At 34.8% G+C, this 71,348-nt stretch overlaps 6 protein-coding genes and 2 long non-coding RNA genes across 10 annotated transcripts; 2 read left to right on the forward strand and 6 right to left on the reverse strand.

Moving 5' to 3' along the window:
- Positions 1-14,648: 14,648 nt before the first annotated feature.
- LOC107783759 (L-ascorbate oxidase homolog) lies at positions 14,649-20,359 on the forward strand. Its single transcript, XM_016604781.2, has 8 exons — positions 14,649-15,137; positions 15,226-15,335; positions 18,052-18,322; positions 18,418-18,520; positions 18,635-18,980; positions 19,233-19,598; positions 19,704-19,782; positions 19,887-20,359. Exons 1-8 carry the CDS (start codon positions 14,991-14,993, stop codon positions 20,097-20,099), a joined length of 1,635 nt encoding a protein of 544 aa, XP_016460267.2. The 5' UTR covers positions 14,649-14,990; the 3' UTR covers positions 20,100-20,359.
- Positions 20,360-22,407: 2,048 nt separating this feature from the next.
- Positions 22,408-25,323, forward strand: LOC107783752 (transcription repressor KAN1-like). 2 transcript variants are annotated; one of them, XM_016604772.2, is made up of 6 exons: positions 22,410-23,195; positions 23,662-23,738; positions 23,855-23,891; positions 24,285-24,456; positions 24,789-24,891; positions 25,004-25,323. In XM_016604772.2, the coding sequence occupies exons 1-6, from the start codon at positions 22,988-22,990 to the stop codon at positions 25,160-25,162; spliced, it is 756 nt and encodes a 251-aa protein (XP_016460258.1). In that variant the 5' UTR covers positions 22,410-22,987; the 3' UTR covers positions 25,163-25,323. The 2 variants fall into 2 exon arrangements, with proteins under 2 accessions (XP_075106472.1, XP_016460258.1); XM_075250371.1 differs by lacking the exons at positions 23,662-23,738; positions 23,855-23,891 and having other exon boundaries at positions 22,408-23,195.
- Positions 25,324-26,989: 1,666 nt separating this feature from the next.
- Positions 26,990-28,283, reverse strand: LOC107783757 (uncharacterized). 2 transcript variants are annotated; one of them, XR_001647511.2, is made up of 2 exons: positions 27,898-28,283; positions 26,990-27,267 (listed from the first exon to the last, which is right to left on the reverse strand). It is a non-coding gene; the product is annotated as an uncharacterized LOC107783757 (long non-coding RNA). The 2 variants fall into 2 exon arrangements; XR_012708093.1 differs by having other exon boundaries at positions 26,990-27,280.
- A 13,037-nt stretch (positions 28,284-41,320) lies between these two features.
- On the reverse strand, positions 41,321-42,728 carry LOC107783748 (putative F-box protein At4g22030). The gene has a single exon (XM_016604768.2). It carries the CDS (start codon positions 42,611-42,613, stop codon positions 41,345-41,347), a length of 1,269 nt encoding a protein of 422 aa, XP_016460254.2. The 5' UTR covers positions 42,614-42,728; the 3' UTR covers positions 41,321-41,344.
- A 7,010-nt stretch (positions 42,729-49,738) lies between these two features.
- Positions 49,739-53,422, reverse strand: LOC142179572 (uncharacterized). Its single transcript, XR_012708094.1, has 2 exons — positions 53,036-53,422; positions 49,739-52,803 (listed from the first exon to the last, which is right to left on the reverse strand). It is a non-coding gene; the product is annotated as an uncharacterized LOC142179572 (long non-coding RNA).
- A 3,189-nt stretch (positions 53,423-56,611) lies between these two features.
- Positions 56,612-60,961, reverse strand: LOC107783747 (uncharacterized). Its single transcript, XM_075248252.1, has 9 exons — positions 60,681-60,961; positions 60,149-60,353; positions 58,712-59,933; positions 58,288-58,529; positions 57,999-58,097; positions 57,864-57,939; positions 57,657-57,716; positions 57,008-57,539; positions 56,612-56,861 (listed from the first exon to the last, which is right to left on the reverse strand). Exons 1-9 carry the CDS (start codon positions 60,959-60,961, stop codon positions 56,612-56,614), a joined length of 2,967 nt encoding a protein of 988 aa, XP_075104353.1.
- A 4,143-nt stretch (positions 60,962-65,104) lies between these two features.
- LOC107783746 (putative F-box protein At4g22030) lies at positions 65,105-66,620 on the reverse strand. Its single transcript, XM_016604766.2, has one exon. The coding sequence runs from the start codon at positions 66,526-66,528 to the stop codon at positions 65,218-65,220; it is 1,311 nt and encodes a 436-aa protein (XP_016460252.2). The 5' UTR covers positions 66,529-66,620; the 3' UTR covers positions 65,105-65,217.
- A 1,149-nt stretch (positions 66,621-67,769) lies between these two features.
- On the reverse strand, positions 67,770-71,046 carry LOC107783751 (putative F-box protein At4g22030). The gene has a single exon (XM_016604771.2). The coding sequence runs from the start codon at positions 70,838-70,840 to the stop codon at positions 69,557-69,559; it is 1,284 nt and encodes a 427-aa protein (XP_016460257.2). The 5' UTR covers positions 70,841-71,046; the 3' UTR covers positions 67,770-69,556.
- Between the last annotated feature and the right edge of the window lie 302 nt (positions 71,047-71,348).

A 71,348-nucleotide genomic window follows, 5' to 3' on the forward strand; every position in this document is an offset into this window, starting at 1 on the left:
TCAGTAGCTGCAATTTTCTCTGCTAGAATATTTTTTTCTTTGCTAAGGTTCTCTATGTTTTCCTTCAAGTCAACAACCACTACCATCAAGTCATCTCCCTCATTTTCTACACTATTTATTTTTTCAATTAGAACTTCTTTTTCTTTTTCAAGATTGCCTATGGTCTCATTTAAATCAACCACATAGACCATCAGATCATCTCTAGATTGTTCAGCATCTCTTAACTCTATGGTCAGGGCATCCTTATCATTAACAAGACTATAATATGTATCAATTAGAACATTTGCTAATGACATCAATTTCTTATAAGAGTAGGACTTCAGATTTCTCTGAATATCCCTGAAATTTACCTCATCATTGTTATCCTTTTCATCATCATCGGACTGAGCCATCAGTGCAAATAATGAATCATATTCCTTTGCTTCATTTTCCACTGCCATAATGGAACTGTTCGTGCATCTGGTTCCTTTTCTAACTCACTTGAGGAGTCTCCCCATGCAGCAAGAGCTTGCTCACAACATTGTCAGCTGCACTTTTTCGGCTGAATCGTTTGTCAGGAACCGGGTTCCTTTTTGCTGCTTTGTCAGAGTTATGTTGTAATGCTCCTGTTTCAGAAGTGGGTAGTCTTTGATGAAATGCCCAGGCTTTCCACACTTGTGACAGAGATTATAGTTCCTTTCTTTACTTGAACTGCCCCTCTGTGGTATACCACCATTTCTCTGAACCATCTTTTGAAATCTTTTAGTGAGATAGGTCATATCACTATCTTCTTCACTTGAGTCATTGTTTTCAGCCTTGAGTACCAGGTTCTTCTCCTTCTTTGGATCTCTTCTTTCTTTGTCTTTCTTTCTTTTCATCTCGTATGTCTTCAAATTTCCAATCAGCTCATCCATGGTTAGAGTTTGTAAATCTTTAGCTTCAGTGGTGGCATTCACCTTACTCTCCCAAGAGCTAGGTAGAACACTAAGAACCTTCCTCACAAGCTTGTTTCTAGGAATAATTTCTCCAAGTGAATGAGGCTCATTTATGATAGATGTGAATCTAGTGTGCATATCTTGTATAGACTCATCATCTTTCATCTTGAAAAGCTCATACTCATTGGTTAGCATGTCAATCTTGGACTGTTTAACCTGAGTAGTTCCTTCATGTGCCGTTTGCAATGCTTCCCAAATTTCCTTGGCAGATTGACATGCTGAGATTCTATTATACTCATCAGGTCCTATACCACATACCAAGATCTTCTTGGCACGAAAGTTCTTCTCAACAACTTTTCTGTCGGTATCACTGTATTCTTTTATGGTTTTCGGCACCATCACTCTAGAGTCTCCAACCTTCTTCATAGGAATATATGGACCATCACAAATGATGTCCCGCGGCTCGGAGTCTTCTGCCATTATAAAATCATGCATACGAGTCTTTTACCAGCCATAATACTGACCATTGGATCTAGGAGGTCTGTAGGTTGATTGTCCTTCCTCAAAGTTAGGTGGAGCAACCATTGAGATCCTTTCTAGGCGTTAACCTTTTAGAAAGAACCCGCTCTGATACCAATTGATAGTTTATACGAGTCCACCAAATGTATAGAGACCGGGTCATATATCAGTTCCCTCAGTGCTAACTACTGAAACAGCATGTAAATGAGACACAAGATTTTTACGTGAAAAAATCTCAACTCAAGGGGACAAAAATCACGACCTACCCTGGTAGGATTTTAATTTCACTAACTTGTAACTACACTATTACAAGCCACTTTGTAATGACTCTATTACCAAGACTTCAATCACTCTAACTTATAATACACTTATCACAGCCATTTTGTCACTCACTAGTTACAAAGACTTCAACCTATGACTAACTCTAGTCACAACACAAACTCAAATGATTTATGATTTTGAGTTTCCTAAAACAAAGCTTCTAAGAAAGCAAGATAGGAGTTACAATGAAGAATAAAACACAAGATTACAACTTAACTAAGGACACATATAGACTCATAGTGAAACTGGTCCGTAGTGGAGTTGTCTTCTTGTTCTTAAGGCACTTGAGACTTCAATGCTGGATCAGATCTTCAATGCTTGAGAGAATATCACTAAATGCTCAAGTCAATATCTTGTTGCCTTACATCATGTTACTATACTTCAAATGACATTACAAGGATGATGTCAATTCTTGGTTGGTACAACCTCTTCCCAATGGGAAGTGACTGCTGCACTGTTACGTGCACAATTGCAGGCTGTTACTTTCTGCAGTTGCTTTCCAGCTATAGAGTTGACTTATACTTCTGTTAGGGAAACACCAAGGGATCAGGTCCCTAAACTAGTTCTTGTGAATCCAAAGGCACACTGTACAGATTATCTTGAGTCCATTACTGAATGATTGTACTAGGCATGCATCATGTCCTTTATTTGGTTCTATACAGAAAGCTTGTTAGATCATCAAAACATAGACTAAGAGACCTTAAACCCATCAATCTTCGAGAAAACATAGTGAAAAATTTGTTGGTGATACACCAATAGGTAACACGACACTTCGAAGATCTCCTTGGAAAATACTGAAAAAGTTGTGGCTAACACACCTAGTTTCGACTTAGGTGTATTTACATATTAGAACACATCAAAAAGTCGAATTCTAGGTATGTAATATCTTTAGTGATTGATAGGTAAAAATCTGAGTTATATGATAATCGCATCAGATTTGTTTCAGAATTGTATCACAACTTTATCAAAATTGTATGTGATTTGTAGATGATACATCAATATCCAAAAATATATTTGTTACAATACTAATACAATTATAATACGATATTATATTAGATTTTTAGTTTAGAATTGTGATTGAAACTTGAGGAAGATGAAGATCATAACTGTGTCATAATTTTTTAGAGTCGCGATTATATTATAATTGTATTTATATCATAATTGTTACAGAAATTGTATTACAAATATATGATAATTGTATATTTATTGTATATTTTTACGAGCAGTTGTGAGTTTGAGACTAACTTCAAAGTTTGTATCACAAATATACGATGATTGTATATTAATTTATTGGTATTGTATCAAGTATTGTTTTGAGTATTAATGTACCAGATACAAGTTAGATACAATTGTGATACAATTATTTTTTAGACATTGATGTATCAGATAAAATTTAGTTGCAGTTATGATACAGTTATCATACAATTCCTACAACTTCTTCTTTTTCGAGTTTTAATATGAGATTTCACCTAAAACTAACTCTATACTTAACTAATCTCCCTCAAAATTGAGATATCAATTTCAAAGGATATTTTCAATCATTTACAAGAATACCTAATCCAAACAAATCAAAAAATCCGAAAATATGAATATCAAATTCAATAGGAAGAGACAAGGTGGAGATTGTGGGTGTAGATTAAGGAATTTTGATGTAAAAAAAGGAGAGAGAAGAGGATAGTGAAGAAAAGAAGAAACGATGTAATTGAATCCCTTAATTGAAGACACTAATAATGTGATGTGAGCCTTTTAAGGGGGAATGTATACAATTCGTAAAAAAATCTAGATACTTATTAAAAATAATAAAACATAGAGAAAATGGGTAAATAGGTTCCTATTATAGTATAGCTAGGTAAATTACCCTAAATTTAGAGGTGACAAAAGCAGCCCAAATCTATTTGACCCGCCCAACTCCTCAAGGTTTTAATAAGTTGGGCATGAGATACATTAATGATGGGCTAAGTTTAGGCACAACCTGACTAAATCCATTTATTTTTAGTAGCCCAAACCAGCCCATAATTCTGACCCAAACTGACCCGCCAACTAAACATGTATCACGACAATGTTTCTCCAATTTCACATTCTTTTACCCAAATCTTGTGACAACTCATTGCAGCCTTTTTAAGAAGGGTTTGTTCATTCGGATCGGATATCCGAAATTCGAACCGATTCATTCAATTTTGGATTTCGGATTGTGTTTATTAAAATTTTGGATTCGAATTGGTATATTTTAATCCAAGATCCGAAATTATTAGGCAATATATAAATACTACACTTTAATTTCGGATAGTCAGTACTTTCTTACATCTTCCTCCAAGTTATTACCTTTACAATTGCTGGATTTAGCTATATTGGCACCATAGTACTCTCATAATTGCATAAACATGAATTTTTCTTAATGTATTGCCTCTTTTACAAAGAAAATATACATATTAGTTTGCAATTTTGAGGCATAATAATATGATCCGAAATCGATCCGATCCAAACTTTAAAATCCGATCCGATATAATTCGGATCGGATTCGAATTGCATTTTCTAGAATCTGAAATCCGAAATCCGAATCCGAAATGTGTTAAATCCGATCGGATCCGATCCGTGCACAACCCTATTTTTAAGTTCTGCCAATTAACTACTATTAGCTCGTAATATTCTCTTCAAACAATTATCGAATTGCATGATTCGTGTAATTGAAAAGTTTAACATGTCATAGGTTGACATTTTCTAAATTCTAATTGCTCGTAAAGTTTTTTTTTCCCTTCCTTTTTTCCAGTTTGTTACTTAGCTAAATTTTATATCCTATAAATTAAAATTGTGAAAATGATGGATTTGAATCACATATTTTACTATGTTTAGCATGAAAATACGTAAAAGCAACTTTAACATAATCAATTAAGTTGGAAGGGTTAATTTTCTATGTACGCTTCCAGGATTAATTTCTTTTATGTCTCCAAATTACGTTCACACGATTGATATGAGTGTGAAAAAATTAACAATAGTTTGATTTAGTACGGCTTAGAAAAATATACTTTTGAAAAAAAAAAGAGTTAAGAATATTGGGTTTTGATTTGTTAAAAGTTGAGAATTTGCAAAGATTGCGGATAAGTTGGCGGGTTGGGTTACAACCGTTAAAATAGTATGGTCTAGCCAGTTTTCGGATTGGTCATTCAAAAATAGACAGCGTTTGTCAAGTCATTGAAAAATAACCACTACTTTGCTGCAACAGAGACCGGTCCAACATAATATACTGGAGTTCGGTACACCTGTGTATGAACTTCCAGTATATTATACTGGACCGGTATACTTTATTGGTTCCAGTATAATATACTGGAGAGTGGAGCACCGATGCTCCAAACTCCAGTATATTATGCTGGAGTATTTTTTTGAATTTTGAACAGTGTTTTCGTCCAGATTTATCTTTACATGAAAAGTGGCTAAATTTCGATTACTTTTGAAACTGTAGCTATTTTTGAATTTCTCCCGTTACAACCTATTGTTAAGCCCATCATGACCCAAAAGTGCACAGTTAACCACTAATTAGAGATGTCTTTACTCTTTAGCCACTGTTTAAAATGTATTTACTCTTTAGCCAATGCTTAATAAATTTTTACCTGTCCGGATGAAAATACTCATGTGCTAGACATGGGTGTTGTGTAAATATTAAGGACATGGTGTCCTTAACTTCATGAATATTGTGTAAATATTAAGCACAAAGTGTCCTGTATTTGCATCTTCCGTCATTAAACTTTAGGACATCATGTCCTTAACTTTGTGCGGTATAAATGTTAAGGACATGGCATCCTTAACTTCATGTGTACAGTGTAAATGTTAAGGACATAATGTCCTTAACTTGTATTTGCACCTTCTATTATTATACTTTAGGACCCCATGTCCTTAACTTCATATGTGCAATGTAAATGTTAAGGATATGGTGTCCTTTAACTTCATGTGTGCAATGTAAATATTAAGGACATAATGTTGTTAGTTTGTATGGGTCCACCAAACTGTAGAGTACCTGGTCCTTTACAAGATTCTGCTGAGAATGCTAATAAAACAGTATGTAAATGAGGTAGAGGATTTTTACGTGGAAAAATTCCACACAAGGGGATAAAAAAACCACGGCCTGCACCTGTAGGCTTTTAGTTTCACTAACTTGTAATCTACATATTACAAGCCATTTTACAATAATTCCTATTGCAAAGGATTTACTCAACTAACTTGTGGTACTCTACCACAAGCCACTTTGCGACTTCCTAGTTACAAAGGTTTTTTCTAACTTGTGATACTCTCACCACAAGCCACTTTGTATCTCTACAATTACAAAGACTTTTCCTTATGACTAAATCTAGTCACAACATAAACTCAAGGAGTTTACGGATTTTTAAGAGGATTCCTAATCAAACGCTTCTAGGTAAGCAGTTTAGGAGATACAATAAGTACAACAACAAGGTTACAACTCAACTAGGACAATAACAAGATATCTTTTTGGAACTGGTTTGTAGTAGCGTTCAACCTTATTCTTCAAACTTGTGAAGATTGATTTCTTCTATTTTTGCAAGATGCTTCAATAAGAAACAGAAACCTTCCAGTGATGTTTTGTATAAAGCTCATTGTGGGTACATCTTGATCACATCACTTGAAATGATGTGAGTATTTTGTTTGGTTAGAGAATGAGTGGGCGGACAGTGCAGTGCAGCAGAAATAGTGTTGCCAGTCACTTCATTTTCAGCTGTGTCCAATTGACTTTGTACTGCTATGAGGAAACCACAAGAGTATCAGGTTCTTGTGTGGGTTCCTAGCTCCTGAAGCTGTCGCAGTTCACCTTTAGCTGGAATCCGTTAAAGCTTGCAGCAATCCAAGTAGGTCAGGTTCCCTATCTGGTTCTTAATAGTAAGTTTGTTAGATCATAAAAACATAAGGCAAGAGTATTTAAAGTCTATCAAATGCTCTTAACTTTATGAGTGTTGTGTAAATATTAAGGACATGATGTCCTTAACCTCATGAATGTTGTGTAAATATTAAGGACAAAGTATCTTGTATTTGCACATTCTGTTGTTACACTTTAGGACATCATGTCCTTTACTTCATGTGTGCAGTGTAAATATTAAGGACATCATGTAAATATACGACACTCATGAAAAAATGATGAAAACGTCTTTTCGTATTAATTTTAATAGAGTACGGACTATTTTTGCTCAACATTAAAAATACTGGATAAAAATTAAATACCATGTTAAAAAGTGGCTATCCTATGCCATTTCTACCCATCTTGACCTATCTTAAATTAGGCATTAACTTATTTATTGACTCACCTCATTTTGACCAATCCAAATACACCCCAACAGCTCATTTTCCACCCCTAATAAATTAGCTCCATTATTGATTGCTATATTTACATTCTTGAACCGAGTAGTCGTTACCCTCTATCTGTTTCACCAGAATTGAGGTCCAGGATGGTCCATTCCTCCCCAATTTGTACCTGTCAACAAACCCTGTGGGTTTTATTATAGTAATTCTCTCAAGCCCATTTTTCAGGATAACCTGCATAACATCCTCAGATAAGAGGGGTTGCTTTGATGGCAAGCAATCTCCACTTCCAACAAAGAGATTATGAGTTCGAGTCTCCCCAAGAGCAAGGTGGGAAGTTTCTTGGAGGGAAGGATGCTGAGGGTCTATTGAAAACACTACCCTCCCCACACCCCACCAAGTGAGATTATAAAAGGTATCACTTGTTTTTCCTTAGAACATGGGCTATAGGAAAAATATAAAATTTAGGAACTCAAATTCTTGCGAAAGTTAAAAAGAGTTGCACTTCAAACAATTTTTAAAAGTAGAGCAGCCTCCAGAAAACTATGATTTGTTTTGTCATTTCTATAATATGTTGGGACACAATTTCAAGATTTTCTAGTTTACATCAACTTAGGTGATATATGTTATGTCCATCACGTATCAAAGTAGTGACCTTATTCAAGTGCATTATTTCTCCTGATATCATTTTTTCCAGGTGTGCAAATTTATTTGTGTTATTCATAAGCAGGGGTGATAATTTGAGCCCAAAATCATCCAACCCACACAGAGATAAATGGGTTGGGCTGCAAATATTTTAGCTCATGGGTCTGTTTGGGCTGAGCCCAAGTTAGTCCATCATTTTTATAGTAAAAATGGCACGGTATAGCCAGTTTTCGCACTGATCATTCAAAAATAGCCAGTGTTTCCCAAGTCAGTGAAAAATAGCCACTATTTTGCTGCAACAGAGACCGGTCCAGCATAATATACTGGAGTTCGGTGCACCTGTGTATGAACTCAGCATATTATGCTGGACCGGTATACTTTGTTGGCTCTAGTATAATATACTGGAGACTGGAGCACCGGTGCTCCAAACTCCAGTATATTATGTTGGATCGGTATACTTACTGGAACTCTCGTATATTATGTTGGTGTTGTAGTGTACTTATGTTGGAACTCCATCATATTATGCTGGAGTTCTAACATACTTATCCTGGAACTCTGGTATAATATGCTGGAGTTCAAATATACTTATGCTGGAACTCCAACATAATATACTGGCGTATTTTTCGGGTTTTGAACACTGTTTTCGCTCAGATTTATCTTTACATGAAAAGTGGCTAAATTTCGATTACTTTTGAAACTGGACTATTTTTGAACGACCAGTTGTAAATCTGGCTATTTTTGAATTTCAAACTTTTTTATAGCTCATTCTTACCCATGAATAGCCCAAATACAACCCATGAAGCTCACCCAAAACAAAAGGGATCTCAACCTAACTGAAGATATTTCTAGAAATTTACTTAGTTGCCCTATTATTAGTCATGTATCTAAGTTTAAAAATGAGAATCAAGATTTTTAAGTTTTGATGTAAATATGAATAATTTGTAACTGAGTTGTGGTGAAATTTACTTATTCAGAAATAACATAAAAGATATTTTTCAACTTACAAATTTTAAATACTAATTTGTTATTTAAAAAAATATATTTTGGTTCTCAAAATATTAATAATATTTTTTTTTGAAAAGGAAGGAGTACTTCTTAAGTGGGGAGTAGAGCTTCTTGTGTTACATTGTAAAGAAAAAATAATAACTACATAAATATATATAAATCAAAATTTGTATAGAAAATTGTCTGGGATATTTTTCTCTAAAAGAAATCGACAAGGTTTTATAAAAACTTCATGTGGCCGGAAGGCTCTTTTCTAAATGAATTGTTTATGGAACAATTCGAACATCAGGGAAAAAGAAATTCAACTAGCCAAACCTTTATCTTGCACAAAAAAATTTCTTCAAAAGATTTTTTGAAACATTGCCTTTTTTTTTCAACCGCTATTTTTTTTGCCTTTTCTTCTTCTTTCTTTTACACTTTTTAAATAGTTATTTAGTTTTAGAAAGTTATAAAAGCTCATAAATAGTTAAATATAAAATTAATCCATATGTGTTTCTTAGCCTAAAATTTAAATCATCGTCGTGCGTGGAATGAATAAATTATGAGGAAGCTAAGAAAGTAGGGAACATACATATGTATATAAAATGTAAAAAGCTTTGTTTATGCAAGATGGAGCATGGTTCTAAAACATGGGTCAAGTTGGACGGGTTGGGTTATGACCCATTGTTTAGCCCAAAGGGCTGAGTTGGACAATGACCCATTTAATGACTCAACCCATCTTGACCCACCCAAAATTCAACCTAACCTGTCCATTTGCCACCTCTATCCATAAGTCTCGTTCCTTTTAATTTACTAGTTTTAAGGTATGCGCTTTGCGCGTGTACACCAAATCAATGCACATAAATATTTTTAAAAAATTATGTAAATAATATTAAAATATGTTTGCGTTAAAAAATAAAGATTTAAAACATATATTTTCTGGAAATGATGAACGTTCAAGATATTACCAAACTCAATAAAAGGAGGTATCTAACTACATATAAGTCTGTGAATGCCTTATTGTAGTTTTGATATGTGAGTTTATTTGCTTTCGAAGTCAAGAGATCCAAGACGGACTTGTATTCACATTAGTCGCAAGAGTAATTTTCTTTTATGGCCTTTACATTTTTGTTATAACCCGACTTAAAAAGTCAAATTTGAATGTCGCAAGATTGCACAATTTTAAAAGATCAATATCTTTAATACCAAGAGTACCATAAATATGACAACATGAAGAAATATCTTGAAGAAAACAAATAATAGTATTTTTAATATGAACACATAACTTGACAAATAGAATGGATTCAATGTTAATAACCTTGAAAATTAAATCCATATAATCTAAATCATAAATCTACCTTTGTCAAGATGAGCAACTAATATGAATTCACAAGCATCAAGATCAACGTAATATTGTTCTAGGAGCATAAAACTCTCTAGTTTTGTCCTTCACTTTCTCTCAAAGGGCCATTTTTTTTATTCAACCCTTTGCTGATAATCATTAATAGTTTGGTTCAACCAGTTCACATCTGATAAGAATTTCTTCCTCACAATCATAGAAAAAAATACTTCTAATACTTATTATGTGAAAATTATAATTTCTCCAGTTGAGAAAAAAATATCACAATCAAATTCAACCATATACATCCACCAAAACTGTAATAGCATTAAGTCCCACATAAAAACGTAAAGTATAAAATATATATGAAGGACTTTCAGAAAGAGAAGTGTATTAGGAATAAAGATAAGTCTGCATATACCTTTTCTCTGTTACAGTTAAAAAAAATTATTTGCTTCGACCACACCTTCATAACACAAAAAATCAAAAAGAAAGTAATTGTTGGTAAAATTATTTTGCTTCAACCGCATCTTCATAATAACAAAAATAATAAGGAAAGAGTCGTTGTTTGGTAATGAAATAATATCATATAATCAGAAGACTACAGTTCATAGATATACTTGACGATATTATTTTGTGAATTTGAGGTTAGGTTTAAAAAAAAAAAATAGAAGACAACTTATCAAGTCAAAAACGAAATAAGCAAACACAAAGTCCGATATAACTCATACATAAATTACATGCAATCTCAAAAAGCTTCTAAATAATTTCTTCTTAGACTATAATGAAAATTAAATGAATATAATCGATGAATATAGAAATTTTCAAGATCTATGCAGAACAATGCATATCCCTAACATTAAAGCAACACCAATTACAATTTTCTTTCTAAATTAAAAGTGAACGGTAATAATTCACAAGTGGAAAAAATAATATTTTTTTCCAAATCTCAAGGTTTAATATGCACAAAACCTTATAGAGCAGAAATTTGGTTTTCAACAGAGGGAATTTAATAATCCTCACTCATTATAACTTCTATTCTAGTAAAAATGCTTATAGCTTCTATTTTGTTAATTAGAGTTCGCTGGATAAATATACATACATCCTTAAAGAATAATTTTTTTCTCTTAACACCACACATAGTTCAAAGTTAATTCCCTAAGTTGCCAAGCATGAAACAAAAACTTCACATAAAGCACCATCAAAATATAAAGAAAATAAAGTCAAGAAAATAGACATAAAGAGCAAAATTTCAAAATGTCAAGAGCATCAAATATCACAAGCTGCTAGAAATACTTATGGCTTCTACTCTGCTAATTAGCGTTTGCCAGAGCTTCTACTCTGCTAATTGGAGTTTGCTGGATAAATATATATATTTCCTTGAAGAACACTTTCTTTCTCTTAATACCCCACATAGTTCAAAGTTAATTCCCGGAAGCATGGAAACAAAATTGCATATAAAGCACCATCTAATTATTGAGAAAATACAGTCAAGGAAATAGACATACAAAGCAAAATTTCAGAATTATATAAGCGTCAAATATCACAATCTAGCTAGATATGAGAATCAAACCTTCCAGAATCAAAGACAATTGACAATTTGATGCGTAGTGGAATTGTGGGTAAACTTTAGCCGCTAACTCATGTTACGTTCATTATTAGGTTTTTATAGATGTATTTTTCTAACCTAAGTATGTATTTATTTAGATTTAAAAGGCAAACTTTAATTAATTTTAAAATCCTAATTCTTAGGAAAATAGTTAATGACTGTTTTGTCTAGTATAACATCTATTTATAAGGGATAAAAAAGGCGAACGATATTTTGCTAAGGGCCTTCGTGCTTTTAATATGGTAATAGAAGATTAGTAATATTTTCATACAATCAAACCGGTGGAAAGAAGATAACTTTAGCTCAATTTCAATTAGCCATGGTTCTTTATGCACATGAAGATTATTTGTACCCCAACTTATACTTATGATTTTAAAACTGTAACGTCCACATAAAGATAATTAAATTGCATTGCCGATTTGGCCTTTATATTTTGAGATATTTCATCTTATTCTTCTGTGTTTCAATTTCTTTTCTTGTGTGCAATCAATCAACCGTTGAAAATTCCATGTTTGTTGTGCATTAATGTGTATCAATTAAGTCCAAATAAAGCAATAGGGTCAGGTCAGCATGTTGACCACTAGTGCAACCATAGCCAAATTATATCTGACTGTATTTTGGATTGATATTCTCAAATTTTACAAGCAATAAGCGTTTGGACATAAGAATTGTAAAATTTGAAAAAATGGTGATTTTTTTTTTCAAGTGAAAATGGTATTTAAAATTTAAAGTTGTGTTTGGACATAAATTTCAGTTTGGGTTATTTTTGAAGTTTTGTGAGTGATTTGAGTGAAAATTTTGAAAAATAGTTTTTTGCAGTTTTTCAAATTTTTGAAAATTTCCAAAATGTATCTTCAAGTGAAAATTGAAAATTTTATGAACAAACCTCGATTTCGAAAAAAGTAAATTTTTTTAAAAAAATCTACCATCAAATTTTATGTCCAAACGGGCACTAAGTTTTACGAAATTCATTTCCGTTTTTTATCTGAAATCTTTTTTGTTATCCATTTTTTAATTTTTACAGATTGATTGTAAGTTTAGTCTTGCGCAATTTAAATCAATTGCAGGTAACTTTTTATAAGTATGAATTGATAATCTAAAGAATTTGATACTTTTCAATTGGTTAAACTATAGTGATGTGTACATAACTTAATACCAAATCTAAACTATACTGGTGTATGTAAATAACTTGATTCCAATCTTAATTCTGAGCGGGATCAGTGATTCACGCCTGAACTTCAGCTAAAATACAAATTGGTCTGACTTAGTTACAGAACTTCGTGACTTTCTATATTTTATAAACTTTGTACCAAAAAGACAAAGCTTAACTGTTACCGGCAATTTCTTCTTTTGTGACCATCTTTGGCATTTTGGCTGAAGCCAATTGGATTTTGACAGCTGGTCGTAACATGAAGCAGAGTAGAGTTTGACCACAACGTAATCTTTTGGCTCACAAGTAGGTTTTAAATCAGTTTTGCCAGGAAATTATGTCGTAAATACCCAAAAATAACCTTTTTGTTGATTATTAGTGTAGTAAAATTTATTAACACAGGCAAACTTTCTAGCGTAGTAATAAAAAAGAGTTCAAGAAATGTTGTAGGTTATGGATTCAAATAGGGCTGTCAAATTTGGCCCAAGCCCAAATGACCTGCCTAACCCATCTAAAGTTGGGCTGTTTATTGACCCGCCCATTTATTGAACTTAACCCGTTTTAACCCAACCCATCTCAACCCATTTAAAGTTGGGTTGATTTTTAGTCCAAATTAATCCATGAGAAACTTTGTCAAAATATCTTAGAAATAAATTTATTTTTTTGTTTGATATGTTATATGTGACCATAATAAACGAAAAAAGTCTTATTTAATAATTATATAATTAAATAAAAAGCAACATATGACCCCACCCAATTGTTGACTCAATTTGTTTGACCCGTCCAAAATTGGTGCAGGCCGCCCATTTGACACCCATAGATTCAAACTTCCAACTGTGACCTTTTTAGAATTATTTGAATCCCATCGCAATATAAATAATTGGATCACTAATAAATCTAAAATGAAGCAGTAGATCTCACCGCCACTTTAATGATTGGCAACATGTTCCAACCAATTGTTAGTTGTTATCACCAAATAAATATTGAAATTCTTAGGAGATGAACAGAACATAAATACGAAGAAGCCCACAAGAAGATGATTTTTGAATTCTTGGCATTAGCAATTGAGCATGCATGTGCACTACAATTGATGCTTGATCAAACTTGGGATTTTGTGATGCCAAATAACAAATTTTTTTTTATCTTAGCATCTTGTCAGGGAACAAATTTTAACTACAAACTCAAACTTAAAAGACTACATTATATCCGCTGAGTACATTAAGTATTATATCCATGAACATCACCTAAGTCTTCTATCATTTTTGCCTGATACTCTAGCAAGGATGGATCCAAGATTTATATTTAATGAGTTTAAGTTTTTAACATTGAATTTATTGTATTTTTGAAATTATAAGTTTAAATATAATATTTATTAAAATTTTAATAATTTTTATATATATATTTAAACTATATGCAGAAAAATTGTGCTCGGTTGAACCACCATTGTATCCTGGGCTGCTAGATTTTCTATTTTGACCTTTGGAACTCAAAAATTGCCGAGATATGATCATTTTGGGGTGAATTTCAGCTATTTGACCCATGCTGTAATCAGAGACGAAGCCACAATGTTGGGTAGGGGTTTGGCTGAACCCGATAGATTTGGTTCAAATTATGTGTTTGTCTTGAAATTTAATTAAATATGTATAAATTATTAATTTAGAACCCAATAACTTCAAAGAATTAGGATCCGAAACTCATAAACTTAAAATTCTAGTTTCGTCTCCGGCCGTAAAACTTCAATGTCAAAAGTTAAAGTGTTGCTAATGAGACAAGATTTGTAGTTGTAGTTGTGCCAAAAAGTTTTATCTTTGAATGTTCTTCTATAGTATTTAAACTCAAAACATCTAAATTGGTATCATTATTATTACTGGACTGCATCGTGGTGAAAAGATGCCTAATTTGCTGTCTTCGAGACTCCAATTAACTTGTTATTGTGGTGGGTTCGTGCTATCCTTTTTAACATTATTTTAAATGAGGAATTCCAGTTGCATGTGAAAGGGTGACAGACAGGGGCTAAGTCCTTACTTCATCAATATATTTGTCCACTCTCACTGACAACTCACAAGCGCTCCTTTCTCCTTCCTTTTTCTCTTCTACTGTTTTCCCTCCAGCTTTTCCATTTTGGAGAAGAAGGGGAAGCAGGAAAAAGTTAATTTTCTTTTTCAAGAATTTCAAGAAAAACAAAAAGAAACACTAAAAAGTAACATAATGAAGGAGAAGAACAATGTTCATTCTGTCATTTTCACTATTCTTGTGTTAGTTACTCTACAAAGTGTATATTGTGACAATCCTTATCGGTATTACACTTGGAAAATCACTTACGGAGACATTTATCCTTTGGGTGTCAAACAACAGGTAAATCTCATTCTTCTTCTCATAGTATTCTTCATAATGTATTCTTATTAAGGTGATTTTAACACTGTTATGACAATGGTGGTGGCAGGGGATCTTGATTAATGGGCAGTTTCCAGGGCCACAGATTGACTGTGTAACAAATGACAATTTGATTATCAGTGTCTACAACTACTTGAATGAGCCTTTCCTCATTTCTTGGTATGATTTTAATCAAAGTGTATTCGTTTTTCCCTTTGTCTTTCCTAATCACTAATGCCATTCAGATAAAGAAAAGATACAACATGTTGGATGTTAAGCAATGCGATTGACATTTTTTAAGATACAAACACAAAAACTTCTTTTTAATGCAGATCTATTCAATATTTCGCCTCCTATATATTTTCATGAACAGTGAAATGTCTCTGATAAAACTATTTTCGTCTCAAATGTTATTCCTCATTTTTTTGTGCATAGTGTTTTCTGTTATTCCTAATATGAGTGTATCAAAGTAGTATAGAAAAGTGAACATCTTTGTAGCAAAGGAATGCAACTTTTCGCGAAAAGCTAAACGGTGTTCTTGGAAAGAAAGAGATGGGTAGGGTTTTGTCTGTAGGGGGTGATGTGTTTTTTGGTCTAGTTTACTACTGAGACATTAGCTGTAGGAATTGGACGCGTTTAATCATTTGTATGCTGGTCCATGTGAGTAGGTCCTAGTCCTGTTATCTCCTTTTATTTTTAGTTCTCAAACTTAGCTTTCATGTAGTAATGTTTTAAAAGGCACTTAATACGAGGCGAGGCGAAAGCCTCGAGGCATGGGACGTAAGCCCCACGGATCTTTAATTTTTAAAATTTATAAATAAATAATATAGCATTATAACACAATAAAATATAAAGAGATGAACTAAAAGTTCAAGATAACTAAAAAGAATTAAAGAAACTCATATAAAATAAAATATTTAGCATGTTTTACAAGTATAAGTAATACAATACTGTTAAAGTTACTATGAAATATAAATTAACTCCAACCTCTTAACTTTCAAACAATTAAAAATTATAATTTCTTAAAAAATATTATCAAATTGCATATTTTACCTCTTTAAAAGTAAATACACAATAAATTCTTTAATACTCAATTTAAAATATTACTCCTTCATAAGTAATTATAAAATTATTTTCAATTAGTATTATTAAAATTTATGATAATTTTGAGAGACATAGAACTAAGACATGAAGATATATCAAGTAAAGATATAAATTTTGGTTATCTATTTTTAGAAGAAATATTCAAATGATATTCACCCTCACGTTGTTTTCAATTAGTAAGTATGCAATAATATATTTCGTTATTTGAATTATTCACAATTTTCATATTTCTATATAGATATAAAGAACTTTAATCATTCATTTGTTAAAGAATTTTGATAGTTAACAGTGCAAATTAGTGAATCGAACACATGATTTGCATAGGAACTGTTGGGCGAGTCCCGAGCGTTGAGCGTTAGGCGTGTTTAGGGCGCACCGTCGGGTGCTTGGGAATGTAAGCCTCAAAGAATTAAGCCCCACACACGAGTCTCAAGGTGTTTTGATAGTGCTCCGCCCAAGGCGAGTCCCAAAAAAGCCTTTTAAAACAATGTGTAGCATCTAATGGTCAATACAATTGATAAAAATTTATAGAATGACCAAGATTCAAATCTCACGTAGACAAAGAAAGTTTAGGTGATTTTTTTTCAATTTGCCTAAATTTTGATGGACAGCATTATTTTTCCGAGCTGGTAGGAAGTAGCACATGTCCGAGCTGGTAAGAAGTAGCACATGTCCGATCAAATAGTGGAGGTGTGCGGTCATGATACTTTCATCTTAAAAAAGAAAAAGAGATTAATATGATCTAGTTAGATACTCCCAGTCAAGATGTGCACCCACAGACAATAATAATGTTATAAAAGAAACTTAATATACTATCTTTCATCTCCTTTTTTGGAACTTAAATGAGCAAGATTCTTTGAGACATGGAGTTAATATGGTTGGGGTACAATACTTTGGTACATCAAATAAACCCATTACCCACGTGCTAGATCTCTGACATGAAATATTATATGTGGAATACAATGAGCCACACATCTAGAGGACAGAGAGAGAAAGTGGCATGTCTTTCTGTAGGGCCTACGTGATGTATTTTATTAAGTAGCATTATTGAGGAAAGTGAATAGTTATTAGCGCTATCTTCGGCTGAATGAAGGCTAAAAAGTCTAATTCCACCAGATTGTGCAATGACCAATCAATGCTGAGCACCAAAGAAATCTTTCAAGGATATATTGTAGACCTTAAAATAAATACTACGTAGTAAAAAAAAAAATACGTATAAGCATGCAATCAACATAGTATTAACTCAGGTAAAGATTTTCGGTTCGAATTTTACTAGTGACCACTAGTAAATTTTTTACATATACTTGGTACAAGGGAAAAAGAAACATGCCTTCAACAATTTAAACTTTTAGATAATGTCGTTTACGCAATTCACCCTGATACAAATTTTGTGTGTAAATTACCATACATACATATTGAAAATGGAGAGGAAGTAGAAGTAATTGAAGGAAAAATCGAAGATTTATTGCAGAAAGAGCTGAATTGATTACATTTCTGTAACAACTAGAAATAAGCTGGTATAGTTCATCTTAGCTTCTTTCATTTACTCTAAATCTCTTGCTGCATAGGTTAGTCTTGCAGTGTACCATAGATTAAATTGGTATAACAAATTAAATTGGTCTATGTTAATAGCAACCATTGGTCACATGACAACCTTTTCCTGTATCTTCTCTATAGAGTAGTTAGCAATAATTTTATGAGTTCATTGGTATGGACTAACTCAAGAATTATTCCATTGGCACTTTCCCTTTTGTTGCTTCTGACAATTCAGATTTGTTGGCAATTGTTTCAGGAATGGTTTACAACAAAGGAGAAACTCATGGCAAAATGGAGTTTATGGCACAACTTGTCCAATTCCACCTGGGAAAAACTTCACTTATACCCTCCAAGCAAAAGACCAAATAGGTAGTTATTTCTACTTCCCATCACTTGCTATGCACAAGGCAGCTGGGGGATATGGTGCCATCCGAGTCTATAGTCGTCCTCGAATTCCAGTACCTTTCCCTCCACCTGCTCATGATTTCACTGTACTTGCTGGAGACTTGTACAAGAGAAGTCACAGGGTAAGCCCCATCTGTTTGGCTTAATTATCATATTTGTTGTTACCTTTACAATAATATTTTGGTGCTAAATTTACATGGGGATTTGATTCTTGCAGCAACTGAAGTACATTTTAGATAGTGGTCATAATCTTCCCTTACCTGATGGTCTTATTATCAATGGTCGCGGATGGAATGGATACACATTTACAGTTGATCAAGGTTTCTAACTGAAAATTGCTAACTTAGTCTGATTACAATAATCTTGTTTTTACTGTGCCTTGTCTTGTTAATGTTTCAGCTTCAGAAACCTTAGTTCTCCAACTCATTGTGCAGGTAAGACATACAGGTTCAGGATATCTAATGTGGGGATGGCAACATCAATTAATTTCAGAATTCAAGGGCACACAATGAAACTGGTTGAAGTTGAAGGATCACATACACTCCAAACCTCCTACACTTCACTTGACATCCATTTAGGACAGTCTTATTCAGTTTTAGTCACTGCTAACCAGCCTCCCAATGACTACTATGTCGTGGTTTCTTCACGCTTTACTAGACGAGTCCTAACCACCACTGCTGTTCTTCACTACAGCAACTCATGGACAAAAGTCTCTGGACCTGTCCCTGGAGGGCCTACTACTCAAATTAATTGGTCCATTTATCAGGCCAGATCCATACGGTAATACATCTTTGTTATGTCTAACTTTCATGTTGAAAAGATAAGTCATTACTTCATATGGTTAGTTAAACTATTGGTAGAAATCTGCTTATAAGATACTCGTTGGAAGAACTGAAGTTATTTATCTTGTTCCAAACAAAGGCACATTTTGCATAGATGGAACGAAGAAAAATTGATACATGAATGCTTAGTAAGTATCACTTTCATTCTAACATCTCAAAAAACTCTTCTTTGGTTGTTTTGTCAAATCAGTTGGAATCTAACTGCAAGTGGACCAAGGCCAAATCCTCAAGGTTCTTATCATTATGGGTTGATCAAGCCTTCGCGTACAATCATTCTTGCCAACTCTGCCCCATATATAAACGGCAAACAGAGATATGCTGTCAACAGTGTCTCGTATGTTGATCCGGACACACCATTAAAGCTGGCTGATTACTTCAAAATTGGAGGAGTCTTTAACCTTGGTGGCATCTCTGACCAGCCTTACAATGGAAATGGTTATCTTGGAACCCCTGTTATGGCTGCTAACTTCAGATCTTACGTTGAGATCGTTTTCCAAAATTGGGAGAACTCTGTCCAGTCATGGCACATTGATGGCTATTCTTTCTTTGTTGTCGGGTAAATCATCTCATTATCATCATACTTGTTAAGAAACAAGAAAACTTCTCCTTGTCTGAGTTACACATTTACTCCTCTTGATTCTTTATCTTTGTGAATGAACAGTATGAATGGTGGACAATGGACTCCAGCGAGCAGATCGCACTACAACTTAAGGGACACAGTTGCACGTTGCACCACTCAGGTTTGTCAAAACTTTTAGTATGATAGTGCACATAATCTCAACTTTGCTCTATACCAAAACATCCTTAAACTTATGTTCCAATGTATCTGTTTGATGTAATTCAGGTTTACCCCAAGTCATGGACTGCAATATACATGGCATTGGATAATGTAGGAATGTGGAACATACGGTCTGAGGATTGGTCAAGGAGGTATTTGGGACAGCAATTCTACTTAAGAGTTTACTCCCCATCAAATTCTTGGAGAGATGAACTTCCAATACCAAAGAATGCTCTCCTTTGTGGCCGAGCTAGACATCACCACACTAGGCCTCTTTGAAACAGTAATATTTCTAATTTTCCGTCACGAGAGGGTGACCGGCTTATATCGTGTAAACCAAGGGAAAGATTAATCTGGGAAGAGTGAAGACGCTGAGTTTGAGCTATGACTTATAGTCTCTTCTTCTCTTTCTATATGATATGTATCCTATTTTCTGTTGTTGCAATTGATGGAATGTATCATTTCACATTTCATTTTTTTCTCCAAATTTTTGGTTAAATGCCAAATAGATAAGCAGGGAATAACTTCTTTACTTCAAAGGAAGAGTATATCTTTATTTAGTAAGTTCTTAATCCCATTGCTCCTGGACAAATGACTATGAACAAGAGTCTTGTGGTGGAGCCAAACTAGAAAAAGTACCTCTGATCTAATGACCGATCAACATGTTTATTAGGAGAAATTATCACGGAATGAACTACATGTAATGAAACTTAGCCAGAGTGATGGCTGAACATGATTTGGTAAGTTGAAGTCCTATTTAATGATTGAACTGCTAGTTTATTCAAAGAAGTTATCACGAATGAGCCACACATAACGAAATTTTTACGCCGGTGGTTATGTACGAAAAAGGTAAAACTACCATTTGGATGAGATTATTATTATTATTATTATTATTATTATTATTATTATTATTATTATTATTATTATTATTATTATTATTATTATTATTCATAAGTCATAACACACCAAGGGTGTAAAAGGAACAGAGAAAAGAAACACTGCACTTGTTTAATTACATGTACACTTCCAGTCTTTAATATGTTCGTAACGTACTTCTGAAGACTTCACCAAAATGCCAAAAAGAGTTTTCTCACACTTGTCTTTTAGCTAATCCTGTGAGGTCGATCATTTCTAAGTTAAACAACCAGTGATCAATAGCCATTAATGCCATCTCTTTGAGCCATTTAAGTGGGTACTATATATAAATTATGACTTATTTTAAAACTATCATCAATCAGAACCTTTTGAGGTAGAGGGTGCATGCTCCTTATGATTTCTTGGTAGATGTATGTCATGTGAGGACACAAGAATGTTTTGATACTGACTTCAAACAAAGTATGTCCTGAAAAGTAACACTATCATCAATGAGAACTTTTATGCAAAATTGTTCTTCAATGTTTTCCTTTTTCTTTGTTCTCTTTCACTATTTTCATCCAATAATGAATTCAAGGTTGAACTTATCCCAAGAGTTTCTGAAATTCAGTGAGAATTTTTCAGCTGCGTAATCAAAAGGATCTGGTTCTGCGTTCACACATAACGTCCACACCTCCCTTTGGCTTGTTCCCCATAATTCAAAACTACTACTCTAATAAAGTTAGAGAAACACCAAAAAGCTTACAAATTTTCTCAAACACTTGTCCATGTCTCTGCCAAGTCCTTCTAGAGAATATTCCCCCTATTTTCTAAAACCACTCTCTTCCCGTTTTCATCCCGAATTCTTTGTCCAAATACGTACCAAATTTTGGCTACATTCGGCCATCTTTGGCCGTGAATGGAATTTGGGAATGGATTTCTCCCAAATTCCATCCATCCACCCATGCCGATGTAATACACTTAGAATTTTGGAACAATGATGTGGAAAGTCTAACGTGTCATCGTCCAAAAATACCACGAACATACTTTGATATATTAAGATCTTAATGAACGCTCTCCTCATTCATTCAAAGAAGTTATCACGAAGGAGCCACAGATAAAGAAACTTTTGAATATGTCATTGTGCGTCATTAATTCTTGTGTTCCGTCTAGCCAAGGAAATTAATGTAAATGAGGCTATGTGCAAAAAAATAATAATAATAAAAAAAAGTAAAACTACTTTGCGGATGAGAGGGAGTTATGGTCTGCGAAACGAGGAATTGGAGAATTGTGGGGTATTTGGCATGTTTCCTTGAGGACATACATTTGCCTATGTCAGCCTTATCTTTTCCTCCTTTAGCATCACTTCAAGACTCGTCATTCTTGTTCGTAAAATAAGCTAAATTAAGTTTTTCAGCCGGTATATGTGTTAGTATTACCATTGCTATGTTTCCTTGAAGATATACATTTGCCTATGTCAGCCTCATCTTTTCCTTCTTTGGCATTACTTCACTACTCGTCATTTTTGTTCGTAAATAAGTTAATTAAATTTGCTCTGCCAACTGCTCAAGAAAGGAGAATACTGCTGTACTTTTCCATATTCATTTCGTTCCACTTTGTTTGACACTATTTCTGACTATCAGTTCATCCCAAAAACTTTTATTATAACCAGAGAGCAAAAAGAAGAGATAATATTGAGAAATATGAAGTCGCATAATTTTGGGAAATTATTTGTATATCAAAACCTTGAGAAACAAACACTTGGATAACTCATGTACACGCTTGTATTCTTGTTCGTAACGGACTTCTGAAGGGCTTCACCAAATGCCAAAAGAGGTTTTCTCACACTTGTCTTTTAGCAAGTCTTATGAGTTCGATCATTACTAAGTTAAACAGCCAGTTGAATATATAGTGGGCATACGAATTTTTTGATACTGACTTCAAACAAAGAATGTCCCATTAAATAAGACCACCATCAATCAGAGTATCTTTTCTGGGGAATTATTTTTCTCCTTTTTTTCCTTGTCCTCGCTCTTTCATTATTTTCATTTAATAATGAGTGAAATGCTGAACATATCACTAGAGTTTCTGAAATTCCGTGAGAAAATTTCAACTTCATAATCAAAATTCAAAAGAATATAATAAACTCTTCAAGAACTCAATTATATTTTTTTATAAGAAATTCCTTCTTCTAAAAGCCAGCAGAAGTAGACAAACATGACAACAGACTCACCAATATTTATTCTCTTTTTGTTGTAGCACAGACCATAACTCCTTTCCCCAGCCTACCTCCATCTTCCCAACACCTTTTTACCATGATGAAGGAGCCGTTAGAATTCTCTGAAAGCTCTTCTAAAAATTCTACTTCTTTATCCATTGAAAATAATACTCCTATGAAAGATCATAGCAATAAATCTGGAGGGGTAAGACCATATGTTAGATCCAAAATGCCAAGACTCCGATGGACGCAAGATCTTCATCGCAGATTTGTGCATGCTGTTGAGACACTTGGTGGAGAAGATCGTACGCTACCTCTCTTTTTCCCTTTTCAGCTTGCATGAAAATTACATGCATTTGAATGAGCTAGCTATATATAGAAGTGTATGAAAAAGGGGCATTTCCTTTCTTAATTAAGTATTTACAATCCTTTTTTCATTTAAGAGGAGTGGACCTATGATGACTTTAGGAGAAAGGTTAATTAATTTCCAAAATTACTATAGGAAAAAGATATGTCTCTTTCTATTCTTGGCTATTAGTATTTCCTATTAGTTGATATGGTGGGTTTAATGGAAAATTTTATTTTGTGTCTTATACAACCGACACTAGTTGTATGAGACATTTTTTTTATCTCATAGTTTTATTTTTGTAGACTCAAAAGTGTAAGATTGAGGTCCATAAATTTGTGAGACAAAAAAGGGTCTCACACAACTAATGTCAACTATAGTTGTAGGACACACAAAATAAAACTTCTCGTGTTTAATTAATTTAGGAGCAACACCAAAGATGGTGCTACAGTTGATGGATGTGAAGGGCCTGACAATATCTCACGTAAAAAGTCACCTTCAGGTTAGAGTCTAGCTTTTAATCTCTAGGGTTAATTGGAAAACCAACTTTTTGCTTCTGTTTATTTTCTCTTTTTTGTTTCATATCTGTAGCTTTAACATCTATTTTGATATGAATAGATGTACAGAAGCATGAAGCATGAACAGATGATACAAGGTATGCATTTAATTTCTTTTGATCAAACTAAATTTTATTTATATGTTTTGTGTATGTATTATATATGTGAACGAGTTCAGCTTCAAACTAACTTTTTTTCATTTGGGCTTCTTCTTTTTAAATTCTTTCTTGTCTTTATACATGGAACTGTGTGGCCAGATTGAAACTTGGTTTTATTATCTCATGAACCGGAGTCAATTGAATTTAGTTTATATATGTTTAATTTATCAATAATTAAGAAAGTACTAGGTAAGATTGAGAAATTTAGAATATGCATAATATATACCAGCAGGAATTAAAATCTGAGAGAGGTAAGCTCATAAGATTCACAACATCTCCAAATGTAATTATTTATATAGGTTAAAAATTCATTTTTTTTTTGTTTTGTTACAGCTGAAGCAGAAGCTGCAAATGGGAGTAAAAGGAATAGAATGGATATTGGTGCAGCCAATGGGAACTATCATCACTACTACAATATTAATGACAAAGCCTTCTTTGGTGCTCATCCTTTGAGTAATGTAACCAGTAATTATGCGGAGCTTGCCTCTATTTTGCCTCCTGCATGGTTCGTCTAATTAACTTCTCAAATTGTCTTTCTTTTTTCTCATCTATGAATTCATGTAATTAAATTCCATTTTCTATGAAAAGTTATAGGAGAAATACTGAATTTGATTTAATTTCTATGCACCTAGTAGCGTGAATAATTTTTATGAGCTGCATTATATAACTTAGACGCTTGCTTAATTAGCTCATTAACAAGTAAACTAAGCTAGTAACTTAAAATAAGAGACATGTAATCAGCTGTAACATATTAAATTACAATGATGGTATAAAAATTCTTTACACTGCTATTGTAAATATATAAGTGCGTTCTTGCTTACCTAGGTCCTTTTACAGGAAACATATGCAAGAGAGCAAGGAAAATAAGATCATGGGATTGGAAGGAAAGTCTAATTATTCCATCATGTTCAGGGATTTCTTCAATGGCTGCAGTGTTCAAGTAATTAGCGAAATATGTTTATAATTCTTTAACTTGATACAGTAAATTGGAAGCATTATAAGATTGGTACATATGACTACTTAACTAATTAGATTTCTTCTGCTTTTTGCAGGATATTGGCAACAGGAATAAAGTGGTAGGAGAAGCTAGCAGTTTGTCAAATAAGAGTCCATCTGCAGAAGAGGAAGATATCTCCAGCAGCACCATGTCCTTAGAGCCATCTGCCAGTTTTGATGTCAATAATCTCTCTCTTGACCTCACCCTTGCTTAATATCTTTTCGTCTGTTTCTTGCACAACCACCCCTATTCCGAATTTAGCGGAAAAAAGGCTTCTCGTTATCCTAATTTTAATTACTCTCAAGTCCTTGAGATCTGTTGTCATGGTAACCAACCTAGGTGGAACTTTGTACTAATTAATCAGTTTTTGATCAATCTGAGAATCGTTTAAACTTGCTTTAGTTTCATGCCACTTTTGAGGGTAGGATGTTGGGTTCGAGCCTCAACTTTAAATCCAATTAGGGTATGAGGCATTCTGTTAATTCCAATTTTACTTAGTTATGATTCGGCCTACCTCTCAACTTTTGTACTCGTATGCATGTTTTTTTTTTTTTTTTTTAATGTGAAGCCACATGGTGGCTTTTTTATTTTTTATTTTTTTTATTTTAAACCCCAATGACTGTGTTCATATATTATCACTGTCACACCTCCTTTTTATACACCCGAGGGGTATATAAGGGAGTTTTTCCAATTAAAGCGACATTATTCGAAATAAGATTATTTAATTTATCAGAGTCGCCACTTGGAATAGTTTATTTGGTGTCCCAAGTCACCGATTTATTTTAAAATCCCAAATCGAGGAAATTTCGATTTTTATTTAAAGGTCTGCGAATCAGAAATTCTAGATAAGGAATTCTGTTAACCCGAGAGAAGGTGTTAGGCATTCCCGGGTTCCGTGGTTCTAGCACGGTCGCTTAGTGATTATTATTTGGCTTAAGTTGTTTAACTACTCATTTTTAGAACCTATGTGCATTTAACTCTATACTACTTTTAAATCACTTAAATTATGCGTAACTAAAGAATTGAGTTACGCGTACGTATACTCTCTTTTTTTTGGCGCGTCAAAATCATGTCACGCGAACGTATCCACGATTAATAACGCTTTTGTTGATTTATTAAGAAAGTTTGGTTGAAGTTGCGCGAACGCATTCCTCGAGTCTTTTTAGAGTTAAATTTGCAATCATATTACGCGGGCGTATATATAATCGCAATACTAATCTAAATCGGGCCTAAAGCAAACTACAATGGTTCAAATTAATAAGAGGTTTGCGAGGGCCATAAAAAACTTAATAATGGCACACCTCGATCTTAAAGAGTTATTACTAATTATACGAGGGCCATGGACTTAGTTTATCATGGCACACCTCAAATTCACAAATTTTAATTAAGGTTATGAGGGCCATATGTTATGGGTTTTAAACATGGCACACCTCAAATGGTTTTTTAGAAAGAAAAAAAAACTTATTCAATTAAGGTCACCTAGGATATTCCTATTTGAGACTTAATTTAAGCTTAACAACGGCTAACTCATTATGAAGGGTTTTTAATTGTTTTGGGACAAGGGGAATGGGCCAGTAAAAGCCTGCTAACGAATCAGCTTTGAGAGCTGGTATTTGGGCTCGCAATTGGCCCAAAAATTGAAAGGGATCTTGGGCATTATTGACGGATTCGAATCAAGTGACCCACATTGGGCTCAACTTCAGGCGGGCCCAGAAGGATACATTCTCTAATTTGAGCCTATCCACCTTTCACCCTATCTATATGAATTAATGAAGTAAAAAGCTAAAAATGAAACCATTCTTTGGAAGAAAAACCAAGACAAGACTGGTTCGAAAATTAATTCTATCATATTAAATTGCAAGACACATGAGATATGTATACAACTGATACTAGGTTGAAGCTGGAATCCAACTGCCTAGGCCCAATGGCCCAGGTCAGACTTGCTTGAATGAGCCCAATACTTGAGTCTGCTTGCAATTGCAACCTAGTTCGAAATTCACATACATCTCCCAAACATATTCATTGCACCAAACAAAGAAAATTTACTACTGTAAGCCTACTGATAATCGAGCTTAAGTTAAAATTAACAGTCCATTTACAGCATTGAAAGTCCCATAATTTATACATTGAAGCCTTTAATCAGTATCCTAACAGCTATTATCTAAAGGAAATTCTAAAAGAAAAGTAAAGAAGTACAAAAAATTGAAAGCTTCTTCTGGTTTGAAATTCCTTCCATCAATTTCTTCAAGACCAAAGCATGAGATCTGCAAGAGGTCAGCTACTGAGCTGCTTTTCACAAGTTGTTCTTAGACTCCCAACCTGAAGTTTCTTACTACCAAATCAACCTCTGTTTTCTAAGTATTTTTTTTATGGATCTAACCATGTGAAAAAGTCAAATTCATAAAAAACTACTTCAGTTATACTAACATTCTATACTGTCAGGCCCAACACTTATACACCTAATGCAGAAAACAGTAACGATTCATGAGTTTAACCATGTTAAGTGTTAAACACATGAAACACCACAAGTTTCAAGCTCAAAATCATGGCAGGCTGCTTTGGTGAAGTGCTAAAATGAACTCAAAGGGAGTGAAAAAAAGGGAGGCTTAGTCTATGGACCTGACCATGTAGGGGTCAGGCTCAATGAACCAGCCTGGTTTTGAGAAGGGGAAAGCTTGAACATATGGACTAATCATTGCAAGAATAAAAGCAACGCATACTAGCAGGAAAGAATTAACACTATCAAAGAGGTTAAAGCATTATTATAGAAACTAGGGGTAAAGAAATTCAAGCATTTTTGAGATAAAGAACAGCCATAACACCATTGCAATTTCAACATGCAAAACTCAACAAGACATACATGAACAGTGCCAAACAAGGAAAAACAACTCATATTCATCTTAAGTCTCAATTACATAGCAGTCAAAATAGGAAAAGATTTACATATACCTTGACAGAGCAATGATATAACAACTGCAATGAGGGTAAGACTGTTGGAAAAGGTTCAGGAGCAGAAAGCAGCAGCAATGACCAAACAGCTTTAGCAAAACTAAAGAAACCCCAAAATTTCAAAACCAGAATGCCACTTGAAAAGTCAAAAGTCCCAACAAAAACATAAAAATATTCTTCTTTTCAACTCATTTTCAGCTTGTTAACAGCAGGAGATTTTTTTTTTTTCTTTTTTTGAAGTTTTTCTAAGATTTCCTTAAGTCTGAAATTCAGAGAAGAAAGAAATTTTTTCTGCAGAGAATGGTGTTGAGTCCGTGTGAAATTCTGTATGGAAGGTACTATATATAGAGGTATATAAGGCATTATGCTGATGGAATCATTCTTCAGCCATGAACAGCATATTCTAAACAGAATTGGGACAACTGGTCTTTTCCCATTGGTTTCAGTACTTTGTACTATCCAAATGAGGCGAGTTGCCCCTGTTTCTAGAGTATTTTAATATTTTTAAGACAGAAAACCCTAAAATACCCTTTTAAAACCTGCTTATTACAGCCTTTATTTAAAATTTCTATGTTCACTTAGGTCCCTAGAGTTTCTAATGGTTGGCAAATCAAGACTAACACCCTAGGGCCAAAATCAGCACGCACAAAAAAATCCAAGGAAAGACCATTGAGCAAATAAAATTTAAACTAAAAACAGACTCGATTTGTAGGGACATAATCTGGAACATTTAACAAAATGAAACAAACATGTATGAAAGCTTTTTTTAAAACATGAAATTCAAATGAAGATCGTTAAACTTATGCACAAGCAACAAACTCTAACTTAAACTAAATATGTGAACAAAAATCTGAAATTAGCCTAAACATGCAATTAGTCAGAGATGTAATTAGAAAAGAAGAAAAGAAATGAAACCACGGAAGAAACTGAGTAACAAGATAAACTAACCTAAAAACAAAACCTAAAACATCATGATTAACAGAAAACCTAAAATATGCAATTTACAGATAGAATAAAACTCAACGGAAAGTCAAACAGAAGAAAAGAAAAACGAATGGCCAGGGGAAAAGGAAAAAGAGGATAAGATAGAAAGAAAATTCAGAAAATTACCTATAACAGAACAATTAGAGTCGGAGAACTTGGTCGGAGTCAGGACACTTCGAACAATAGGTCTAATCCACAAGAGTCAACTGCTCTTATCAAACACAGTCGACTCATGTAGAATAGATCCATTAAAACCTTGAATCGATTCGGGCAGGGGTCTTTTAGGGCTTTTGAATCTAGGATCTAAAATTCGGCCAAATAGGAACCGATTTGGATAGGGATAAAGGTTGCTTAGGGCTTAGAGAGGGGTAAGGGTTGTAGGATGTTAATTTGGCATGATTTGGAGCAATTAAGGTTTTGGCCAGATCCTTTGATTCAAAATTTGAAGGATTCGACGGTGATTTGAAGGAAAAGGAGTTGAGATTTGGGATGGGGGGTTGTGGTGGTCTTAGGGTATTATTTTGGGGGCGATTGGAACGTTTAGGGTTTTCAGTCGAATTTTCGATCCAAGATTCAAACAGCTTGGGCCTGAATCAAAGGAAAGGGAGTGAAGATTTGGGATGGGGAGGCGAAGGGGAGTTCAGGGTATCATTTTGGGTCCGAATGGACCACAGAAAAATTCAAATAATTCAGAAAATTCTACAAAAATTCCTAAAATGGCCAATAATTAAACAAAAATCTATTTTTCTTGGAATTTTATAGGAGTATTTCATATGGGACAAAAATCACATGCTCACAACCACCAAAAGAAGTGGGCATCTGCCAACACTTCAAAAAAAAGGCCAAGGTACATTCCACCTTGACCTGTATCAACTAAGAGTTCTTTAGCTAACAAAAAAGTTCGCTTTGTCGTACCTTAGCCTTATGCTAGGTAACTGCATTCTATCCAACAAATATGGTCCTACTACACATCCAGGCAAGCTTTACCAATCAAAATACATACAAGGATCAACTAAGTTAGCAGCAGCCTTTGCCAAGCTACCAGTAGTCTGGTTCGCTTCTCTGAAGTAATGAGACACTGTACAATTAAGCTGAAGCATGATCTGCCTTAAAGCATCAATTTGTTCCTTCATTTTCAAGTTAGTAGAGTGATTGTTTTCAGCATTTCAACAACTACCATAGAATCCATTTCCAAGTCACAATTTACATAGCCATGTTGCATACACCATTAAGCACCAAAGAGGGTTGCTCGGGCTTCTGCCAGAATGTTACTAGAGCATATAGCTAGAACTGAATATTCCATAATCATGTCACCTGTATGATGTCTAACAACCCCGCCTATTCCTACTTTTCCTTCCGTGAAGCTGCTATTACTGTTGATCTTGACTCTATTTTCAAGTGGTCTCAACCACTTAACAATCTTCCATATCGGAGTTGGTTTGAAGCTTTCAACAATTTCACATAGTTCCAACCATGAATTTCCAAAGTTACAGTTTTTAAAAGTTCTTCCCATCATCATTTTGATTATCCACCAAGATTGGTGTTCCATGGTATCCTGCCATATTTTCTTCTGCTCCCCGTACCTACATGCGCATCTGTGCTTCTAAATTTTCCACACAACCACAATTGGTGTGATGTGTAGGACCATTTTATGTACCCCGTTCTTTGGTTTAGTCTCCCACCATTTCTTTAACATGCTGTTAATAGATTTGGCCCTATCATCGATGACCAAATGTCCACCAAACTTCTTCCACATTCTATTAGCTGCTTTCCCATTCAGAAATACATGTTAAAGAGTTTCCCTCTTTGGAACATTTCAACAGACACACTCAGATACAACATTGCTTCCAAACATTCCCATAGTGTCATCAAAGGGCAGCTTCTTTTGTATCAATCTCCAAGCCAAAAATGATAATTTAAAAGGGAGCTTTGGATGACATACCTTATGCCTAAATGGATCCTTCTGCCTTGGAATGTTAGTGAGGGAATGAGTCGACTTGGTTGAGAATTGCCTGTCTGCTGAAGGGTCCCAAACATCACAGTCTTTTGCATTTGGGTCACCAATCTTTACTTTGAATATTTGGCTAACAAATCGTTCAGGTATGATCTCTACTAGCTTCATAACATTTCATTTTCTCTCTTATATGTAGTCTCCTACCTTATCTTTAGCAAACTTTGCTTGACATGGGATTAGGTGAGCCAGTGCCCCATTTCTTGTCCAGTTATCCCACCACAAATTGTTGTTTCCCATTTGAATTTTTCAAGTCAAATTATGTTTTGCTTTCCTCTTGATCTGCATCATCTTTCCCCATGAATGGGATTGTTTTGAGCTGCTAGCCTTAGCAATAGGATGAACTCTTGAACAATACTTTGCTTTCAAGAATGATGCCCATAGAGAATCTTCAATTCTGAATTTCTACCAGCTTTTGCAAGCAAATGAGTCGCTTATTGCTTCCACTCTCTTCATTCCAATTCCTCCTTCCTATTTTGGGTAGCACAGGTTTTCCCAAATAGACCAATGATAGCTTTTCTTTTCATTGCTTGTACCCCAAAAGAATCTCGCTGGGTACATTTCTATTAATTTTAGTGTACTCTTAGGTGGGTTCATTACTACTAGAGTATATGTTGGAAGTGATTGGAGCACATGTTTGATTAATATGGCCTTTTGTCCACTGGATAGTAGCTTGCATTTCCAACCATAGATTCTTTTAATGATCTTGGTGAGGAGATCATCAAAGTAACTTAGCTTTTTTCTTCATATATATAAGGGGCAGCCCAAATAATAGAAAGGAAATTGCTTATGCTTGTAACCAGTCTTGTCTATCATCCTGTTAGCCCTGGAAATAGATACCTTTGGAGATGTGCAAAAGACGCTTTTGTCTTCGTTAACTTTCTACCTAGAACTCCTCTCATAGAGCCTAATCTGCTTCACTACAAGTCTTATCGTCTTACTCTTTCCTCCAGAAAAGATAACCATGTCATCTTCGTAGGCCAGGTGATTGATTCTGGGTCCTCTATTGTTCATAGAGAAAGGAACAAACCTCTGGTCATCATAAAGTTTATTTAATAATCTCAAAAATACCTCAGATCTTATGATAAACAGAGCTGGATAAAGAGGATATCCTTGTTTCAATCCTTGAAGAAATCCCTCCTAGTGCCATTAACAATTATCGAGTACCATACCTCTTAAATCAATCTGCCAATAGCCTCGGTCCACCAGCTGGAGAAGCCAAAATTTCTAAAGACAGATAACAAGAACTCCCAAGATACTCTGTTATACGCCTTTGCCATATCTAGCCTTATCACCATATTTCCCCTTGTGTTAGGTTCTGATATTCCATGGATTATTTCTTGAGCAAGTAATACATTATCAGTGATTAGCCGACCCTTCACAAATCCACTTTGATTCTCTGAGATTAGTTTAGGAAGTAATGGATTTAGTCTTCTAGCCAATATTTTAGAGATGATCTTAGCCGAGAAGTTACTCAGACTTATTGGTCTAAAATCAGCAAATGTAGTTGGAGAATCCACTTTTGATATTAAGACCAAGCATGTATGTGAGTAGAATCTTGTAAGCTTATTGCCATTGAAGAAGCTCTTCATAAATTCTATGACATCAGTAGCAATAATAGACCAACACTTGTGGTAAAATGTATCATTGAATCCATCTAGGCCTGCTGAACTTGTTGGACTCATATCTAGGACTGCTTCTCTAACCTCATCTCCACTTACCATTTGTGATAGTAAGTCATTGTCTTCCCTGGTTATAGATTATGTGATGCAGCTGTGTGATGACCTAAAAAGTAATCACTTATTTGTAAAATAAATTCTGCATTTCAAGGCCTTAAAAACTTCTTTCAGCATCACCTCGATTTGTGTATACAGTCCGGGCGCGTAGCCGGAAAACTATTATGTGAAAATCTGTGAAAATATTGAAATTTTGACTTAAAATGCATTTAAGTTGACTTCGGTCAACATTTTAGGTAAGCGGATCTGGACCTGTGATTTGACAGTCTCGGAGGGTCCGTGAAAAAATATGGGACTTGGGCGTATGCCCGGAATTGAATTTCGAGGTCCCAAGCCCGAGAAATGAATTTTTTAAAGAAAATTATTTTCTGAAAATTTCTATGAGTTTTGGAAATGAAATGCATTCAGAATTTGATGGTATCGGGTCCGTATTCTGGTTTTGAAGCCTAGTACAAGTCTTATATGTGGAATAAGATAAGTCTGTAAAATTTGGTAAGAAACGGATGTCATTTGACGTGATTCGGACCTTAAATGCAAAACTTCATGTTTTAAGAAGTTTTGAAATATTTCATTGATTTTGAGGTTTAATTCGTTGTTTAAGGGGTTATTTTGGCGATTTGATTGCACGGATATGTTCATATGATGTTTTTGAGTTAGTGTGCCTGTTTGGGTTGGAGCCCTGAGGGCCTGAGTGAGTTTCGGATGGGTTTCGGAAGGTTTTGAACTCATAAAAAGTTGCAGGTTGTTCAATTTCTGATGTTCTGGTATGTCCTTCTTCGCGTTCGCGGGAGGACCCTCACGAACGCGATGAGTTAGTCAGGCTGAAGGAGATTTCATTCTATGAGAACGCGAAACCCAGGTCACGAACGCGAAGCTTTGGGGGTTTTCCCTTCGCGAACGTGGGCTTGGTAACACGAATGCGAAGGCTTACGGGCCTGGGCAGGGGGAGGGGTATTTTACCCTACGCGAACGCGTCCACACGAACGTGAAGGCTCTGGGGGCTGAAGCTCCATGAAGGTGAGCCTTGTGTCGCGAACGTGATGGTTTATTTGCCCTGACCCATCGCGAACACGACAGGCCTGTCGCGAACGCGATGAAGGCCTGTCCAGTGATTTTAAAATAGAACAAAAACGGGATTTAGCCAAAAATTCATTACTTCTTCTTCCAAACTCCAAATTGGGCAATTTTTGAAACGGGATTTCACCACAAATTTATAGGTATGCAATCTTAGACTCATTTTCTTCAATTTATATTAGCACCCATTAGATTTCTAGGCTTAAATCATGTTCTTAAGCGTAGAAAATTAGGGATTTGGGTAGAGTTAGGGCTTTTTGTATAATTGTGATTTAAACCTCGTTTTGAGGTCAAATTTTGGAACTAATTATATATTCGGGATTGAGGGTGAATGGGTGATCAGGTTTTGGTCCGAACCTCGTGTTTTGACCAAGCGGACCCGGGGTCAATTTTTGACTTTTTGGGAAGAATGATAGGAAAGCTATAATTAAGCATTGGAATTAGATTGTTTAGGTTTATTGATGTTATTAAATCGATTATGTCTAGATACAATTGATTTGGAGCCGAATTCAAAAGGAAAAGCGATGTTTGAGGCTTGAGTTGGCCGTGGAAGTTCGAGGTAAGTGTTTGATCTAACCTTAGCTTGAGAGATTAGGAGTTGTGTCCTATTTGCTACTTGTTTCTTGTTGAGTACGACGTATAGGCATGGTGACGAGTATCTATACATTGGTGTCGAGCATGACGGTGAGTCTTGAATTGTAATTTATTGTGTTCTTAAATAATACTACGGATGCTTAAGTTGATGACTCTCTGTATTGAGAAAGGATCGTGATTATTCTCGTGGCAATTACTTATGACTGAGTATTGATGTTAGATGAGGTAGTTAGATATTGGAACAAGTTTGGTTATAGTTGTTTCTCCTTGCCGGGATGTTGTTACTTATACTGTCGATTCCCTTGTCGGGATAGTGTAGTCCTTTATTGATCCCTTGTCGGGACTCTTGCTATGATTGTTGTTGATTGTATATGTGGATCGGGTTTCATGCCTCAACAATGATATATTTGGATCGGTTTGCACGCTGCAACAATGAGATATTTGGATCGGGTTGCACGCCGCAACAATGATATATTTGGATCGGGTATCACGCCGCAACAATGATATATTTGGATCGGGTTGCACGCCGCAATAATATTATGTGTGTTTCGGGTTGCATGCCGCAACAATGATAAATGATATAGATCGGGTTGTGCGCCGCAACAGTGTTGATATATATTGGGATCGGGTTGCGCGCCGCAACAATTGCTGATACAAAGTGTTTATAGACTGGATACAAATTTCTTATTGTTTTGCTGTGAAATCTAAGTTGTTCTTATGTTGTTACTCTTGATTTATTGTTGATATTGGTATACCCCGCAGCATGTACCCCCTCCCATATTTACTTGTTTATTTCTATTTTATTTTCTGTTGTATATTATATATCTGCACAGGTTATTTGGTAGTCTGGTCCTAGTCTCGATACTACTTTGCCGAAGTTAGGCTAGGCACTTACCAGCACATAAGGTCAGATTGTGCTGATACTACACTCTGCACTATGTGCAGATCCGGGAGCAGCTCTTGGACCATAGCATTTGGGTGGTTGCCTTCAGTCCAGCTAGAGATCCCGAGGTAGTCCTGCAGACGTCCGCATGCCCGACGTTCTCTTCTATCTTATTATGTGCTCTGTTTTCACTTGTATCTGAGATAAATTATACTTCCTTTTTCAGACACTTGTATGTAGTACTCATATACAGTCCGTGATATTGTGACACCGGATTCCTGGTAGAGACGTATGTTGGCATTTAGTACTGGTTTTGGTTATTTTATTAGTTTAAGTCTTCCGCTTATTTTATTTATCATTAACATTCAATGTTGATTACCTGTTAATCTCAATTGTTAAAAAGGGGTAAAATGAAAGGGTTAGTGATTCTTCATTTGCGTGGCTTGCCTAGCTTCTACGAGTAGACGTTATTACGACTTCCGAGGGTGGGAAATCCGGGTCGTGACAAGCTGATTACATCCCTATTTACAACAGTAGCATTGAGATTAAACATGGACTCAAAATGTCAAACAACAGCCTTGGATATCTTTTCATCCCCTTGAATCCATCTTCCTCTATGATTCTTCACTTTGTGGAGTTGTAATCTTCTTCTTCTATCCTTGATAGCATTGTGAAAGTATCTATTATTGCAGTCTCCTTCCTCGAACTATTTTATTTGGGATTTTAGCTTGAGCATTAATTCTTGCATTACCATCCATCGTACATATTCTGCTTGAGCTTTGTTCAATTCTGTTCTGGATTGTTCTGTGTTGTTGCTTTGATCCAGCTCTTCCAGCTTTTGTACCACTCTTTCCCATGCATCCACATTTTTATACACATCCCCAATGACTTCTTTAAACCATCTACTAAGTCTCCTACCCAGTGCTTTTAGTTTCTGCTAAAGTCTCCACACAGGATTTCCAGCCACTTGTCTATCCCATACCTCTTGGACTAATTCATAGAATCCTGGTTGATCAACCCAGAAGTCTAAAAATTTGAAGTACTTAATATGGTCAACTAGGTCCTCTTTATGTTTCACTAGCAAAGGTCTATGGTCTAATCCTGATCTACTAAGATGCCTCACTACTGTATTCTGGAATTTATGAATCCATGAATCATTAGTGAGGACTCTATCGAGCCTTTTCCATACTCTTTTCTTGGGATACCAATTACTACACCAGGTATATGTAGATCCAACATATCATGTATCTGACACCCCGCAAAGGTCAAGACATTCTGCAAAATCATAACTTTTTGAAGCTCTATGTGGCCTGCCTCCCAGCTTTTCGCAGTGTTCCAAAATAACATTGAAGTCACCCCCTATACACCATGCACCATCAACTTATGATTCTGTATTCACCAAACTTTCCCACAAGTCTTTCCTTTCCCCAGCAGTACACTTTGCATAAACAACAGTTATGAAGATCCCATCATCTTCATTTTTTGATTCAAATCGTAGAGTCATTTGTTGATCATCCATGCTTATCACATTGGCATTCACATATTCTGACCAAAAATACCATATTTTTCCAATCTCGTTAGACATACAGTGTTCAAACTCAGGAACCTTTTGTATCCCTCTTTTTTTTTTGTGAACAAATGGTTCAAAGATCGCAACAAACTAAATCTTATTTTTCTTTACTAAGTTTTTAAGCCTATGATTGGCTTTTTGAGACCTCATTCCCCTAATATTCCAAAATATTGCACTGGTCATCAATCAGTTAGGATTGTTGGCTTTATGTCCTCCCCTCAGAATGAGGTTTGGATTTAAGTTTCCTTCTTTTTCCACTTTTCTTGCATCTGCTTCTGCTTCTGCCTCTACTTCTTCCTCTAAGGGACAACCCTTTATTATCCTCCACCTGTTTTAGGTGTTTTTGGAAGCTGTCTTCTTGCTCAACAATTAGGCTGTCTACTTGTTCGTCTTTCGAGCTATTAGAAGCCTCCTCCTCAAGTTGCTTCAAACAGTCATCATTCAATGTTTGTATAACCATCTCGTTTGTATTTTGGAAAGCCATCTAATGCTTCCGCAGATCCACCACCAGCTGAATACCCAGCTAATTATTAATTCGGACCTTAGGCTTGACGACTCCAATATAGACTCTTCTACCCTTCGAGTGTTGCTGCCGAATTTTTCAGTACAGGCCTGCTTTGTTTTTCCCTGTACTTCAGAGCTAGTTTGTGGTATCTAATTTGTCTTCTTCTCCACATTGTATATATTATTAGAGGTCTCCAATTATTTGAGTTGTCCCTGCCATTTGGTCCTCTTCTTGACTTGCCTGTTCCCCCCTCGATGAGGTTCTCTATGATCCTTTGCTTTGCCCTATTTCTGTTCTCTATCTTCTTGCTTGTCCCCGGTTTGAAAGTCATATTTGGTTTCTTTTTAGCAGTCTTCTTTGCACTTTCATTCCTCTTCTTCTTCCTTCTTGTTTTCTTCCTCATTGTGTTATCTTCTTCTGTGCTATCTATCTTTTCTGTGATGGGTGTTTGCGCTCTCAAGTTTGTATTCATTTTTGTCATATTGTTTTTCATTAGTTTCATTAACTTCCCTCCCTCCCTGTCCTTTCCTTTGTTCTGTTCCAACTGCTCCTCAGCTACTTGCCTCGTCTCCTGGAATAATTATCTGTTGAGTAGCTTGTTGTGTCTTACCCTTTTCTTTATTCCTCTTGTCTGCCTCTTCATTGCCCTCTTGTGATTTTTCTGCCATTCTTTATATCTCCCTCTTTCTGTTTCTTCTTCTCCAAAACCATGCATTCGATCAATGAATGCTCGAGCTTTTTACAGTGCCTACGGTACTTAGGAACTCCTTCGTACTCCACCATTTGTGTAAAGCCACTCAATGGAGAGTCATCATCTTCTAAACCTACCCAGACACTAGTTAGCAATAACTTCAGTAGATCAACCTCCACTCTAACCTTCGCCATACTAAGATGGGTCCTGCAGGCAGTAGCTATGTCCATCCCTAATGAAATTCCAACTGCATTGGCTACCTGCTTGACATAGTGTCAAGTGTGCATGTGAAATGGAAGTTGAGGTAATAAAATCCAAACTGGGACAATTGGGATGTTTTCTTCTGGTTTAAAGTCTGGCGTCCATTTCTGGAGCCACATTTGACGGCCTTCAATTTCAATAACCCTCCTGAATCATATTGTATTGACATCCTCATGGTTGGAAAAATCTAGGAACACATTGTGATTATCATAGATTCCAATTTTCACCGATCCCTTTAGGGCGAATTTCTCCGCAAATCTCGATCTAATTTTCTCAATTTGTGGTCTGATTTTGATAAATCTTCCCACAATGGTTCTTCTACATTCCTCCTCCATAACTCCATAATAGTCCTTTGCTTTGAAGATTATAGCAGGTATTCCATTATGTGTTGTCTTCCTTGCAGATACAGCTTTACATCCCCGGCTAGAGGATGACGCCGTTGTAGGAGGAGATGTGGTCACTCTAGTGGCATATGAGATCTTCCTTGTGATTCCATCCAGAGGCTGAATCGGCGCTTCTAGGGGTTTCGTTTGGGCTGCCGAACGCGTCGTATTAGCGCGGTCCAGTGGCTCCATGGGGAGGGATATTTAGGTTGTAAACGATGGTCTTTTGGATGAGATTTTATCGGGCGCGTGAGGCGCGTTCAAAACTAACTACTACTAACAAACTTGCATCTCTCATATGCATGATTTATTACTAGATTGTGAGTTTATGGGATGTCGCATATGATTATGCTTTATGTTTTTTTTCCGCTGCTACGACAAACTTTTTTGATAACACTTTGAATTACCATTGATAATAAACGATAAGAGTACACCTATTAAACACCTCGACCCTAAAACTCTTCATCTAGAGAGCTTCGGATCAGGCCTTAGAAAATCACTAGTTACACATCAACCTTTGTATCAGTACACACATCTCTTATATATTATTATATATAACTTGGGAAAATATTCGCGCTTCGTGCGATTATAAAAGTTTCTCGTAGTAATAATAAAATTAATATTTTAATATATGAACACTATAATAGCCAAAAGTTCAATGGTATATTTTCAATGTACTTAAATATTTATTTAAAAAAATTCCGTTTTGAGCCCTTGATTTGTCAATTTACCATTGCATTTGTTTTCTTTTGAAAAGGAAAAAGTGTTCCTTTATTTCCAAACTTTGACATAATTTTTGGAACTCCATCTTTATTTTATAAATACTTGATTATATTTTTACTACTTATATAAGTGTAATTGTTGACATACATTTACATAAAAAGTATTTTTTATATATAAATGTGCATATATCTTATTACTTTTTTCTTGAAAGTTTTTAAAAATAATTAATTTAATTAAGTGTGTCTTATCTAACAAATTTGATATGTTAGAAATTCCAATTTGATTTATATAATATTATTAAACACAAGAAAATAAGCAATTCATATAAATATAAGAAAGTTTCAAACCCCTTTTACTTTTTTTTCTTTTTCATGAATAAACAATCTTGAAATTGTAATAATATGAATTACTCTATTTGGTATTTGCAATTCAATTCTAATCATAACCACTTAATAATTCATCTCGAGATTTCTATGAACTTTTGGAATATTCATCAAAAAAACCTTTTTGAAAATTTCATAAATTCAAAATATTCACAACAAGATCAAGCATAAAATAATGTCTTTCTCAAAATCGAATTGATCAAGAGACGCCTTCCTCATGATCAAATGAATTGCAGTCGGTCACTTCTTGTGGAGCATAAGCCGGAGAGCACGATTGATTAATAAGATTACTCTTTTTCTATTAAAAAAACTAAAGAATAATTACATAGGCTAAAATAGGAAGAAACGATGAAAGATGAGAAGCCTATTTCATACACTCATAGCTTTTTCTTTCAAATTTTCAATGCATATGTAGACAACGTGTATAGAATAAGATTTTTTGGTTATTCTAAATTGTAGATCTTACACTTGTTTAAGTATTCATTCACAAGTAACATACATCTATATATAGATCTTACACTTGTTTAAGACACAATAAATGCATGATATTATTTACTCTACTAATTAGAGATACTCTTTTGATTTAATTTTCTTCATATTTCTTTGTTTTCTTTCTTACATCTTTATCACCCGCCACTAATTTGGATAAATTTGTAATAACTGCTTTAAATATAGGCAAATCTCCTTTTCTTCCACAGGAAAAACATCCTAATAATACTCTATCATCTCAGAAAATATATTTTTATCATGCACAACATGTACAACCTTCTTCCATATAGAACTCATAACAAAGAAAAGTAGAGTAACCATATAGTCTGAAAATTCAACTGAAAGACTAAAGAGATGGTAGAATAGCAAAGTACAGAGAAAAAAAATCTTCTTACGAGATACGATATTATACAATCTTATTACCGATCACATGTAACAACACTAAGAATGTTGTGAGGAAAATACACCGCTGCTAAATCTCCCCTCTGATTTTAGCATTTTGATCAGATCTCTCCTCTACCTCAAATTTAATTTCTCGCAATTTTCATGCTCTCATCCAGATCTTGTTCATCTGGATTGTGAGACCGATTTTTGCTTCAGTAATTTCAAGAAGAATGCCACTTCCTAATGAGAGCTATGACTTATAAGAAAATATTGACAGAATAGTTATTAATGTTCATAATTATCATTTATTCCCCATTTAAAACCTATCATGAAAATTGTTATTACAAAAAGCATAACGTTTTTTGGTATAAATATTAGTAGAACTTTTGGGTGTTAGAAACTTTTGAGCTTCTTCAACTTTTGATTTCTTCTGCCACATCACCTTGCCAATTCCCAGCTTTATATAAATATATAGATGTATATAAGTTCAATTATTATATATTATTATTCGTATATGCATTGAGTTATGAACGTTGATTCGCTTAGTGTGTAGTCACTCGCTACACGACCTCTTGTGTTTGGGTTGTGACAGATAGGATTTGATAAGGAATATCTATGCTTAGCTTCATTGTTCAAGAAATTTCAAGAATTAATCAATACATTAGTAAGAGATGCTAATAGCATACACAGTATTCAAACGATTAACTAGTTAAAGAATATACATTTAAAAAGATTAAAGAATATGTTCCACTACTACTACAAAAATATGTAAAACATCAGAAAAGCTTGCTTGCAAACTCGTCCAAATCATCAGCTTTCAATGAAGAAGAAGCAGCAAGATTTCTTAGATCTGATAAGCTCCTCCCTAACTTCAAAGCCACCTTCATTTCAAACACTTCACCATTTTCTCTTCTTTCAATGTCTGTTTCCCTCAAGTTTGATTCAATTGATTGTTGCATGTACTCGAAGAAACCAGCGTTACTCCTGTACATTTCGAATACCATTCCAACTTGTCCCCCATGCTCAACCATGTTAACAACGCTTGCTAATGCGCCACCAACAATTCCCAGCATGGCTGCCCAAGATCCATGAGAAGGAGAAGAATCTACAAATGCAGAGCCAATCGCTGCTAGGCCTGTGAGTAAAGGACCAGAGATGGCTAAAAACTTGTTCAATTTTATGGCCTTTTTACCCAGCCTAATATATTCTTCTTGGTCCTTTCTGCCCAACACACCCATTATTTCTTTCATATCCTCCTCCAATTTTCTGCTCCAGTCATTTCCATTGCCGCTGACCCTTTTGGGTTGTCTTTGACGCTGTTGGGGCCACCAAACAGCAGGTTGAACAGAAGACGGAAATTTGTCAAGCATTACTCCAAGAAGAGGAAGTGGGTAGGCCTTGTCAAGAGCCAATACTTTGTCCATCGTTCCTTTGACATCAATATCAGAAGGGTGACCGATTGATAAAGTTGTTTCGATTTGGTTATAGAAATCTTGAAACAGCCTTGTTGCCTTTCTTTGTTCTTCAGCAAGCTGGGATGGTTGAATCTTGTTCATGATAATCAACATGCCAGTAGCAGCCAAATACAACAAAGTAGAAGACATTTTTAGTCCCAAAACAGAATCACCACTAATAGCTGCAACTCCAACCATTGTAGCAGCAGCTAGAATTATGCCATTAATGGATGTCAAAAGCATACTGTTCCACTGGCTTCTTTGCTCCCCTATATTCCTGTGCATCTCTACTCTATCTGCAACTGCCTCCTTGATTGCGTAAAGCTTCTCTACAGCAAGCATATCAGGATCATTAATCATGTCACCTCTTTTTGAAGGGGAGTTAATAAGTTGTTTCTCAATTGTGTTGAAGTTGAGCTGTTCATGCTCTGATATTCCTCTTCTTTGAATTAGTCTAGGGAGGGAGATTTTATTCGTCCGAATATTGGGAATATTGATCTTTGCTGTAATATTTGTTCCTCTTCGGAAAGATGAAGATGAGGAAGCAGAACAAAATGAGCTCAAGATACTTGAAGCTTGAAGGGTTGCCATATATAAATTTCTATAAAAAAAATTTATATGTATATATTGGTCTATGCTGGAAAAGAATAAGTGTTTTTTTCTCTTTTCTTTTGATTATGCTGGGGGTTATGATGAATGCTTCGAATTGGTAATGTGTTTGTGATTATGGCAAAGGAGGGGTTTAGAGATGGCATATATATATAAGGAGAGTTGACGAATGGAAATAGTACGTGTTGTATATTATTTTCAGCAGTTGTATTGAATGGAAGTACATGGCTAAGATTATTTTTTAGGCTTCAGTCTTGGTGACCTCGGGCGCGCAGTCATAAACTTTGATATTGTCTCTATTTCAGGTATAATTGGCTGCTTTGACATTGACTTTCAACCCAAACTTTTGTAGGGTATGAATTTTGAAACGACCAACCAAGCGGTTTTCATTCTCCTTTTCCATCCTTTGAAAACTAAGTCTTTTTGGAATGATATCTTCAAACCCAATAAAACAGTTACTATTCCTAAACATAGAATAAATATTCTAGTGATCTAGTCGTATTAATATATGTACTTTATCTATGCTTTCTAGGAGTATTCTAACCCTATCAGAGATTCTTGCACTTGTTATTTTTTTTATTTTTTTGTAATGTTAAATGGAGGATATTTTTAGTAAGAATTATATAGTTGGTCCTAACTTATTTGGGGCTGAGCCATAGTAAATATTGTTATTCGTTTGAACTTCGGTTATTTCATTTTTATATGCTGCAAATTAAAACGTAAAACAATTTTTGAATTTGGATCATATTTTTTCATTTTAGTTTGGTACCTTGGGTATTATCATATTATATTATGGGCGCTTTGTCCCTAAGTACGCATGTAATATTTTCTTGTATATATCCCTACTTATCTCACTTTCCTCTAAATGGAAAATTACACACATTTGAAAGAGCACAAGAAATATAATTCAACTTGTTCCCCAACAAAAAGTATTGCTAGAATACATTATTTATATATTTAATTTTTGTCATAGTAATATGTTTCTGAGCACCCAAATTGGAACGAAAAGAGCATGTCATGTCTTTGTCATGCTTGCTTGTGCAAACGCCATGCATTCCTACAAATTCTGCGCATATAACTTGACAAAGATGAGAGCGATTTCAAACAAAATGCAAGCAATGTTGAAGTTTCATTCTACCTACTATTGCTGGCGCATATCGTACGTACTGCTATAATTTCTGCTAATATCGTCCAAAATAGATGTCAGTATGTCGAAAAAATGAAAAACAAAAGTTGAGAATTTCTTTTTAATACTACTAACTAAATGGAAGAAGCTGGGAATATTGAATTGGGGATATGGAAACAGTCGTTGGCCAGTATTATGTCAAATATTAATTAAACACAAATGATTATTGAAGTCATAAAATCTACGTAACAACAGGCGTTAGCTATGCGAGGATGTAATATTGACTAATAGCTTTGCTGTGGAATTGCGGTACAAGTCATTTACCATCTTAACCGGTAAATACAGAACATTTATCGTCTTTTGACTTCCATTTTCGAAATACATATAACTGCAAAGTCAAGTTTGTTTTTTGTAGTATTATGATATCAACATAGCATTTGCTAGAGGAGTAATGAATCCCCAATTTCACCGGCGTCATTTTTCATCTTTCACTGGAAGATGGAGGGATATTCTTAATGTTGTGAGACCTTTTGTTAAAAATTATTATTTGTGGCTTGAATTATTTTCTTATATTTTTAGGAAACTCATAGTCCCTATAGGTTTAGGTAAACCCATTATCCTAATAGATTTGGAAAAGGAAAATTTATAGTCCTTGTCAAATTGGGAAACCTTTCTCATATATGTTTGGGACCTTTTGGGATCTATATATAGGGATTGTAGTTGAGGACTCTATAGATTGTATAGTGTTTTTCTTCTCATTCATAGTGGAAAACTCTCTCTTCTTTTGCCCCGAGGATTAGGCTTAGCCGAACCTCATTAAATCCTTGTGTTGATTTTTCTTCTCTATTTGCTTTGTGTGAGATTGTGTGCTAGTTAACCCACGATATTCCGCAACAATTAGTATCAGAACAAGGTTCGAATTTCTACACATAATTTATGGTTAAGATGTCTTCATCATCTTCAACAAAGTATGAAGTAGAGGAATTTGACGGAGGTTCCAGTTTCAGTCTATGGAAGATTAGGATGAAATCGTCCCTGGTGTTACAAGGATTATGGAAAGCAATTGATGAGGATTTTCCTGAAAATATGAAATAGACAAAGAAGGAAGACCTGAAGGAGAGGGCTTTGAGTGCGATCTTCATGAGCGTTACAGATAGCGTTCTTCGGGAAATTGCTGAAGAAACTTCTGCAGCAACGGCATGGAAGAAGCTGGAAGATCTGTATTCTAAGAGATCACTGACAAACTGTCTCTACCTGAAAAAGAGGTTATACAATCTCCGTATGAACGAAGGTACACCTGTTAAAACTCACCTTGATGAGTTTAAATCAAATATAATGGACCTGAAGAATGTGGATATCAAAATTGAGAGTGAGAATCAGGCCTTGATTGTGTTATGTTCTTTACTACAGTTTTATGATACTTTTGCCGATACACTGCTATATAGGAAAGATAGCATTTCACTAGAAGATGTTAGTAATGTACTAAAATCTAAAGAGTTGAAAATGAGCTTTCCAGACAACAGAATTGAGGGCGAGGGTCTTGTGATTAGAGGAAGAACACAACAAAAGGACTTTAACAGGAAAAAGTCAACCGTATGATCAAAGTCTAGAGCAAGGAAGCAAAACTGTTATGAGTGCGGGGAGCAAGGTCACTACAAGAGAGATTGTCCTAAGCTGAAGGAGAAAAGAGGGAAGCAAAAAATAGATAATTCGGCAAATATTGTTGACACTTGCAATAATTCTGATGATAGGGGAAAGTTTGTGCTGTGAGTTCTAGTCATGGGCAAAATTCTTGGGTTCTTGATTCTGGTGATACTTTCCACATGTGTCCACATAAGAATTGGTTTGCAACTTACAAACAAATGAGTGGGACTATCTATATGGGAGATGATAATCCATTACCAGTAGAGGGGGTTGGTAACATCAAATTGAGAATGTTCGACGGAATTATCAGAAACAATGAGTGTTGGCATGTTCCTCGGATAAAGAGAAATTTGATTTCTCTTTCGACTTTGGATGATCAAGGGTATAAATTTCACTCCGAGAATGGAATACTTAAAGTGTATAAAGGCTCCATGGTACTCATGAAGGGAAAACTACATTCTAAATTGTATCATCTTCAGGCCAGTGTAGTTGAAGGGGAAGCTGCTGTAGCTTCTGGGAAAAGTGATCTGAATTAGTCTCAGTTGTGGCACTTGCGACTTGGTCATATGAGTGATAATGGATTGTCTTTGTTGAGTAAGCAGAATTTGTTGAATGGGTACAAAAATCAAGTTTTGAATTTTTGTGAGTATTGTGTGTTTGGTAAACAGACAAGGGTAAAGTTCATCAAGAAGACCGAGCACAAGACCAGAGACAAGTTAGATTATATACACTCTAATTTGTGGGGTCCAAACAGAGTTCCCTCCAAAAGTGGTGCCAAGTATTTTATGACTTTGATTGATGATTACTCAAGGATGATGTGGGTGTATTTTCTGAAAACAAAAGATGAGGCATTTTCGACATTTGTTAAATGGAAGACGATGGTTGAGAGGCAGACGGAAAGAAAAGTTAAGCGTCATCGAACTGACAATGGGTTGGAATTTCGCAATTCTGAGTTCGATAATTTCTGCAACAGGGAGGGCATAGTGAGACACCGCACTTATTTTGGAACACCACAACAAAATGGTGTTGCAGAACGTATGAATAGAATGCTTTATGATAGGGCACGAAACATGCTTTCACAGTCATGTATTAGCAAAGCTTTTTGGGCTGAAGCAATCAATACAGCTTGTTATTTGGTCAATAGATCTCCATCCACAGCTATTGAGTTCAAAACTCCTTTTGAGGTATGGTCCGGTTCGCCTGCTGATTATTCAAATTTAAGGATATTTGGTTGTCCTGCTTATGCTCATGTGAGGGATGGAAAAATTGAGCCGAGGGCAAAGAAGTGCATATTTCTAGGGTATGCAACTGGAGTGAAAGGTTATAAGTTGTGGTGCATAGATCAAAATATTCCAGGGCTAATTATCAGTAGGGATGTAACATTCAATGAATCTGCCTCACTAGACAGTCAGAGGGAGAAGGCAATAGAAGAAACAGATTGTGGTGTCAGTGACCTCATAGAGATAGAAATTGAATCTCCACTAGCTCAGCCCAGTAGTTCTAAAGTAGAGGAAGTGGAGGAGGTGCAAAATATTGATCAATACGATAATGTTGATGCACCTGCGCAAAAACCCTATAGCATTGCAACAAGCAGAGAGAAGAGAGTGATCAATCCACCATAAAGGTTTGCAAACGTATCTGATGGTAATTTTCTTGGATATGCTAATTTTGTGGAGTTTGCTTTGTTTGTTGCATAGACTATTGATGTGCTTGAGCCTAATAGCTATAAAGAAGCTATTTCTAGTCCAGAAACAGATCAGTGGGTTGGTGCTATGAGTGAAGAGATTGAGTCTCTTCATAAGAATCAGACATGAAAGCTTGTTCCATTGCCAAAGGGACGGAAGGTACTAGGCTGCAAATGGATTTTCAAAAGAAAAGAGGGCAATCCAAGGGTTAAAGTATCAAGGTACAACACAAGATTAGTAGCTAAAGGTTTTTCACATAGGGAGGGGATACATTACAATGAAGTGTTCTCTCCAGTGGTAAAGCATAGCTCTATCAGGGTCATTCTAGCTTTGGTAGCTCTTCATGACTTAGAACTAGAGCAGTAAGATGTGAAAACTACATTTTTGCATGGTGAGTTGGGTGAGCAGATTTATATAAGTCAACCCGAGGGATTCATTACTCAAGATAAGAAAAATCATGTTTGCTTGCTTAAGAAATCTTTATATGGTCTGAAATAGTCGCCTAGGCAGTGGTATAAAAGTTTTGATACATTCATGATTCAAAATGCATTTTCTCGAAGTGCATATGATAGTTTTGTGTATTACAAAAAGCTTGAAGACGGTTCTAGTGTATATTTGTTGCTATATGTGGATGACATGCTTATTGCTGCTAAAAGCATGTCACATATTACCCAATTGAAGAAGCAACTAGGTGTGGAGTTTGAGATGAAGGATTTAGGCGCTGCAAAGAAGATATTGGGGATGGAGATTACTCGTGATAGAAGGGTTGGAAAGCTGGTGTTGTCCCAACGGTCCTATATTGAGAAGGTCCTCAAGAGATTTAATATGATAGGTGCTAAATCTGTGACCATTCATTTTGCTTCCCATTTCAAGTTGTCTGCAGACATGTCACCAAAAACAAACGAGGAGATGGAACAGATGTCTAGTGTTCCATATTCGAGTGTTGTAGGTAGCATTATGTATGCTATGGTTTGCACTCGCCCTAACATTTCATATGCTATTAGTGTTGTGAATAGATACATGGTGTGTCCTGGTAAAGAACATTGGCAGGCGGTGAAGTGGATCTTGAGATACTTGAAGGGTACTGCAGATGTAGGCTTGACTTTTTACAAAGACAAGTTGAGTGAATCCTTAGTTGGCTATGTCGATTCAGATTATGCAAGGGACTTGGATAAGAGAAGATCTATGACCGGCTATGTTTTTACTCTTTCTGGTAGTGTCATCAGTTGGAAGGCGACTTTGCAGTCTGTCGTTGCTTTGTCTACCACAGAAGCGAGTATATGGCAATTACGGAAGTAGTTAAAGAGGCTATTTGGCTACAAGGCTTGGTAAGTGATCTTGGACTAGCTTAGAAGAAGACACAAGTTTTTTGTGACAGTCAAAGTGCCATTCATCTTACTAAGAATCAGATATTTCATGAGCGGACGAAGCATATTGAAGTCAGACATCACTTTATTCGAGACATTATATCAAAGGGGATTGTTAAAGTGGAGAAAGTGTCTACGCATGATAATCCAGTTGATATGATGACCAAGGCAGTCCCGGCCAACAAGTTTAGGCATTGCCTAGACTTAATTGGTGTGGGCAGTACTCAATAGAGCCCTTGCGAGGGCTGAGGGCAAGGTAGAGAGACGTTGTTCCTGTTGATGAAGAGAATTCAAGCCAAAGGGAAGATTTGTTATTTGTGGCTTGAATTATTTTCTTGTATTTTTAGGAAACTCATAGTTCCTATAGGTTTAGGAAAACCCATTGTCCTAAAAGATTTGGTAAAGAAAAACCTATAGTCTTTGTCAAATTGGGAAACCTTTCTCATATATGTTTGGGATCTTTTTGGGATCTATATATAGGGGTTGTAGTTGGAGATTCTATAGATTGTATTTGACGAGTGTCTGGCGTATATTATTTAAACTCGTACTCTGTCAAATTGTAGTATAGAAAGATGTCGAACCCACAGAGATTGGTTTATCTATTCTACAGACGTTTCTTGTTTTAATTACTATTTAAGAAAATCCGAAAGAGTTGAGTTATGAATTAACTAACTAAAAATGCACGAATAAAGCAATAGAAAACATTTTATTTTTCACCGTACTCCTTTCGGTTATATATTATTACTTAAGTTGAATAATTAACCGTACTCCTTTCGGTTATACAAATTAATCTTCAAACTAGTAATATTAAAGAACCAGAAATATATGATTGAACTAAAACACGCTCTTGTTAGTAAGTCCCTTTCGGTTACCCTACTTGTTATAACTGATTATTACACTATTCGCCTCTCTCGATTACAAATAAGTGTAAAATTAATTATAACATAAAAGAGATAGATGTTACTTAATAAATATTAATATTTATCAATACTACACTTAACTATATTATTTTCTTCCGCCTCTCTCGATTACAGAATTAATAAATAGTTAATATGTAATACAAGATGGATAGATGTTAATAAATTAAATAACTTCTAACTGCAAAAGCAGATAAAATTTAAATAAATTCTAGCTCAAGCATGTAAATTTGAGGAATAATATCAACTATTATATAGAAATATTAAGATCCGTCTTTCTCCCAACACAAGAAAAGTTACTCCATACTGGAGCTAATACTGCTAATGAAAATATTCTTGTCCATTAGATAAGAAAATAGAAAGAAATATTCAGAAAGAATAATTCCCCCTATTTAATTAAAAGCATGATATAGAGTAATTTTCAAAGCTAAGATTTATTAGGAACTAGAAATAAAAGACACTGTAATGACTGGATGAAAATTCAAAGAACTGAACAACTGACTGAAATGCAAAGGAAAGACTCTGAAATGGATTTTTGTTGTCTGCTGAGCTCCCCCTTCTCCTTCTTCATCGTATGCTTTTATAATCAAACCAAAACAAGTTGGTTTGGTTATAACCACTTGTTTTGGTTATGAAAGATTCTTTTATTTTTTGAATCTGGTTACGGCCACTTTGTTGTGGTAGATGGATTTTATGCAGTCCGTATTTTGTCATAGCTTGTTTTCCTTTTTTTTTTCTTCTACTTAAAGTTTTATTGCTTGTGCACCAATTCTTCTCGTAGCATTTCCTGCGCAATCAAATTAAATTTGTGAAAGAAACATGATAATTTTTATACTTTTGCGAGGAAAGTGATATATTAAAATCAGGTAAAATGTACTTATCAAACTCTCCCACAATTAAGCTTTTATTTGTCCTCGAGGAAATAATTTTTTTTTTTTTTTTGAAATTGAGGAATAATTACACATTTACAACTTTGCGACATCTAATGACTCCACCCGAAATTTCAATTCATTTGAACTTTGTAAAACTTATTTTCTTTATATCTCCAATTTTACTCTGCAACTATCACTGTACGACATCTTCGAGTTTTAGGAAAATCAAGAATACTGACTCAATTATCTACAATAAACCATAGACTTGCCTTTATTGTCAATCGCCACTAATGTAGATCAGTGTTGACTTTAAAATCTTTTAGGACTTTTGTTAGCTTGTAATGTTAGGCTGTGGGCTGGTAGGATAAAGAATTTTTTTTTATAGTGACTTTCCTTCCTTCTGGCTTGGTTTGTTAAGCTAGATGACTTTGTTCAGCAAATAAAAATATATAGATTAGTACTGATCACGAAGAATTAAATTATTTAGCCTTCCAGTTTTCATGTATATTCTTTTTTTTAATAGAACACACACTCGTACCCATACATATACTATGTATATGTTCTTATATATGTGTATATATACATACACACTTTTTTTTTTCGAAATATTCGTTGGAAACTTCACAAGTATCCAAATTCTTTTCTATCATATACCACTGCAAGCTGTTATCTCTCAAACTCGTATACCACAGTGCCAACAGTGCCAGTAAAGAAAAGGAATGGATTTTTTTTTTAAAATCAGATGTACATGTGCACTTATTGGCTTTGGGTTATAAGGTATAAATGAACAAGAAGATATTTGAAGCTCAAAATGGGATACTAAGGATAATTTTCATTTGGTAGGATAAATCAAAAGGCTCAATCGATCCAAAGATAGCCTAATTCCTTTTCTGAAATCAGCATTTTTCTAAGATTTCGCATTGACCAACAATAGAGGCAAGTTCTAGTAATTGATTATATTAATTTAAGCATGCCTTTATTTTCTTCAATCACTCAAAGTTGCACAGCAACAGACAATTTACATCAGCAAAACTGGAGGCATAAAGTAAGAAGTTTTCAGTGTTCTATGAACTTGAAATATTCATGATATGTTGTCAGAATATGATCGAAAGTCATTTACGTGTAATTTATTCCTTAAAGTCCTTAAAATATTTTTTTTTTACATATGTTTTTATAAAAAGAAGATAACAAAAATGACAATAAAATGAGTAACACCCCCCTCTCCTTTTTTTTATGCTTTTTTCTATATATTTTTTAAAAAAAATGTAGAAAACATACTAAATAACATGTATTGACACTTTCATCGCAGGTTCGGCATTTTATCACATTCCAACTAAAAGGTCAAACTATATACAAGCTATTTTTTATAGCTATCAAAAGATGTTACCTGCTTGATGAGCTCCTGACAACAAACAAATAAACAAAACAAAATAAAATAAAGATAATAATAACTTACTAGCACATAGAAGAACCAACAGGTTCGTCTATTTACAAGCCGTTTGCCATAGCTATCAAAAAGATATACCTGCTGGATGACATCGACAACAAAAAGACACCATAAAATTTTTAACAAAGGAATGATTGAGTAGAGTTCAACCATCCTTACATTTGGACTATTCATCCTCCTGGATGAACAATGTAAACATTACTGACCACCATTTCTTGTTTCATTATTATTGAGAAAGTCAAAATCAACTTCGAAGTGTCTAATTCCATCGCGTTACAAAGGGATAGAGGGTCCCTTACCTATAAAATCAGCTGGACTTACTCTTTGTGGAACGAACATAGTCGGGGGTGCTTGCGGTATTGGTACTGAAAGCTCTGGAGTTGGAAATAATCTCGCACCTTGGAGACTGCTACTTTCTAGATCTGCAAAAGAATAATGCTGAAAACTTGAATTGTCAAAACATTTCACAGCATTGTTAACATGGCGCGTGAAAATTCCAATCATATGGACGATGGGGGAAGTGGCTGCAAATTCATTTCGCAACGTCTGATAAAGGAAAGATTGACAACTTTTAGCTTCTGCTAATTCATTTTGATTATGTGCCATACTTGCCGCTAGCCTTTCTTCACGGATTTTTTGTTCACTTTTGTAATCGTCCAATTGTTTTTTCATTTCAGCTTGTCCGTGTAGCAATTGTTTCATACAAGTCATAACATCATGTGAAGAAGCACTAGCATTCGAATTCTCTGGCTTTGCTGGACCTCGCGGAGGTTTTAAAGAATTCAAGTAACTCTGTTCTATGAGATAACCATTTCGTATTTCAGCAAGACCTTCCGTATTTACCTTAAATATTTTTGTCAGACGTGTGATTGTCGATGAAAAATGTAGGTGTTCACAATCGTCTCTAAAATGACAATTCATCATTCCATCAAAAATCATCCGCCCAACGTTAATCGGCAAATTCTTTCTAAAAGCATACAACAAAAGGACCCTTTTCAAATTATAATTTGAATTGTTCACATATGAGAATAAACGAGAACTTACGAACTTCCCCATGTCCTTCCTATTTCTCTCATACTTGACCCTGCTAATTGTGAAGGATATTCTTCAGTTCCTGAAATTAACTTAACCCATTTGGACATAATTTCACAACAGATTTTTTCAAAATAATTCATCCTTTCCTTCAATCTTTAACCTGGTTTCCTCATCATTAATGTCTCTTAAATTGTACATATCATTTATAATTGAAGAGTTAAAAGGTATCACTTTATTTTGAACTGTAGTGGTCCCTTCTGATTTGTTCATATTAGCATAAAATTCCAGAACTATTTCTTTAACATAAGTACCTGGGTCTTGTACAAATGATTCCTAATCCAAAGAACTGATTTGTTGCAGTATCTCCAGTGCCTTATCTCCATCTGTAGGTAAAAATTTCATCCCCCATTCCTCAACCACTTTCCTGAAACTCTTTGAGAAAATCCAATCTATAGGATCAAGATCTTGCATTTTCTTATGGACTTGCAAGCTATTTCCTGATTTAGTTCTCTTAAAAGAGGACCTTTTTTTTTGGCTAAGATTTTTTTAATTTTCTTATGAAAGGAATGAACAGAGAAAGAAAAGGTAAATACAAAAGCAATCTAATTTACATTGAAAATAACGGTGAGAAAAAAGATGTTTGTCTTTTGGTTTTACTTTCTTTTCTTTTTCTTTTTCTTTTTTGGGATAGATGAGCAAGGATGTAGGTGTCTTAATGTATTTATTGAGTTCAAAAGGTGAAAACATATGCTATCACTAACTTAGTTTTCTCGATCATTGTGTGTGATTTGATAGAGGAGGTGTGACTGGTTTTGTGATATTCTTTTTTTTAATAAATTTATATTTCAAATATCAATAATATTATAATTTCTATGTACAGTAGGTAAACCATGTAAAAAAAATGTTATTTGGTAATCTCAGTGTAATCTACATTAACAAGGATGGTTTGATATTATTTTAATATAATATATACACACACATATATATATATATAATATTCAAAAGTAAAATATATAATAGAATAATAGTGTATATCTATTTGTGGAGTTAATGAAAGATGTGACCGGTGATAGAGGTGGTTTTCTTGGAGATTGAGGTAAAAGTAAAAAAGATTTTTACCTACTTATACCATATATCAAACCTTATTACCCTCAATGTTTAAGGTTTGTGTTTAATACATTTAAGTATACCAAATTACCATTTCTATACCATAATTCAAATTAGGGATATAATTAAGGGTTCATTTATATTAGGCATAATTATAGGACTGTATCTTCCCACTTTCTCTTTCCTTTCATCTCAACTGTTTACAACACACACACAACTCACGATGCTCCTATGCTTCCTCTCTTTGATCATCCCCAATTGCCCACCACCATCGAAGAATATCATATTTTCAAATTCACAAGAAAATTTTAAATTCTTTGATCGAACCGCTTGAATTCCCACTGGAAATAATAATGGCAGAGAGTTCGAAATTCTTTGACCTCTTTTTTTTTGGGGCAGTGGTTGAAGGTTACTGGTTAACACAGTCGATTGAAACTCGAAGAAGAAGAAGAAGAAGAAGAAGAAGAAGAAGAAGAAGAAGAAGAAGAAGAAGAAGAAGAAGAAGAAGAAGAAGAAGAAGACATATTTCCAGAATTTGTAGATATTTTGTGGTCAAATTAGAAAAATTATAGATAAATTGTAGATTGTTTTTTGCAGAAGATTTTGTAGAAGCTTTAGTCATTTTGGATTTGTGAAAACAGAAAATAATGCATCTACAATCAGAATACAATTTATCCACAAGATATCTACAAAATAGATATATTGAATTTTAATATCCAAATTCTCATTTCAATTGTAGCATAATTGACATTTTCGACATAATTGTAGAAGATTTGTAGAAGCTTTAGTCTTCCCAATCTACAATTCATCTACAATTCATCTACAATTTATCTATAATATATCTACAATTCTACAATTTAACTACAATTTATCTAGGATTTCTGGAAATACGTCTTCTTCTTCTTCTTCTTCTTCTTCGAGTTTTAATCTAAAATTCAGTCAAAACCAAGTCTAATCTTCACCAAAACCCCTCAAAATTGAGATACAAACTCCTAAATATATTCCGAATTATTTACAACAACACCCAATCCAAACAAAAAATAATTTTGAAAACCCAAAATTTGAATTCAAAGCTTTCAAGCTTTTTAATGGCTATCAATGGTGGAAAATATATGGGAAAATATATGAAGATGAAGATGAAGATGAAGATGAAGAACAGAAATCTCCTTTCCGTTTGATTACTGGAGCTTCAGTAGCTTGCGTTTTTTGAGAATTGTAGTTGAGTGAGAGAAGAGAGATCTCTTTCCATTGAGGAAGGAGAGAATTACGCAACAATTCGAATTTAATGTTGACAGAATCACACGCAGATCTGGTGCCTTCATTTTAGAGCATTTTTTATGGCAAAATCTACCTATTTTTGGATTGGTATATAATTTGTAGTAAAAGTGTGGACTACACGGGTAAATAACAAATTATGAACATTTTTAGTAATAAGGTTTGATATATGGTATAGATAGGTAAAAATCCCAAAGTAAAATAGTAATTAAATGGACAACATTGAGAAGATAACAAGAGCAGGTATTGTAAGTTCTGGGTCAACACTTACATTGATGTGATAAAGGAGTTACAACACTTAAAACCCCATTTTTTTTACTTTATCACCGTTTATTGTTACCAATTCCCTCCTCTTTTTGCTTTTTTATTTTATTTTATAATATTTAAATTGTTTCAAAAGTATATCTACACTACTACGTAACTGTGAGAGTTCTTTGTTTTGTCAAGTATTTAATATATATTTTTTTTACTTTGTTTTTTTTATAAGAAAAAAAAAGGTAATTTTATTATATATATTTACTAAAAAGAAAATATTATATGTTACTACTAATACTTACTTTTGAGATTAAAGAGAGCGGAAAAAAATAGTTCTGAGTTTAACGTCGCCAGCTTGACTTATTTTAAAAATTAGGCAAAAAGGATTGTTGAAGCCTGTTTGTCGAAGAATCTGCTGATATAAGGCTTCAAACGATGACCGTTTACTTTGAATTTGTCTCCCCCATCTGCATGTTGTACTTCAATGGCACCATAGGGGGTCACTCATGTCACTATATATGGCCCTGTCCAGCGTGACTTAAACTTTCCTGGGAATAATCTCAATCGCTATTGTATAGCAGAACATGATCTCCCACTTTAAAATCTTTATGACAGATGATCTTGTCATGCCACTTTTTTGTCTTTTCCTTGTACAATTTAGCATTTTCGTATGCTGTAAGTCTGAACTCTTCCAACTCATCAAGTTGCAATAGACGATTTTTACCTGCATCTGGTAAGTTTAGATTCAACAATTTTATAGCCCAATATGCTTTATGTTCTAACTCTATAGGTAAATGACAAGCTTTTCCAAAAACTAGTCTATGAGGAGATGCGCCTGTGGGAGTTTTATAAGCAGTTCTGTACGCCCATAACGCATCATCCAATTTTAAAAACCAATCTTTTCGAGAAGAACCAACAATTTTTTCTAAAATTCTTTTTAATTCCCTATTGGATACTTCTACTTGTCCGCTTGTTTGAGCATGATATGGAGTTACTGTTTTATGAGTAACTCCATATCTTGACAATAAACTAGCAAATTGTCTATTTATAAAATGAGTTCCTTGATCACTTATGATAACTCGTGGAGTTCCAAATCTAGAAAAAATATTTTTCTTGAGAAAAGTACAAACAATATGAGCATCATTTTTTCTAGTAGCAATTGCTTCTACCCATTTTGAAATATAGTCAACAACAACTAAAATATATTCACAACCGTTTGAAGGAGGAAAAGGACCCATAAAATCAATGCCTCAAACATCAAATATTTCACAAACAAGGATAGAGTTAAGAGACATCTCATCCCTTTTTGAAATGTTACTGCTTCTCTGGCATTTGTCGCAAGTGGCAATATAATTTCTTGCGTCTTTGAATAAAGTAGGCCAATAAAATCCAACTTCAAGTACTTTAGTTGCTGTCGTTCTTCCTCCGTAGTGTCCTCCTACAGCTCCATCATGGCAATGACTTAAAATATTGTTCATTTCTGTTTCAGGTACACATCTCCTGATTATGTCATCTGCACAAAATTTAAACAAATAAGGATCTTCCCAGTAATAATGTCTTGCCTCTTTTTTAACTCTTTTCTTTGATCGTAAGAAAAATCTTTTGGAATCCACCCTCCCACTAAATAATTGGCAATATCAGCAAACCAATGAGGTCTATTTACAACTGTTGCGACAGAAAAGATATGCTCATCAGGAAATTCCTCTTGGATATCTAGTATTTCAGTAGGAGGATTCTCTAGACGTGACAAATGATCAGCTACCTGATTTTCTGAACTTTTTCTATCTTTTATTTCGAGATCAAATTCTTGCAAAAGGAGTATCCATCTTAGCAATCTAGGTCTAGCATCTTTCTTTGTTAATATATATTTTAAGGCTACATGATCAGTGAATGCTGTAACCTTTGTTCCTATCAAATAAGAACGAAATTTGTCAAGTGCAAATACTACTGCCAATAACTCTTTCTCGGTTGTTGCATAACTCATTTGAGCTTCATTGAGGGTTCTGCTGGCATAATATATGGGTCTAAAGATCTTTTTATTTTGCCCCAATATCGCTCCTACTGCTATATCACTTGCATCACACATTATTTCAAATGGCTGGCTCCAGTCAGGAGAGACAACAATTGGAGCATTAGTCAATTGTTCTTTGAGAAACTCAAATGCTTTTCTGCGATCATCTGAAAATTCAAATTTCACATCTTTCATCAATAGGTTAGTCAGAGGTTTTGAAATTTTTGAAAAGTCTTTTATAAACCTTCTATAAAAACCTGCATGCCCTAAGAAACTTCTAATACCTTTAACAGTGGTGGGAGGGGATAATCCTGCTATAAGATCAATTTTAGCTTTATCAACTTCTATTCATTTAGCAGTGATTTTATGTCTTAAAACAATTCCATCTATTACCATAAAGTGACACTTTTCCCAGTTAAGAACTAAATTTGTCTCTTCACATCTTTTAAGCAACAAAGTTAAATGATAGAGACAATCTTCAAATGTCTTACCAAAAAGTGTGAAATCATCCATGAAAATTTCAAGAAACTTTTCAGTCATATCTGAGAAAATTGCCGACATGCAACGCTGAAATGTAGCAGGAGCGTTACATAGTCCAAATGGCATTCTTCTGTAAGCATACGTACCTTGGGGGCATGTGAATGTGGTTTTCTCCTGATCTTCTGAAGCAATCGGTATCTAATTATACCCAGAATATCCGTCAAGGAAACAATAAAATTTATGGCCTGCAATTCTTTCAAGCATTTGGTCAATAAAAGTCAAAGGAAAATGATCTTTCCTCGTGGCATCATTAAGTCGTCTGTAATCTATATAGACTCTCCATCCTGTGAATGTTCTAGTAGGTATGAGTTCATTATTTTTATTTTTTATTACAGTCATACCTCCTTTCTTTGGTACTACCTGTACAGGACTTACCCAAGGGCTATCAGATATTGGATAAATGATACCTGCCGCTAGAAGTTTCACTACTTCTTTCTTGACAACTTCTTGCATTGCTGGATTCAGTCTCCTTTGGGGTTGGACTATAGGTTTGTAATTTTCTTCCATGAGGATCCTATGCTTACAAATAGCTGGATTGATTCCTTTATTGTCAGCTATAGTCCACCCTAAAGCTCTTTTATGCATCCTCAAGACTTCTATCAGTTTGTATTCCTGCTCTGGAGTCAAAGAAGATGAAATAATTACTGAAAATAATTCAGGTTCAAGAAAAACATATTTTAAATAAGAAGGAAGTTTTTGAGTTCAATTTTTGATTGAACTTCTTCTTGTGAGATTTTCTCATTTTCTGAATCTTTTTCCAGTGTTTCAGCTTCTTCTCTGATTGTGGGATTTTCATCACTTGTGGTCCCTGACCTGACCAAACATCTTTCCAATGAATCAGTAATTAATTGATTATCCTTGAATTCATCTACAAGGTCATCTAGTAAGTCAATTTGAAAACAAGATGATGACGACTCATTCTCAGGAAATTTTATCATTTTCTGCATATCAAAAATTAGTCTCTCCTCATCAACTCGCAATATTAATTGTCCTTGATGAACATCAATGATCGCTCTTCCTGTTGCGAGAAATGGTCTACCTAAAATTAATGGTACCTCAGTATTTTCTTCCATTTCAAGTACAATAAAATCTACTGGGAATACAAATTTATCTACTCTAACGAGAACATTTTCAATTATTCCTTTGGGCCTTTTAGTACTTTGATCAGCTAACTGAAGAGACACACAAGTATCTTTCATTTCACCAAGTTCTAATTTTCTGAAAATTGAGAAAGGCATTAGTTTTATTGAAGCACCCGAATCACATAATGCTTTTTCAAAGTGAGCACCTCTCACAGTACAAGAAATTGTAAAACTCTCTGGATCGCCAAGCTTCTGTGGAAGTTTATTTTGAAGTATAGCACTACATTTCTCTGTAAGCTTAACAACTGAAACTTCTTCCAATTTTCTTTTACTTGACAAAATTTCTTTGAGAAATTTAGCATATGATGGCATTTGTGTCAAAGCTTCTGTGAAAGGTATGTTAATATAAAGTTGCTTTAAAATATCTAGAAACTTTGAAAATTGTTTGTCAAGATTTTTTCTTTTCATTTTTTGGGGAAACGGGAGGGGTACAGACTGAGGATTTGTCTTCACTTCATTTTCTTGTACCTTTTTTTCTTTTTCTTTTTGTTCTTCTAGAAGTTCAGAGTCTCTTTTATTCTCACCTTCATTTACCTGTTCCACTTCGTGTGGTTTTCCTTGTCTATCTGCATATGGATCATCAAGAGTTTTACCTGACCGTAGAGAGATGGCTTTGAGGTGTTCCTTTGGATTTTTTTCGGTGTTGCTTGGTAGAGCACTTTTTATTTGTTCAGACATGAGGGTTGCTAATTGGCTCATCTGAATTTCTAAATTATTGATGGCTGAACTTTGACTTTCAACCTTCTCATCAGTAGCCTTAATGAATTTGTACATCATGTCTTCGAGGCTTTGCTGATGAGCTTTTTGGGGTGGTTGTTGATATTTCTGAAAATCTTGTTGCCCTCTGTTTTGATTTTGAAAACCAGGTGGTCCCTGTACCTGCTGATTTTGATTGAAAAATCTTTGAGGATTTTCAGCACCATTTGGAATTTAGGATGTTTTTGTGCCATTGGACTACCGAATGGATAACTGTTTCTATATCCAATACTATTTACTTGTCCTTCATTTTGCGTTGAAGCTTGACACTCATGATTGGGATGATTGCCTCCACAAACGTCACAATTCTCATGTTGAGATGATGATTGAGTATTTACCTGAAATGCCTCTTGTGTTAGAGTTGCAATTTGTTGCGCTAATGAATTCCAAGCTTCAACCTGATTGACTCTTGTTGCTTTCTTAACAATCATTCTATCAGAGGACCATTGAACAACATTTTCTGAAATTTCATTGAGCAATTGCATGGCTTCTGCAGTAGTTTTGCTCATTATGGATCCTCCTGATTCTGCATCAATAACATTTCTAGCAGAGGGTTTAAGACCATGATAAAAAATATATAAAATATCAGGATCTTGGATACCATGGTGTGGGCATTTTCTTAGCATTGATTTTAATCGTTCCCATGCTTGGTATACAGATTCAGTATCTGTTTGCACAGAATTATTGATTTCTTGCTTCTTTTTAAATGTTTTTGCAGGTGAAAAATATTTATTAAAAAGTTTCTGAGTCATTTGGTCTCATGTAGTGATTGAACCTCTTGGCAGACTTCGCAACCATATTTTGGCTTCATTTTTTAAAGAAAAGGGAAAAAGCCGCAACCTGATAGCGTCTGTTGTGACTCCATTATACCTGCAAGTTTCAACTAATTCAAGAAAATCAATTAGATGGGTGTGAGGATCTTCACTCGCATCACCAGTAAATTGGCACGACTGATGAATAGTTTGAATCAAGCTTGTGCGAATTTCAAAGTTATTTGCTGCAATTAGTGGTCTCCTTACACTTGATTCTCCTTCAAAATGATCTGGCCTTATATAATCTCTTAGTATTCTATCACGTCGTGGTGCCACTTCATGTTCTTCTACTTGATGTGGCGGGAGTTGGTTGTTGTTGTTAAGTTCTTCGTTCTCCATTTTATCTTGTGAAGAAATTTGAGATTGTGAAACCTGTTCTTTTCGCAACAACCGCAAGGATTTTTCAATTTCAGGATCGTATTCAACTAGTTCTCTCGAGGAGGAACGGGTCATACACTTCCTGAAATTTTTGCATAAAAGTCAAAATAATTAAAAACAAAAATCTCAAATTAGTAGTAAAACAATTAATTTGTAGTAGATTTTGCCAATCCCCGGCAACAGCGCCAAAAATTTGACGAGTGTCTGGCGTATATTATTTAAACTCGTACTCTGTCAAATTGTAGTAGAGAAAGATGTCGAACCCACAGAGATTGATTTATCTATTCTACAGACATTTCTTGTTTTAATTACTATTTAAGAAAATTCGAAAGAGTTGAGTTGTGAATTATCTAACTAAAAATACACGAATAAAGCAATAGAAAATATTTTGTTTTTGACAAATATAATAAAAAGGTGTTGGGATCTTGACTTCACTTAATATTTCTATATAGTAGAATTATTATTCTTCAATTTCTATTTCTCAAAAATGTATAAATGTCTCTCACGATTACAAATATATATTATTACTTAAGTTGATAATTAATCGCACTCCTTTCGGTTATACAAATTAATCTTCAAACTAGTAATATTAAAGAACCAGAAATATATGATTGAACTAAAACACGCTCTTGTTAGTAAGTCCCTTTCGGTTGCCCTACTTGTTATAACTGACTATTACACTATTCGCCTCTCTCGATTACAAATAAGTATAAAATTAATTATAACATAAAAGAGATAGATGTTACTTAATAAATATTAATATTTATCAATACTACACTTAACTATATTATTTTCTTCCGCCTCTCTCGATTACAGAATTAATAAATAGTTAATATGTAATACAAGATGGATAGATGTTAATAAATTAAATAACTTCTAACTGTAAAAGCAGATAAAAGTTAAATAAATTCTAGCTCAAGCATGTGAATTTGAGGAATAATATCAACTATTATATAGAAATATTAAGATCCGTCTTTCTCCCAACACAAGAAAAGTTACTCCATACTAAAGCTAATACTGCTAATGAAAATATTCTTGTCCATTAGATAAGAAAATAGAAAGAAATATTCAGAAAGAATATTCCCCCTATTTAATTAAAAGCAGGATATAGAGTAATTTTTAAAGCTAAGATTTATTAGGAACTAGAAATAAAAGCCACTGTAATGACTGGATGAAAATTCAAAGAACTGAACAACTGACTGAAATGCAAAGGAAAGACTGAAATGGATTTTTGTTGTCTGCTGGGCTCCCCCCTCTCCTTCTTCATCGTATGCTTTTATAATCAAACCAAAACAAGTTGGTTCGGTTATAACCACTTGTTTTGGTTATGAAAGATTCTTTTATTTTTTTGAATCTGGTTACGGCCACTTTGTTGTGGTAGATGGATTTTATGCCGTCCGTATTTTGTCATAGCTTGTTTCCCTTTTTTTTTTCTTCTTAAAGTTTTATTGCTTGTGCACTAATTCTTCTTGTAGCATTTCCTGCGCAATCAAATTAAATTTGTGAAAGAAACATGATATTTTTTATACTTTTGCGAGGAAAGTGATATATTTAAATCAGGTAAAATGTACTTATCAGTATTGTGCTTTTCTTCTCATTCATAGTGGAAAACTCTCTCTTCTTTTGTCCCGAGGATTAGATTTAGTCGAACCTCGTTAAATCCTTGTGTTGATTTTTCTTCTCTATTTGCTTTGTGTGAGATTGTGTGCTAGTTAACCCACAATATTCCGCAACAAAAATGATGTAGGCTTAACCTAAATCGTATAATATTAGTATTATATTAGTAGTGAATTTGATATAGGGTAAAATATGTCATGTTAAGTGATTGCATAAGGGAGTGACACGTGAAGCCGAAGGCAAAGGATAGCTAAAATCGAAGACAACTATTCCATCTCTTACCGGAAAGAATGGTGCACATAAAGATAAAATAAATGGAGGCACAATGCAGGCAGGGGCGGACGTAGGTTGGTAGTTGAGGGGTCACGTGACCCCGTTAACCTCGGCAAAAATTCTGTATATACATATTATATATATGTGTAATTATATACAGGACCCCTTAAATATTTTAATGGTGCCCCCAAACACAAGGTGATGGATGGAAGAAGTGGTTGCTTTGGGAACTTAAATTCTCTCCTATGCTGTGGTGACGCGGGTTCGAAACCACCCAAAGCTTTGAATACAATGTAATTTTTATTTAATAGCAAATTACTTTATTTTTACTTTAATCTTCTTTTTTTTTTCTAATATTCAATTATAGTTTAGTACTAACACAAAATAGTCAATTTAATTAATTTTTTTTTTTTTTTGTAAATTCCTTCCTTAGAATTGAAAGCCTCAAATTGCAACTTATCGCTCCACAAAAAGAAAAATACAAATCTTCTTTAACAATCACTTTGAATTGGCAATGGAAACTAAGAGTTTGAGACTCTTCTTCAATTCGTTTATGTTATTACATACTCTTAATCTTAATTTCTTTAGTAAGTCTTTTATAATTTTACGTTTGAACGCCCTATTGCGAAGAATTCCCCCCCCCCCCCCCCCCGTCTAGTGCTTTCTTTTTCTTTAGAACTTCTTTATGTTAATACTTGGATGATAAGTCATCATATTCATTTTTCAAAGAGTTGCACACCGAATTTTATCGCTGGCGATTAGCATATACAGTGGTGCCCCATCATGCTCGAGTCCCGAGTCCGCCTCTAAATGCAGGATCAAGGGATTGCTGATATGTTCTTCTCAGTCCAAGAACTACCACAAGCTGCTAGAGGTTCTTTCTATATACTTAAGAGTTAGACAAGCCAAAATGAGTAGTTAGTAATTGATGTATGGACTGCTAGCATTGTTCACCTTTTTTGCTACCTTACTAAGGTCAATTGTAAAGGAGGAGAAGTCCTCTAGCCAGAAACTTTCTGTTGAGCGATCCACCATAAGGATGTTTAAGAACATTCTTCACTCTCTAATGGAGGCCAAGGTTTATATCCTCCTCCATGTACTATTTTTTTGTGGTATTAATAAACTGGTAGGGGTCGTGGCCTAACCCCCCACCACCATAGTGGTTTTTGATTAAAAAAAATACTACTATCCGGCAGTATTTAATGGAGAATATTCTACAGCATTTAGTACACTGCCGGTTAAAGAATTTGTCACTCATGCCCGTCGTTATACATTCTTCAATGGCCCTCATAATTGACATTAAAAAGGGCATGATCATACTATTATGGGCAGCAATAGTATGTCATATTTGAAAGGCTAGGAATCGGAAAATTTTCAGGAATACAATTGTAAATATGGAGAGTATAGGAACACAAATTAAAAAAGAACTAGTAGATAGGATTGACTTGTTTAGACATACTAATTACTAAGAAAGGGCAGAGGTGTTGTGTATCGATGCAGAGGGCAGAGATGTAGTGTATCGATGCAGAGGTTGATGTGTAATTAGTGATCTCTAAGGCTGGATCTGAAACACTCCAGATAAGGAGTTTTAAGGTCGAGGTGCTTATCAGGTGTACTGTTGATTATCAATGGTAATCCACAGTGTTATCAAAAAAGAAAGAGGTGAGGAGGGTCATATTTTCAATTATATTTTGAGTGATATTCAAGAAAATATAGCTAAATGGTAATGAAGCTTACTTTCGATCGTTATGCGGCAGCGTTGCGGAGGATATATACATGATGCAAAATTGTTGTTGAAAAAGAAAAGAAGGAAAACATGCCAGAAACATGTGTATATGCATGGTTTTTTATGTTCAAAAAATAGAAGAGGAGTATATTTGAGTTGATAACGCTGAACAGATTGGTATTATACAAACAATAAGAAGAGTAAAAAAGTGAGTAATATTTATATTGGAACTTCAATCATATATCCATCCATTAAAAGCATAATCCTTACTATTATATATATGTGTGTGGTTGATTGGTTACTGTTTTGATGCAGCAAAGAGAATATAAAGGGTTGATTACTATATAGAGCAAAAAAAAGGTCCCAACTTTATTGGTATAAAATTATGTAATAATATATAGTATAAAATATCTTTCATTAAGCAACAAAATAATTAAGAATCCATCAGGCCATATGAACAAAGAATTAAGATTAATCAATAAGGCTGTATGAACAAAGAATTAAGGAATCCCTACTCGGGTGTACAGATATATAGTAATTGAATAAAAAAATAACTATACACTTGATTTTGTCAATGCTCTATACTGTGAATAGCCAAACTCTAAAAAAGTTTGCTCCCAAACTCGTCCAAATCTTCTGCTTTCGATGAAGAAGAAGCAGCAAGATTTCTTAGATCAGATAAGCTCCTTCCTAACTTCAAAGCCACCTTCATTTCAAACACTTCACCATTTTCTCTTCTCTCCATATCTGTTTCTGTCAAGTTTGATTCAATTGATTGTTGCATGTACTCGAAGAAACCAGCGTTACTCCTGTACATTTCGAATACCATTCCAACTTGTCCACCATGCTCAACCATGTTAACAACGCTTGCTAAAGCGCCACCAACAATTCCAAGCATAGCTGCCCAAGATCCATGAGAAGGAGAAGAACCTACAAATGCAGAGCCAATCGCTGCTAGGCCTGTGAGAAAAGGACCAGAGATGGCTAAAAACTTGTTAAATTTCAAGGCCTTTTTCCCTAGACTAATATATTCTTCTTGGTCTTTTCTGCCTAACACTCCCATTATTTCTTTCATTTCCTCCTCCAATTTCCCGTTCCAGCCATTATACTTATCGCCGTCACTGACTCTTTTGGGCTGTCTACGACGTTGTTGAGGCCACCAAACAGCAGGTTCAACAGAAGATGGAAATTTTTCAAGCATTACGCCAAGAAGAGGGAGAGGGTAGGCCTTGTCAAGAGCCAATACTTTGTCCATTGTTTCTTTCACATCAATAGCTGAAGGCTGACCGATTGATAAAGTTGTTTCAATTTGGTTATAGAGATCTTGAAACAACCTTGTCGCGTTTCTTTGTTCTTCAGCAAGTTGGGATGGTTGAATCTTGTTGATGATCACCAACATGCCAGTAGCAGCCAAATACATCAAAGTGGAAGACATTTTTAGTCCCAAAATAGCATCACCACTAGCACCACTGCTAGCTGCAATTCCAGTCATAGCAGCAGCAGCTAGAGTTATGCCATTAATGGATGTCAAAAGCATATCGTTCCACTGGCTTCTCTGTTCCCCAATATTCCTATGCATCTCAACTCTATCTGCAACTGCCTCCTTAATCGCATAAAGCTTTGCGATAACCAGCTGATCAGGACCATTGTTCATATCATCACTTCTTGTTCTAGCTGTGCTAAGCTGTTTCTCATCTAGGAGGTTGTTTACTATGGTTGAATAGCTAATCAGCTCTTGTTCTTTTGCTGATCTCCCTCCTATTTGAAGATTGGGAAGAGAGATTTTGCTTGTTTTAATTCTTGGAATATTAATACTCGCTTTTATCAATCCTCTTTTACAGCTGCAATTAGATGATGTTGAGGGAACAGAATTCCTTGAACTCAAGAAACTTGAAGATTGGACGATTGCCATATTTTCTTTCTATAATGGGATGTTAATTGATTTAGAATGGAAAAGAAAGATGATAGAGATTTGTGTAGTAGTAGCTGTTAAAGAAGAGATAAAAGATTATAGTTGTGATTATGGTAAAGAAGGGAAATGGCACGTATTTATAAGGAGAGTTGACAATTGAAATTAATAAGATTTGACTGAAAACAAGAGCTAATTATAGTTATTCAAAGTTTGAATTGAATGGGTACATGGCCAAGACTCTTTCTTATTTTGGCTTCGGTTTTAGGCCTCTTGAAAATTTTCAGCCCCCTTGTTTATTTTTTACACATACTTCTTATATTGACTTTCAACGTAGAATACTTCTATGGTGTCTCAATTTAGAAACCGCCATCCGTAATTGTACTCAAGACCCGTCCAACTCAACTATCTTTCCAAATTAGGAGTATTTCATGCACGATAATACTTGGTATAAACAATCACTTTTTTATTGTTTATATTATGGAATAGCGTTAAGCTTTAACCACATATATTTTTGAAGAGTAAGAAAGAATTGCCACGGTTGGAAAAAAAAATCCATGAGAAAACTTATAGGATAATTGTATTTTACTTCAAATTAAAAAAACAAGAAATAATGATGACGAAGTAAAAAATGTTCAATTTTTTTGACTTTGCATTTTGATTTGTTTAGGCTACGGGTACGTTAATGATCTGTCCTTATATGCACATTTTCATGATTAACTTTTACATCACATTACCTTATTACTAAGTGGTGCAATGGTTTATAATTTCCCTCTTACTAGTACTATTCTTTTTGAGATGTGATTTATTAATAAGAGTCCACACAAGCATCCTGACTAAGTGTTTTACTGGTATTAGCTTAAGAAGAAAACGATGTTTTGCATGTGTTGAAAGGATAAAACCCAAAATAACTAGTGCAAGGCAATGTAATTGCTAAATAAATACTCCGCCATAGTTTTCTCAATCCATTTAAAATTTAAATCAAGAGGAGCGAAATAGCTCAAGCACAATCTGATGTTCCCAGCAAGTATAATATGCAACAAAATAAATTGTATTTAATTCGGTTGTGTACATTGTATTTAATTTACATATATTTATTATTCACTATTATATATTGTATTCAAGTCACCGTATTCAATTCACTATATTCAAACAACAAAAAATCACAAAACACCGTGATATTCGGCTGTAGTAAAAAATTACAGTCCTTCAGAATACATAAAAGCAAAAAAATAATGTATTTATATAAAAATACAATGTATTTGAGTGTATTTGTGCATAATACAATATATTTGTATCATTGTATGTGACAAAAAAAGTAAAGAAAAGAAGAAAGTTCGTCGGAAATGACTTTTTCCGAGAGGTCCCTTGCATACTGGCTACTATTCTCGTTCTTTTGTTGAACCTTGCAGCTTGATTCATGTTTTGTCCTGCATTTGAACTTTGAGTGTGTGAATTGCCAAAACTCTGAGGGTACCCGTGTAGTTTATAGCAATTGTCCTTGGTATGCCCTGGTCTCTTACAGTAATCACAAAATTGTTGAGGCTTATTGCCTCTGATGGAATTGCTATTGGCAGATTAATCTATTCTGTAGGAACCGGGTTTTGATGTGTTGACATTTAGGAAAGCAGACTCAAAAAGCATTTGGTTAATTGATTTGATCTCTCTCTGCTTCTCATCCTGAATGAGCAGTGAAAAAGCATGTACAAGAGTTGGCAGCAGATTCATCATAAGAATGCTTCCACGTACAACAATGTAGACCTCATTAAGTTCCATAAGGAACTGTATCAATCTCATGTCCTGCTCGGCCTTGTGCATGTTCTCCTTGGCACCACAATTACAGGTACAACTGCAGTGAGTCTTCTTACTCAAAGTATTCAGCTCTTCCCGGAGCTTTTTCTGTTTAATGTAATAACCTTTAATGTCCAACACACCTTGAGACAGGTCGTTTATCTCTTTTTGAATCTGGTACAACCTAGTACCATTAGTTTGCTCATAGTGATCCTCTAATTCTCTCCACAACTCAACAGCATTATTAGCATATTCCACATTGTCAGCAATATCTTTGGAGAGTGAATTTAGAATCTAAGACGTTATCACATCGTCGCATCGCTCCCATTGTCGAAATCTTTGAGATTGAGGATCTGGTGATTTGCACTCTCCACTTATAAACCCTAACTTGTTTGTGACAGACAAACCTCGCATGACACTACATCTCCAGGATCTATACCCAATTCCACTGAAAGGAGCTGAGACAAGCATCGCTCCAGGATTGTCTGACGGATGTAGGTAGAGTGGATCACTTGGATCTATTCTGGTGCTCATTGCAGTGGCGACACTGGTATCACCAACAGATGTATCTTCCTGATCTAATACAGCCATGAATAGATGAATCTGTTGTGTGACACGCTAATTTCAGATAAAACTTGAAGGATCAGTTATCAATTTTGCAATTCGAACAAATTAGGCAAATGACGATCGAACTAGAGAGACAGACTCAGAAGAAAGAAAGTAGTGGGCGAAGTTGAGAGGGACGATGGCGGATAGTTGGGTATGAGCTTCCTTGCTCTGATACCATGTTAGAACTGGGATTGAAGATGAGCTTGAAACTCGATCTGGAGCTTCAATGGAGTCTTTCTAGAGAGTTATGTGAGAAAGAAAACATAAGAGAGAAATAGAAATTGGGAAAGTGAAAGCTCACCTTCTTTTCTCACTGTAGCACAAAGTATATACATGTACAATACCGAAAATTACAACTAATGCTGAGTTGGCTAAGCTGGCCCACTAACTAATTTCACTAAGTGTAAAACTAACTATCATTACATATAAAAATATAATTATACAAGTCTCAACAGAAGAAAAAAGAACAAATCAAGGCACTTGCAGCTAGCAAGATGGCCTGAGAAACTGTTATAAGCAATTTAATTAAGTAACATTTGAATCTGAAAGAATGAGTTAGCCCTACTCTTAATTATAGACAATGATATGTACTTGATTTTGTCTATGCATTACACTATGAATTGTCAAAATTTTAGAAGAGCTTGCTTCCGAACTCAATTTGCTCTCCCTTCGACGAAGCACCAGCAGCAAGATCTCTTAGGTCAGATAAGCTCCTACCTAACTTCAAAGCCATTTTCATTTCAAACACTTCACCATTTTCTCTTCTCTCCATATCTGTTTCTGTCAAGTTGGACTCAACTGATTCCTGCATATACCTGAAGAAACCAGCGTTACTTCGATACATTTCGAATACCATTCCAGCTTGTCCACCATGCTCAACCGTGTTAACAACGCTTGCTAAAGCGCCACCAACAATTCCAAACATAGCTGCCCAAGATCCATGAGAAGGAGAAGAATCTGCAAATGCAGAGCCAACCGCTGCTAGGCCTGTGAGTAAAGGACCAGAAATGGCTAAAAACTTGTTAAATTTCAAGGCCTTTTTCCCCAGACTAATATATTCTTCTTGGTCTTTTCTGCTTAATACTCCCATTATTTCTTCCATTTCCTCTTCCAATTTCCCGTTCCAACCATTATATTTATCGCCGTCACTGACTCTTTTGGGCTGTCTTCGACGTTGTTGAGGCCACCAAACAGCAGGTTCCACAGAAGTTGGAAATTTTTCAAGCATTACGCCAAGAAGAGGGAGTGGGTAGGCTTTGTCAAGAGCCAATACTCTGTCCATAGCCTCTTTCACATCAATAGCTGAAGGATGACCAATTGATAAAGTTGTTTCGATTTGGTTATAGAGATCTTGAAACAGCCTTGTTGCGTTTCTTTGTTCTTCAGCAAGCTGGGATGGTTGAATCTTGTTGATGATCACCAACATGCCAGTAGCAGCCAAATACAACAAAGTAGAAGACATCTTCAGTCCCAAAACAGGATCACCACTGCTAACTGCAATTCCAGTCATGGTAGCAGCAGCTAAAGTTATGCCATTAATGGATGTCAAAAGCATATTGTTCCACTGGCTTCTCTGTTCCCCAATATTCCTATGCATCTCCACTCTATCTGCAACTGCCTCCTTGATTGCGTAAAGCTTCTTGATAACCAGCGGATCAGGACCAATTCTTGATGGGCTAAATTGTTTCTCAATTGGGTTGTTGGTGCTTATGGTTGAAAATCCACTAATCAACTCTTGTTCCTGCACTAATCTCGCTCTTCTTTGAAACCTGGGAAGGGAGATTTTAATTGTCTGATTATTTGGAATATTAATATTCGCTCTAATCAATCCTCTTCTGCAACTACAAGATGATGTTGAGGGAACAGAAGTACTGCAAGAACTTAAGAAACTTGAAGATTGGAGGATTAATGCCATTTTTTTTGTTCTTCAATGGGATTTTAAATGATGATTTATGATTGGAAAAAAAGAGGAGAAAACCTGCTAATTGATTGTGATTATGGTAAACAAAGAAGACATTGGACATATATAGAGAGAGAGAGAATTGACAATGGATGTAAGATTTGACTGGAAAAAAATTTGAGATAATAGTAATTTATTCAAAGTTTGAATTGAATGGGTACATGGCCAAGACAATTTCTTATGTTGCCTTATGGCCAAGACTATTTCTTATTTTGGCTTAGCCCTTTGCCTCATTGCACGTACTCTTATTGACTTTTTTTTCTTGTCGTCTACTCGTATTGACTTTCATTTTGAAATTTGAAACAGCCAAAACTATACTCACGACCCTGACAACTCAAATCCTGTGTTTCAATTATACATTTCATGTATGATACTACTTGCTTAAATTACATTCTTTCAATTATTGAATTTAATTAAGAGTTAACCACATTTCTTGAAAGTAAAAATGATTATTTTGTATAAA

This window comes from Nicotiana tabacum, chromosome 3 (genome assembly GCF_000715075.1).
Source record: "Nicotiana tabacum cultivar K326 chromosome 3, ASM71507v2, whole genome shotgun sequence".
In the NCBI taxonomy this organism is placed as follows: Eukaryota; Viridiplantae; Streptophyta; class Magnoliopsida; order Solanales; family Solanaceae; genus Nicotiana; species Nicotiana tabacum.

Excerpts from the sequence above, each read along its gene's own strand:
- LOC107783759 (XM_016604781.2), top strand. The coding sequence starts at position 14,991 with ATGAAGGAGAAGAACAATGTTCATTCTGTCATTTTCACTATTCTTGTG. Across the intron at positions 18,521-18,634 it reads CACATTTACAGTTGATCAAG|GTAAGACATACAGGTTCAGG; the intron begins GTTTCTAACTGA and ends CTCATTGTGCAG. Across the intron at positions 19,599-19,703 it reads TATTCTTTCTTTGTTGTCGG|TATGAATGGTGGACAATGGA; the intron begins GTAAATCATCTC and ends GTGAATGAACAG.
- LOC107783752 (XM_016604772.2), top strand. The coding sequence starts at position 22,988 with ATGATGAAGGAGCCGTTAGAATTCTCTGAAAGCTCTTCTAAAAATTCT. Across the intron at positions 23,892-24,284 it reads GCATGAACAGATGATACAAG|CTGAAGCAGAAGCTGCAAAT; the intron begins GTATGCATTTAA and ends GTTTTGTTACAG. Across the intron at positions 24,892-25,003 it reads TCAATGGCTGCAGTGTTCAA|GATATTGGCAACAGGAATAA; the intron begins GTAATTAGCGAA and ends TGCTTTTTGCAG.
- LOC107783748 (XM_016604768.2), bottom strand. The coding sequence starts at position 42,613 with ATGGCAACCCTTCAAGCTTCAAGTATCTTGAGCTCATTTTGTTCTGCT.
- LOC107783747 (XM_075248252.1), bottom strand. The coding sequence starts at position 60,961 with ATGGAGAACGAAGAACTTAACAACAACAACCAACTCCCGCCACATCAA. Across the intron at positions 57,940-57,998 it reads CACATTCACATGCCCCCAAG|CGTTGCATGTCGGCAATTTT; the intron begins GTACGTATGCTT and ends GCTACATTTCAG. Across the intron at positions 56,862-57,007 it reads GTTGTAAATAGACCTCATTG|GAGATGTGTACCTGAAACAG; the intron begins GTTTGCTGATAT and ends TGACATAATCAG.
- LOC107783746 (XM_016604766.2), bottom strand. The coding sequence starts at position 66,528 with ATGGCAATCGTCCAATCTTCAAGTTTCTTGAGTTCAAGGAATTCTGTT.
- LOC107783751 (XM_016604771.2), bottom strand. The coding sequence starts at position 70,840 with ATGGCATTAATCCTCCAATCTTCAAGTTTCTTAAGTTCTTGCAGTACT.